The 70150-nt window shown below is 35.2% G+C and overlaps 2 protein-coding genes and 1 long non-coding RNA gene across 4 annotated transcripts; 2 read left to right on the top strand and 1 right to left on the bottom strand.

The window, feature by feature from the left end:
• Window positions 1-9470: 9470 nt before the first annotated feature.
• On the top strand, window positions 9471-42234 carry LOC115958139 (probable disease resistance protein At4g27220). Its single transcript, XM_031076504.1, has 7 exons — window positions 9471-9572; window positions 9722-9776; window positions 32723-32832; window positions 32914-35858; window positions 40092-41363; window positions 41733-41837; window positions 41917-42234. The coding sequence occupies exons 4-6, from the start codon at window positions 32919-32921 to the stop codon at window positions 41826-41828; spliced, it is 4308 nt and encodes a 1435-aa protein (XP_030932364.1). The 5' UTR covers window positions 9471-9572; window positions 9722-9776; window positions 32723-32832; window positions 32914-32918; the 3' UTR covers window positions 41829-41837; window positions 41917-42234.
• Window positions 14827-15321, top strand: LOC115956350. Its single transcript, XM_031074757.1, has one exon. It carries the CDS (start codon window positions 14827-14829, stop codon window positions 15319-15321), a length of 495 nt encoding a protein of 164 aa, XP_030930617.1.
• Window positions 42235-46833: 4599 nt separating the features above from the next.
• Window positions 46834-54228, bottom strand: LOC115958023. 2 transcript variants are annotated; one of them, XR_004084435.1, is made up of 3 exons: window positions 54151-54228; window positions 50267-50415; window positions 46834-50186 (listed from the first exon to the last, which is right to left on the bottom strand). It is a non-coding gene; the product is annotated as an uncharacterized LOC115958023 (long non-coding RNA). The 2 variants fall into 2 exon arrangements; XR_004084436.1 differs by having other exon boundaries at window positions 46834-50190; window positions 50303-50415.
• Between the last annotated feature and the right edge of the window lie 15922 nt (window positions 54229-70150).

The raw sequence follows: 70150 nt of genomic DNA, 5'->3' as shown, positions 1-70150 counted from the left end.
TGAGCTATCTTACCTACTTTACAGATTACGCCTTAGTTGAGCTGTTGAGGTAATAGGAATTTTGTGTAAGATATCCTTATGATTTCCAATATAATGAATTGTTCCTCTCGGTTACCTGAATTGTTCCTTGCTATCCTCCAGCTAAGCCTGATGAAGCCTCTCAAAATTCTGACAATATATGAGTTAATGTATCGTATGAAATTTCATGCCTCCCAAGTCACAAGGCAGCATGAGGTATTGCATCAGATCTCATGCATGGTAATGTCAGACCAATCTTGCTGCAGTACTGGGAAAATAAAGAACCCGCCATGAAAATTTTTGGTCCAATGCCACATGATATAGAAGGCAAAAAAATATACAGAGAGTACATGAAAGCAGCAAGTACTGCATCTGTGCCAGGGATTATATGAGGTTCATACACCCTGAGTAATTGAATCCAGTCTTTATGAATGTGTCCCAGTCATCATTTCCGATACTTATGTGCCTCCTTTCTTTGAGGTAATAAACTGAGAGGCATTTTCATTTTTCATTCAAGAGAAAGATATCCCAAATTTGAGAAACATTCTGCTAGCCTAGCTCAAAAGTCAATCTGTACTATTCAAAGTTCTTCTGCTGCATCTGATATTGTATAGTGAAAGAAGGGAAAAAAAAAAGCAGTGGGACACTTTTTCTTTTATTGTTGAATAAAAGTGAAATATAGTTGGAAGCATGGAACCTCAAATTTGTTATTCACAAAAGACCTCATTGACAAGGGGTTTAAATTCCTTCTTTTTTCGTCTTCAATATTGCCAATTTCAATAATAAAAATATAAGAAATTGGTAAGTTTAGATAAGAAGAAATATCAGTTTTACACTGAAATCAAATATACTCATCGAGCAACTCTCTTTTTTCAGAACTATTGATTCCTTAAGTACCCTACAAAAATTCTTCCATTTGTCTAATGTTTTAAATCTTAGGCTCGCAGTCCCAATTTTTTTAAGCATCGATGGCAATCCTCCACAACTTCTCCACATTCTTCCACAACTTCTCTTGTCACTGTGTTGAAGCTTGGTGAGTCAATAACCTCACTCGCAAATCTCCTAAACGAAGCCCATGAATCGTCCTCCAATAACACATTGACTGGTGTCTTCTTTATTTGGGGCCCATGATTCTACATAACCATTCATTATTCGATGTTGTAAATAAAATTTTGCAAGTCTTGTGATCAACCCCGAAGGGAATATGATGTCGTGAAAGCCTGAAGAAAGCATATATGATATTCTTTTTAATGAAACTAAAACTAAACTGTTAGTTTCTAATAGTAAACCTTGAATCCACTAGGGGTTCCTTGAATTTACAAGGTGATAGGTTGAATTTACAAGGTGATAGGTTTGGAATCCACCAGAGAAAACGATAGACAAAATTCTAAATTTTATTAATCTGGAAACTGAATTGCCTTTGGAGACTACAACGCGTTTAAATAGTAAAAAGAAAACCTAGGTAGCTAGAAAACCTACGCAGCTATGAAAACAAACAAAACCCTAATTTGACTAAACAACTTTAATGGCACCTAAAAATAAGGAAATAATAATCCTAAACCTAAAATAACGTAAATTACATAATTTACCAAAAATAACAAATTACATAAATTAATTTGGAGATTCTGTCCTACATCAGACCCCCTTGAAAAGAACTTGTCCTCGATTTGATAGTCGAAATCTGAAATCTTCCGCTCCAAATAAACAAATACTTTGAATACTTTAATAACTTGATCCGGTTTTGAAACTTGAATCCTTCATAAAGTGTACTATAAAAATTCATTCTCATCTACCTTCAATTTATTTGCAACATCAATCAACAAAGGGTTGATAATAAAATTGAAATTTTCTACTCCAAGAAAATAAACATATTGTGTAGTCATCTTCAACACATCAACTAAAAATTGGGGATTGTGAGTTGTGGACTCATCCTCATATTTGACCTCAATTGAATCTTCCACAATATTCTCAATAATTATCATCTCTTGATTTCTACTATTATCCACAATCAACTCAATCTTCTTTTCTTTGATCTCTTCATCAAACTTTTGAAAAGTGGTATCTTTAAGCTTCAATTCAACAACTTGTTACAAGTCTTGATCTTTTTCAACCACTTCAAAATTTTCTTTAGAAATTGGCGACTTCTTGTCAACCCTCAAATCCTTCCCTTTACTTGACACATAAACTTGGTTGTGATAATTTTGGGTTTGTGGTTGACCTTTCATGTTTTGAACATTTTGCCTTTCATATGAATATATAGATTTGTAATCAACAATTGTATAATCTAGTATATCATAATAGTCATTAAGAACTATAAATCAATTTTTACCCTTTTCATTCTTTGCTAAGAGTGAATTGGATGCTTACCCCGATGCTTTTGATCGATTTGAATGTCTTCTCACCATTTCTCAGCTTCATCGTCCAATTAATTATTAGATGCAAGTCGTACTTTTTCTTCATCACAAATTTTCCAAAAAATTAAAATACTCTTCCAAATCAAGAAGCCAGTCAATAAAATCCAACTTACACATATCTCCATCAAAGAATAGAATTTTCTTGTAGTTAGGAGTGCGTCTATGAATATATTGATCATTGTTGTTGTGAGATAATTTCCTAACAAGAAGAGTAGCAATCCCTTGTAGGATTTCACCCAAAATTTGCTGTCTCACTTCATGAAATTGGTGGAACTCAAAATTAGTGTGAACTATGTCTTCAACTTCGTTGTTGTAGTTGTGATGGTTACCATCACACCGGTTAGCCATCAAATTTGGGTAAGTCAAGGCTCTGATACTAACTGATGTCACGAAAGCTTAACGATAGCACACACGATGTTCTCTTTAATGGAATAGAAACTAAATTGTTAGTTTTTGATAGCAAACCTCGAATCCACAAGGTGATAGGTCTGGAATCCACCAAAGAAAATGATAGACAAAAACTCTGAATTTTATTAATTTGAAAACAAAATTGCCTTTGGAGGCTACAATGAGTTTAAATAGTAAAAATAAGACCTAGGGTGGCTAGAAAATCTAGGCGGCCAGGAAAACAAACAAAATCCTAATTTGACTAAACAACATTAGAGGCACCTAAAAACAAGAAAATAATAACCCTAAATCGAAAATAGCATAAATTACGAAATTTACCCAAAATAAAAAATTATATAAATTAATTTGGAGATTTTGTCCTAGATCAAAATACACATCTTTCAAGCCAAGTCTTGACCAAACATCATCCAAAATTATCAAAATTTTCTTCTCATCCTTCAACCATGAATAGAGATGATGTGCTCTTCTTAAATTGCTAATCACACAAAATCTTAGACCTAAATGTCTGCAAGTTGATTTTCAATCTGTGTCAAGTTAGGACTCACAGAGACAACACCCATAATGACCCTATCAAACAATTTTTTAAATTTTATTTTTTATTTTTATATAAGATAAAAATTATATTCTAGCTTAATCTAAGTTTATATGTGTGTGAAGCCCTCTCTTGGAAACTTGAACCTTGACCCTTACCCCCCACAGCCCACAAGCATTTATACTTGTGGAGTCACCATCGCACTAAGGGTGCCCAGTTGTCCCTATCAAACAATTTTAGTCCTTCGGCTTTCTTACCAACTTCTTTCACCATAGCTGTCTTGCCAATTCCTTTCATGTCATAGAGGGCAATAGTATTACAATCATCATCTTTCAGTGCATCGATAATTTGATCCATAGTTTATTATGTAGACTCAAAAAGCATGAAATTCCAAGGTGATGGTAAAAATTCTACATCTAAAGTGAATTATAGGCGGGATACTTGGTTGCCTTCCTCTAGAAGCCTAGTACCAGTAACTGCTTTCTTTTTTGATTTTCTATTTAGCCAAAAACGGTAGATACAATTGTTCTTTTTCAATTTTATTTCATCTTGAATCCTCCCCACTTGTTGTATGATCTTATCTACATTTGATAGCCACCTTTCAACATCCGGATAGATGTCTACTGCATTCCTTCTTGAATCCTCAACCAATTGCTTTACCTTGAGGTTTATAGTCTCTAGTTTTTCCACTTGCTTGGTAAGATCCTCAACATTGTCATTGAAGTTAGTGAGAGTACCAAACTGCTTATAGATTGGTTTCACTAGATACTCCACAATCTTATGAGAAATACGAGCCATTTTCAATCTTATTGAATTCAATACGGATCAACTAAGAATTATAAAGAAAAAGAATTCAAGCTTTTGTTTGGTAAGAACGCAACGGGGAAGTGATACTAGCTAATAGAAGCAGAAGGAAGAATTATGGGCTGAAGGATAGGTTAATTCCTTTATATATAGGGTAAATTGCAAATTACACTCCTAAAGTTTAGAGGTGATTCAATTTTATACCATGAAGTTTCAGAATTTGGATTTTACTCCCTGAAGTTTGGTGATGTTTGGATTTTACACCCTAACATTTTAAAATTTGGATTTTACCCCCTATATTTTTGAAGTATTTGGATTTTACTTTCTAAAGTTTTGGGGTGTTTGGATTTTACACCCTAAAATTTCAGAATTTGGGGTATAAAATCCAAATAACCTTAAACTTTAAGGAGGTAAAATCCAAGTTCTGAAATATCAAGGTCTAAATCCAAACACCCCAAAGTTCGGGGTGTAAAATCCAAATTTTGAAATTTCAGAATGTAAAATCTAATCACCCAAAAATTTTAAGGGTATAATTTGCAATTTACCCTTATATATACAATACGGAAGTTGGAAATTCCTTTTAGGAAAAGAAATTCTAGTCATTCTAAGAATATGAATAAATTATGAGTTTATAAAAAAATTTCTTAAAATGATTTATTAATGTATGCTCTTAGTTAGGGTGCTACTACTTTAAAGGGTAAGAAAGGATTTAACTAAATAATAAAAATCAAGTTGTTTTCTCTGGGTCCGGGGTGGGTCGGGTCAAATCCAGATGTTTATATGTTCTTTGGATTCTAACGATACTGAAAGAAAATAGTCCTGTTGGCGAGCCAACTAGTTCTCCAGTATTTAGTGTTGACATTTGGGCCCAAAATACAGATCACACACTCTCTAGCTCACAACTTTTATTAATTAGATTCGGCCCATACGTTCCAACCCAGACCTCTCATTGGATCCCACTCGGCATATCTTTAACACAACCCAACTCTTGTTTAGTTTAGTCCATTCCACATAGAGAGTTGTTATTTCACACACTTTTTAAGAACCTTGTCCTCCACATCGGTAAAAGTAAACTGTGTCATGTTCCAGAGGCCCAATGACAGGGTGGTGTATCTTCCCTGAGCTATAGATAGATAACTATAAGAGGTACTTTCTCCTTGGGCTACAGAACTGTATCTCCGTGAGATACTCAACAATTGAACGATGGCATAGAAGCATTTTTATTCCTTATATTTTGATTTTATTTCTATTTTGACCTCTATTTTTTTATTTTTTTATTTTTAATTTCTAAATTAAAAAAAAAAAAAAAACGTTCTATTTTAATCTTTACTATTACTCACTTAACAAAAATACCCTACATTTTCTCAAAAAATGAAAAAACAAAAATACCCTACATGACAAACAGAGTCCAGTACTGACTCACTAAATGCGAACGTGATCATTAACAAAAGAAAAAATAAATTTAAATCCAAAAATTTTATCGAGACAATCATTAACAAAAATACACACACGATTGAACAAACCCAGCTCAATCCCTCAACCATACCAACACAAACCCAACTCAATCATACCAAAACAAAGCAAAACATCTCCGCCTCTCTCTGAACCCAGAATTCAACAACCAACAAACCCACAACCAAACAAGAACAACAAGAACACTGCTTCAACCATACCAACCCACCCTTCGACCCACCATCGGACCCAACAAATCACTGCTTCACAATGACCGATTGGACCCAGCACCGGACCTAACAAACCAAGGCAGAAAGGGGAATCAGAGAGGAAGCGAGAAACACCAATAGCTAGCCACAAACCCACCGATCTGAGAGGGAGACCCATGAAAAGAGCATCAATCTAAGCCACAGAGAGAGAGCAAAGCACCGATTTGAGAGAGAGAGAGAGAGACCCACCGATTTAAGAGAGGAGCTTGAGGCATTTGGGTTTGGGTTTGAATAAAATCAAGAGATAAAGAGAATGGAGAATTGGTTTGATAAGGAAGTTTTGGGCGTTGAAGAGAGATATGAGAGTTTTGGAAGAGAGAGAAGAAGGTTTGAGAATGTTTTAGAAGGGTTAAGGAACCGGTTTGATAAGGAAATTTTGGGGTTGAAGTACTTCTGAATGTGTGAGAATTTTATGGGTTTGTAAATGAAAATTTGTTGCGTTTGGTTGCCAATAAAATGCTTAATAAAATGTAATTTTGTTTAACTCTTATTAATCTAAGAATATGATTCATTTTTTAGGAAGAATACAAACAACATGAACATGTTCTTCAGAAAGAAAAAAAAAAAAAAAGGAATAAAAAATTTTAATTTAATTATCTTATTTTAATTTTAAAAATTTTAGAAAAAAAAACATGAAAATGTATTTTTTTTAATTATTATTTTATGCTAATATGACATTTTTTAAATTCTAAGTAATTTTTTTATTATTATTTTAATGACTATGTCTATATTTAATGTGTTAGTATTGTACTCCATTTATTACATATGATATTTTCATTAAGTGAATAACGGTAGGAATTAAAATAAAATATTTTTTTCATTTAGAAATTAAAAGTGATAAAATAAAAAAATAATAACAAAAATAAAAATATATTCAAAATATAAGAACTAATAGTGCATTTTCACCTAAAACTATAACTTCGGCCAAAAAGATGTACCCCTACATTAGGCATTTCCACAAAAAGGTACTTCAAACCAAATGTCAACTATAACTGAACCGCAAAAGCACAATTATTATCAAGAGCTACAAAGGTGCAAATATAGGATAAAAAGAAAAATGTCCCAAAAACCAATTATCCGAATGAATATATATTCGCAAATTATTCAGCAAAAAAAAGAATATATATTCGCAAATTTATTCATGTAAAAAGAATTTGAAAAACCCATTTGACGATGCAAAAGATAACCAAATAGAAACAAATCAAAATAAATTGATAACAACAAGACGGTAATCACTTAGATCAATTACATAAGTGAAAGCATAAGTGTGTATAATAGAAAAAGTGCTCAAATTTACATATTTTTGTTCACAAACAGCCCACCTCAGTGGGTGCATAAATTGGCATCCACAACATTGTAGAAGTTAAGAAAATTCCATCATATTCACAAGGCTACCAGCCTACCATACACATAGGGGTGGCAATTTTTATCCATATCTATGAACCCACTCATTACCCACCTTATTTGGATAAGTATTAACCCAACACATTTGAATATTTGGGTTAAATGGGTAAAGACCCATTTGGTTATTTAATTAGATGTGTCTAAATGGATAATCCCACTAATACCCACTAAACCCATTTAAAATTTAAATAAACAACATAAAATCTAAATTTCTAGAAAATGACTAAAATACCCCTGAAACTTAAAAAATAACCAAAATACTACTAAAATCCAAAAAATGACCAAAATACCCCCGAAACTTAAAAAATGACCAAAATACCCCCCAAAACCTAAAAATGACCAAAATACCCCCAAAACCAAGAAAATGACCAAAATATCCCTGAAACCCAAAAAATGACCAAAATACCCCCCGAAACCTAAAATATCCAAAATTACGACCAAAATACCAAAAATATAAAAACCTCCAAAATACCCCTAAAAAAAAAAATGAATACTCCCACAACCCAAAAAATGACCAAAATACTCTTACAAAACCCAAAAAATGACCCCAAATACCTCCTAAAACCTAAAAATGACCAAAAAACCTCCAAAACCCAAAAAATGACAAAATACCCTCGCAACCCAAAAAATGACAACAAAATTCCCCCAAAACCCCACAAAATGAAACCAAAAATGACCTGAGAAAAATACCTCCAAAACCTCCAAAATACCCCCCCCCCAAAACCTCTAAAATGTCCAAAATATTCTCAAAACCCAAAAATTACCAAAATACCCTAAAAACCCAAAAAATGACCAAAATGCTTCCTAAACCTAAAAAATGACCAAAATACCCCCTAAACCTTAAAAATGACCGAAATACCTTTGAAACCTTAAAATTACCAAAAATACCATCAAAACCTAAAAAATGACCAACTTCGGGGGTATTTTGGCCATTTTTTGGGTTTTGGAAGTATTTTGGTCATTTTTGGGTTTCAGGGGTATTTTGGTAATTTTTGGGTTTCAGGGGTATTTTGGTAATTTTTAGGTTTTTGGGATATTTTGGTCATTTTTTTGGGTTTTGGGGGTACTTTGGTCATTTTTTGGGTTTCGGAGGTATTTTGGTCATTTTTAGGTTTTGATGGTATTTTGGTCATTTTTTTGGGTTTTGAGGTTATTTTGGTCATTTTTTGGGTTTTGGGGGTATTTTGGTCATTTTTAGGTTTTGGAGGTATTTTGGTCATTTTTTAGGTTTTGGGGGGTATTTTGGTAATTTTTAGGTTTCGGGGGTATTTTGGTAATTTTTTGAGTTTTTGGGGTATTTTGGTAATTTTTTGGGTTTTAGGGGGTATTTTGAATTAGCCAATGGTAATGCTCCTACGAAGTTGCATGGTAGTTTCGCTTGGCATGACAGCTCAACACTGTTGGCAAATTCCATCCTATTCACAAGGCTACCATACACATGCCAATCAGTAAAGTTGTGTTGAATAATAATGGAACCGTGTGGGGGTACCGAGGTGTGGAAATGTTGGAAAATAAAATGGGAAATAAGTCACCGTTTCGTTAGGCAATTGTTGGTAATTCATTTTTAAAAAGTTTTACTTATATGAAAGATATATAAATTCATAAAAAAATTTAATTATTATTTTTTTCATATTATTTTCTAAAAATAATTCTTAACTCAAAGTCTTTTTGTATTCGTTAATTTTTTTTCCTATTATTATTAGAAAAATTTAACGGACTTTTAAAAATAATTTATGAGAAAATAAAAATAAATAAATTTTTTTACATATTTTTTATATTTCCTATCAAAGTAATGTCAAAAAACCATAGAACATTTTTAAAAAAGAAAATTAAAAGAAATTAAAGAACTAATAATGTCTCACTTAAATAACTAAAAAATAATAATAATAATGTCTCACTAAAGATTAATCTATAATGTAAGATTTACATTATAGATTAAACATATATAGACAATATTGTATACATTTATAAAAAGTCTATAATATAAATCTTACATTGATTGGACAATGTAAATCAATAATTGACATCTACGTTTTTCCAGATAAGATAATTGAGAAGACGAGCTCCATCATTGGCTGGCAATCCACTATGAAGAGTGGGGCCAGCAATCCCAAAGATTAATATATATATATATATTGGAAAATCCTGAAAGTGGAAGATAAAGGCATTCCCTAAGCTTTTTGTTTTGGCTGAATATTTCCTAAGCGTTAGCATATCCATCTTTCAAAGTGGTTGGAGAATTTGCAGGGTTCTGAATAGACAAGGCTAAAGGTATGCTAAATATCAACTAATTTTGACACGGTTGTTCTACCATATATCTTTAATCGTGTTACTTGATTTCCTCTGGTGCCTTGGCCCTGATTTAACTCGATCGTATGTTGTACTCCACACTCATTTCATTTTTATTTTTATGTATACAGAAAGGGGGAAAGAATACTGGTAAAACAAGAAAAGGGGACGTTGAAGATCAAAAAGGTAATTATTGGAATTATATCCAATTTATTTATTTTTTGACAGTAAAAAAAGGTGGACATATTTAGCCATGTTAAAGATCAAAGAAAGTAGAATGAAAAGTGATAGATCTAAGCCATCTCGTTGCTCTTAGGAAAATGATAATAATATGCCTTCTCTTTAAGTTATTATACTTGTCAATATAATTTAATTCAAGAAGGTGCATCAAATTATTTATTTATTCTCGTGAAAAAATAAATTTTGATTATGCGTAGTTAGAGATATCCTATCCAGACTTGGACCCAACAGAATCGTTCATCTTGGTGGAATTTGAACTGAAGGTTGTTCGATCCAGTCACTTGGTCTATCGACAGTGGGTCTATCCCAAACAAACTCGACTATCTTGAATCAATTTATGGTTTCCTCGTCTCAAATCCAACTTCAAGTTTTACTACAACTCCAACCGAAATAGTGCCATTCTTCGCATATATAGAGAGATTTTTGCCACATATGGTGAGATCATAGCCAAATCTAGCAAGATCTTAGCCGGATTTAGCGAGTCTCCATCAAATATGATAGATTTGCCATGATTAGTCCATGCCACCAAGTTTGAACCAATTTGAACGGATCCAGTTGTCAGAACACCTTAGTTGTGACAATTGATGACTCATATACTTGCGATCAACACCAATTGGTTAAATTTAAACTTGCCATGAACGGGTCGATTGCTCGGTTGACCCTAAAACCAACTTCAATTGACCCATGGAGAGCCCTATGCATAATAAAGTCATACACTTAACCCTATATTGGAGTTTAGTTTGTGAAAATTTTTATCCATGGAATCACATCCTAAGTATATAAGAATATAAGATTATCACATTTGGTTTGTTACTCATATTGGCAAAGCTTGGGTCTAGTGCATTGGATCACTAGACTCAAACCATGTCGTACTCATATTATGTTGGAGTTTTTGACAAAAATATCTATAAACCACTAAATTGACCAAAATAACCTTATGACCTCAAGACTGATTAAAATAACTCGATCTCCAAAATGACAATAAATCCTTTTGAAATCTTTAAATGATAGAAATATTCCAAAACTTCCAAACTAAACAAAATATCTATAAAATTTCAAAAATGATCAAAATACTCCCCACCAACTACCTAAAAAACTCGAAAATAACAAAAATACCTCCCAAAATCTGCAAAATAACAAAAACTCTCCTGAAATAACCAAAATATTCATGAAGCCTCCAAATAGCCGAATTATCCCTTAGATACCAAAATCACAAAAATGACTAAAATATCCCCTAAGATCTCCAAAAATACGCCCACAAACCTTCAAAATTATCAAAATATCTTCAAACCTCCAAGATACCCCTAAAACCTCTAAAATGAGAAAAATAACACCAAGATACCCAAAATACCTCTCCCCAAACTTTTTAAATAACCAAATTATAATATACACACCTTATATAGAAACAGCAAATGCTTTAAACATTTATAAATTATTTTTATTCTCTAACAATATAGGATATATGTGTAAGATACATTTTAGATCCATAAACTGCCATGTGTGAAGCTCATAAAAACCAAAAAAATAAAAACTGCCATGTGAGGTCAAAGATTCCAACTTCTTAAAGCCTTTCATTTAGTTTTCTAGGATTCTTTACTTCCTAAAAATTGTATTAGGGTGAAGGTGATGGTGCATTTGGACCTAATGATAACTTCGATTCTCTCAACACAGTATATATATACTAGCCTCGTCACACATACTTTGCGTGTGCAATGACGCTTTTTTTTTTTTTTTTTTTTTTTTTCTAGTGTCATAATTTTCCCTTTAAAAAAAAAATTAGATAAATTTGTTTTGAAGACATGGATTAGTAGGAGAGTGTCCTATTTTGTAGGCATTTTAAGTGGAGTTGGAGATATACATTTACTGGGTTGTCCTCGAATTTTTTCCCTGTTAAATGTAAGGTATAAGGGTATTTTTGAACTACATAAAAGTCTAGTCCAGAGTAGAAAATTAAGGGAAATAAAATAAGTCATTATTGGCTTTATCATTTTCCCTTGGTATAGTATAGCCTAGAGTAGAAAATGAAATTACACCAATTTAAAAAAAAAAAAAAAAAAATTTGACATTAATCTCAAAATTTTAGGAAATGAGAGTCTCACCCCTAAACTTTGTGATAAGTATTATTAACATATTTGTTCAAAATGTGTGATTCGTCTTTGACTTATCCTATTTTTGTTGACTACTTTTCTTTGTTAATTAATAATGTTTTTAATTTGTCTTTGACTTATTGATGAAATAATTATTTATCCCTAGGTTACTTGATTTTTCTAAAAAATTAGAAAGATTTGATTAAAATAGGATAATCCAAGGGTGAAAAAGAGATTTTATAATATATGTTATATTTATTATACAGCCCAAGGGGAAAATTTGAGCATTGATGTTTCTTTAAACCTGAAGAGGGGGAAATTTTCCATTTAGAATTATTTTAGTAAATATTTTAGCAAACTATCATCTCGAGCCTTAGGTGCTCGAGTTTTTTGAAGGAATTCGAGTAATTGATGCTTAAGTTCTAAGTGTGGCAAAACTGAGCTAAACATAAAAATCCATGTGTACCTGCTTTCTTCTTCATTCTTTCTTCTTTCTCCAAATCTCTTCTTCTCCTTTTTCAATTTGCTTTCTACTTTCTCTAGCTTTCTTGTTCTTTCTTCTTTCTCCAGATCTTCTTCTTTTCCTTTCTCAAACATCCAAACCCATTTCACAAACACCCATACCCAAAAATTAGAAAAATACTCATTTCTCCATACCCAAATCAAAACATAATCCCACGGTATAGAGCAGCAGACCTTTTTTTTTTTTTGAGGTTTTGATCTTGGCACTAAAGCGGCGGTGAGCAGCATTGATGTATGTTGGTTGGGTTTGTTTTTGGTCTGGCTTTTTTCTCTCTCTCTTAGCTTGGGCTTGTTTTTGGTTTTACGATTTAGGATGAAATGTGGTGTTGTGCTTTAGGAAACTCGAATTCCACATGGATAATTTTCCACATCAGCTCTTACCAACACATGGAACTTGAGCCTTAAAGGCTCGAATTTGATAAGCAATCTCAAGTTCCATAGACTCAAGATGCTAGTTTACAAATATGTTTCATAATCATGCTAACTAATAAAATTATTCCAAAAATCATGTTAAATAGCAAAAAAATCCCTTTAGAGAGATTGATGAAATTTTCTTAAAAAATTAATTAATTAATTAATTTTATATATATAGGGACATGGGGTCAATGACCAGCGTTGGCCCACTCCCATGAGGATAGGCCTAACCTAGTATCCATAATATATGGACATAGGATCAGTACTCGGGGATGGCTTGTTATTATTGAACTAGGCTCGGCATGATGTCAACAAACAGGTTGGGAACAACCGAAGACTCAATAGTCAAATATTGAGTCAATAATCGAACACTGTTACTGCCTTGGTGGAATCCGCTATCGAACACTGTTTGGCTTTTGCTGCAAGTTTCAAGAGAATCTTCAAAATGGACCAATTTATGAGGGATTTTGGGCAGAAGTGGGGGCCATGTGGGAAAAGGTGGAAAAGTAATCATCTGGGTCCCCATTAAGGGGAAACTATAAAAAGGAATGGAGGGAGAGTGGAAAGGGGGTGGGCAAACTCAGAGAGGGGAGTGAGATAACGAGAGAAGTAAAGGGAGAGATGAGGAATCAGAAAGGGTGAGGATTAGGCTTGTGACAAAGAAGGTTAGAAGGTTGGGCTGTCAAGGCAGCGTTTGAAGCAGTAACTAGTAGGAGTGCAAGGAAACCCACCAACAAACAAATTAGGAGCCCAAATTCTCCATCCCTAAAGGACGTACCACTAGGTTTGGGTACCATAATTGGCGCTGTCTATGGGGATCCTACTCAACAGAAGACTTTGAGCTAGCCTGATACTGTTCAAGATGGAAGGCCCACATGTTAAAGAAGGATCAGTTGGAGGATATCATTCCAGGGCCTTATCTTGAGGCCAAAGGAGGTTGGAGAGGGAGCATAAAAGGGAGTAGTAACGCATACAAGAAGGGCATCAAACCAGACTTGATTTGGATGAAGGATCCTCATAGGGGTAATGAACAGTATCTTATGTCCTCGAGCAATCTTATCGCAACAAGTGGGATAGGAGTTGGAAAACCTATGAAAGCAAGTCAAAGAGCTGGAGATATAGCTCAAAGGCTAGCACCATAAGAGGGATTGTGAGGGGTCGTTTGACAACCATAACTATACTGGGGGTGGCACTATTGAATCGTCTCACTGTAGTGGTTCGCGTCAGTCAAGGGATAGATCCCACCAGACCATGGGACGTTGTCACGATACTCCACATTAGGATAGACGCGGGCATCAGAATTTGGCTTTGGATGCCATGAGTCGAGTGTTGTGAAGAGTTGCCCAATCACCTTTCTCCGGCAAGATAGAATTTACTGAAATGCCGAGAAATTTCAATCATCCATTGCTTACTTGCTACGATGGCAAAACTAACTCGGTGGAGCATGTCAGCCATTATATTTAGATAATGTCTCTCTATTCCCAAAATGACGGGTTGATGTGCAAAGTTTTTTCATTCAACCTCGGGCCCATGATAATGAGGTAGTTCAATGGCTTAAGGAAATACTTTAATTATAACTTCAGGGAACTAATTCAGGCATTTGGGGCACGATTTATAACTTGCAGTAGGGTTCCTTAACCAATCAACTTGTTGTTATCCATGAGGATGGGAAGTGGAGAGACTCTTTGGTCATATGCAAATAGGTACTGGGAGTTATATAATGAAATAGGAGAAGGAATGAACAAGTTGCTGAAGACGATAGGCTGCAAGGCAAAGGCAAAGCTCTAGCTTCTTCCCAGTACAATAGAGACTTTCAGCCCAAGAGATTTTAACAGAGGACCAGAAAGGAACCAAGGGTCCCGAGTGAAAATGTGGCTCCACGACCTAGGGGTGTTAATGTGGCCTTCAAAGAGCTCGTCTACAAGATCCTTGAGCTCATTAAGAATGAGCCATACTTCTGATGGCTAGGGAAGATGGGTAGGGACCCTCCTAAAAGGAATCAAAGCTTGTACTGCACTTACCATAGGGAGAAGGGTCATAATACCAAGCAATGTCGTGTACTGAAGGATCACCTGGAGCAGCTCGTAAAGGCAAGACATTTGAAAGAGTTTGTTGTCGGACAAGGAGCTAGAAACGTAGGACAGGGGTCAGGAAGCCAAGGCAATACATTTCTCCCGCCCTTGGGAATCATTGAGGTTATCCATGCAGCCTCTATTGGTGTGAATGTAAGCCACCGGAGGGGCATATTGAGTGTGGCAACCCCGTTCGATGCGGAGGTGATAAACCGACCTAAGAAGAGGCCTAAGGTGAATAGAGATCTAATTACTTTTGATGAAGAAGATCTGGAGGGAACGTCACAACCGCATGACGATGCTTTGGTTATGACTTCACGGATTGGAGGATTCTTGGTGAAGAGAGTAATGATAAACCAAGGAAGTGGGGCTGAGATCATGTATGCTGTTCTATAAAAAGGATTAGGATTAAAGCCCGAAGATCTGAGAAAGTATTACACACCGTTAGTGGGATTTGAAGGGAAAGTAGTGGTGCCCGAAGGGTAGATAAAGCTCTCAGTAGTGACCAAGGGAAAGGAAGTTATGGTAAGTTCATAGTAGTGAACACCTTTTCGCCATACATGGCGATCTTAGGACGGCCTTGGATCCATGCCATGAGAGTAGTACCATCCACACTGCAACAAAAGGTCAAATTTCCTACTGAAGATGGTGTCGCCATGGTCCGAGCCAATCAAAAGGTGGCATAGCAGTGCTTAGTGGCTGCGATAAACCATGAGATTAAGCAGAAGGAGCAAGTTTAAGTGAAGCAGTTATAACAATTATAGTGCCCTGAGGGTTTAACAGGGGCAGACAGTGCTGAGGAGTTGGTTCAAATATGAATTTTGCCTTACACCTACAGGTATTTTTGGATAGGAAAGAGTTTGTGAGTAGAAGATCGAGTGAAAGTACTTCTGTCACTATTACAAAATTTTGACGTGTTTGCGTGGAATCCATACGAAGTGCCCGGGGTGGACCCAACCTTTATTACAAATAAGCAAAATGTAGATCCCTTAGTGCCATTGAAAAAGCAGAAGCTGAGGAAATCAATGAAGCCACATGTGGAAGCCGTGAATGAGGAGGTACAAAAATTCAAGCAGGTAGGGGCTATTAGGGAGGTGTTCTTTCCTGAGTGGCTGTTAAATACAGTGGTAGTGAAAAAGAAAAATGGGAAATTGAGAGTTTGTGTCAGTTTTACCGACCTCAACCGAGCTTGCCTGAAAGATCCATTCTCTGTACCTAAGATAGATTAATTGGTGGACGCCACATATGGACATCTAAGAATGATTTTCTTGGACGCCTTTCAAGGTTATCATCAAATTGTCCTAGCACCTATGAATCAGGAGAAGACCTCTTTCATATCGCCTAAAGGTAATTATCATTACAGAGTGATGCCTTTTAGGCTAAAGAATGCGGGAGCTACGTATCAATGAATGGTCACTCAGATGTTTAAAGATTAGATTGGGGACACGGTGGAAGTTTATATTGATGATATGGTGGTTAAAAGCTAGAAGAATGAAGATCATGTACTGAATCTGGTCGAGGTTTTCAAAATACTGAGACAACACAAGGTGCACCTCAATGCAAGCAAATGTGCCTTTAGGGTGGGGTCAGGTAAGTTCTTGGGCTACATGATAACTAGTCGAGGAATAGAGGTTAACCTCGACCAGATTATAGCAATTCAGCAGTTTAACCCACCCAATAACCCTAAAGAAGTGCAGAGACTCACCGGGATGATTGCCACCCTGAATCGGTTTGTTTCAAGGTCAGCAGATAGGTGTAGACCGTTCTTTCAATTGTTGAAAAAGTGGAGGGTTTTCAATGGCCCAAGGGGTGTGACACGGTGTTTAGAGACTTGAAGTGCTATTTGGCTGGCCCTCATATTTTATCCCGACCTGAGCCTAAGGAAGATTTATATATGTATTTGGTGGTCTCCGACCATGCAGTGAGTGTTGTGTTGCTAAGACACCAAGGCAAGATCCAAAGACTGGTGTATTACATTATCAAAACGTTGAGGGATGTGGAGACTTGGTACCTGCCACTAAAGATGATGGCGCTAGCATTGGTGCATGTGACAAGGAAATTATCTCATTACTTCTAGGCCCATGCAGTTTGGGTGCTAACCGAATATCCTCTACAATCACTCTTGAGGAGATCAGATTTCATTGGGAGAATATCCAAATATGGAACGAGACTTAGGACATTTGATATGAAGCATACTTCGTGGCTCTCCATTGAGGGCTAGGTATTAGCAGACTTCGTGGCTGAATTCACACCAGCACCAGGGGTCTTCGCAGGGGTATGCCAAGTTTCAGTTCATCCGTGGCAGTTGTTTGTGGATGGTGCGTCTAATGCAAGAGGATTTGGGGTTGGGATCGTAATGATGTCCCCTGAGGGGTTAAGATTGGAAAAATCATTAAAATTGGGTTTTCGAGCTTCTAACAATGAAGCTAAATATGAAGCACTTATTATTGGTCTTAGTGAAGCCTAGAAGTTAGGTGCCAAGGAGGTAGAAGTATTCTCGAACTCAAGACTAGTGGTAAGCCAAGTAGAAGGAAGCTTTGAAGCGAAGGACTCCCGTATGTCGTAGTACTTGAAGTTGTTCAGGACACTGCAAGCATGTTTCCGAAAGGTAAGTGTGGCCAAATTACCAAAAAGTTAGAATAGTCATGTTGGCTCATTGGCCACTTTGGCCTTGTCATCGGATGAATATGTTCCACAAATGATTTTTGTAGAGTTGTTAGAGCAACCGAGCATAGAGCATCACCCAGTTATAGCCTTGGCCTCGTTGTCTGAGCATAGTTGAATAGACTCTTATGTTTCCTTCCTTGTCGACTGATGCGAAAGAGGCAGAGAAGGTATGGAGAACATTGGCACATTTTTGGTTATTCGAGGGTAAAAAGTTGTATCGGCGATCATTCGGAGGTCCATATCTGTTATATCTTCACCCGAATTATGTTGCTGAACTCCTGGTTGAGTTGCATGAAGGGATTTGTGGTGGACATTTGAGGAGAAGGTCTTTGTCCTACCGAGCTATGACCCAGGGGTTCTGGTGGCCAAACATGTAACAGGATGCAGCCAAATATGTCAAGAAGTGTGATTAATGCCAGAAACACACTCCAAACATATATCAACCAGGTGGAAACTCGAACCCGATCACCAGCCCTAGGCCCTTTGCGCAATTGGGTTCGGACATCATGTAACAGGATGCAGCCAAATATGTCCAAAAGTGTGATTAATGCCAGAAACGTGCTCCAAACATACATCAACCAAGTGGAAACTTGAACTCAATCACCAGCCCTTGGCCCTTTGCGCAATTGGCTTTGGACATCATTGGGCCATTTTCTTGGGCAACAGGAATAAAAAGTTTGTTTTGGTCGCCACTGATTATTTTACGAAATAGGTGGAAGCTGAAGCTTTGGCAAACATCAAGGATGTTGATGTGAAGAGATTTGTATGAAAGAATATTGTCACGAGGTTTGGGGTACCCTGGACAACGGACTGCAGTTTGACAGCAAGGCATTCCAGATACTCATCCTTGGCGTATCTAAGTACTATAACAATCTAGGGATCATCAATAGATACTCATCCTTGGCGTATACCTAGAGTAATGGACAGGCGGAGGCCATGAACATAACAATTGTGAATGGTTTGAAGAAGAGACTGGAGGGGGAAAAACAAATTGGGCCGAGGAGTTGCTAAGCGTTTTGTGGGCCTACTGAACCACACTAGTGGAGATAAGCATGACAAGTATAAGGTCACTGGTTTCTCTCCAGGCAACAATGATGCACAAATGTTTGAGAATTTAGACTTCTTGGAAGAGAGACGAGACATGGCATCTGTTTGGCTTGCTGATTACCAGTCGAGGTTAGCTCAAGGGTACAATAGGAATGTAAAGCCTAGAGAGTTTGTGGTAGGAGACCTAGTTTTGTGGAAAGCAGTGGGAAGTATGAAAGATCAGAATGCAGGAAAACTCGCCTCTAATTGGGAGGGGCCCTACCGAGTGACAACCGTGGCTGGAACGGAGGTTTACTATCTAGAGGATGAGGAAGAGAGACCCTTACCCTGACCATGTAATGTTAGCAATATAAAGAAATATTATCCTTAGTTGTAATATAATTATTGTAAGAATGTCAAATGTTGTGAGTAGGTTTAAACAGAAAGCGTGGAAAGGATCCAGTTACCGTGCATCATATTACTCCTGAAAATTGTGTAATTATTTTTCTAAGGACAGACATCTAGCCTCAGCTTGACCCCGGCCATTGACTAGGTGGAAACCTTAATGAATTATCACTAAGGATAGAAACCTGACCTCGGCCTAACCCTAGTTACCAACTAGGTGGAAACTGTTAGGTTCTAAAGTTTAGGATTTTATGTATTTAGAACTCTAATATGTATTGTTGGCAAACCATGATCAAAACAATGTGTTTAGAAGTGTTTAAAGTTAGCTCAAAGTTGTGTGTCAATGTAAAGTTGGAATCGAGTTAAAGCAGGAAGCAATGTGCCTTTCGGCCTGCCTCGATCGATCGAAAGACAGGCTCGATCGATCGAAGCTCGGGCAGAATGCTTTTCTGCAGATTCGTCCAACTTAGCCCTAGTTGTTTTAAAACGTTTTTAGGGTTTCTTATTTGTCCTAAGTATAAAAGGCAAACCCTAGCCACGTTTTAGTGTTGCTCATATTTACGGTTTGTGTAAATCTCTTGTGAGATCTAGATGAGCTTTCCTTTACACAAACTTAGGGTTTTCAAGGAGAAGATTTATCTACGCCTTGATGATCAATTCAGTTGCTACCATTAAAGTTTAAAGAAAACACAAGCGGGTGTGCTTGTAGCTGGTGGTAAATCCAAGAAAGAAGGAGTCCGTGGATTCGGAGCTTGCACGTGGTCGTGTCAGTAAGTTCTACTGGTTAGTAGCAATAAGAAGTCGAGCGTGGGGGCTTGTAAGTCTTATTGTATGAACTCCGATTCTTTCAAGATAGTGGATTCAAGTTTACCTTAAGGATAGCTAGGTCAAATCCTCCCCAGGTTTTTACCGGTTTGGTTTCCTGGGTGATCATATCTTGTGTTATTTATTTTCCGCTGCTTTGCATGATTTCATCTTTTATATTGTGATAACCTAGACTTGTTTAATTGGACTAAGTAACAACTTGGCTAATTACCTAGGTTTAATCAGTTGTTTAAGGGGTCTAAAAACTATCAAGTGGTATCAGAGCGGGTAGCTCTTTTGTTGTTGATCCTTTGATCACTGAGCTGATCCTTAACCTCTGTTGTCATGGAACACGGACACTTTCTACTTATTCCTCCTCACTTTGATGGGAATAATTATGCTTATTGGAAAGTAAGGATGAAAGCATTCCTGAAATCCATTGATGAGAGGGTGTGGAACTCCGTTGAATACGGATAGGAGAAGCCCACTACTCCTGTTAGTGAGTGGGAAACTTCTCAAAAAGAAGCAGCTTCGTTTAATAGTAAGGCTATGAATGCGATTTTTAATGCTATTTCTATGGAGGAATTTAAGAGAATCTCAAATGTTGAGATCGCTCATACTACTTGGAATATCCTCCAGACTGTGCATGAAGGCACAAAGGCTGTCAAAATAAATAAATTGCAGCAATTGACTTTTAAATTTGAAAGCATTTGGATGTCTGATGATGAATCTTTTGATGAATTCTATGCTAAATTAAATAATATTATTAATTCTGCTTTTAACTTGGGTGAAATCTATGATAAATCTAAAATTGTTAGGAAGATTTTTAGATCTTTGACTGAAAACTTTAGACCTAAGGTGGCTGTCATTACTGAAAGCAAGGATGTGGACTCCATCCCTGTTGATGAACTTGTAGGATCTCTTCAATTCTATGAGTTGGATCTACCCAAAACTACCAAATCCAAATCAATGGCTTTTATGTCAGTTGATGATGTTGAAGGTGGTGGATTTGATGATGAGCTCTCTGCTACAGAGATTGCCTATCTTGCCAAGAACTTTAGAAACTTTCTTAGGAATAGCAATAGAAAGGCAAGAGGCACAAACACTGCTGAACCTAGAAATTTTAGGAAGCATGATTCCACTAAGGTTAACAACAATGATAAACCTAGAGAAAGAGTAGGTCAATCTTCCAATAATTCCTTGGGCTCTCAGTGTTTTGGATGTCAAGGGTATAGACATATGAAATCTGAATGTCCAACCTATTTGAAATCTAAGGGTAAGGCTATGGCTGTAACCCTTAGTGATGGTGAAGTTTCTGATCATGAGTCTGATTGTGATGAGGATGGAAACTTTATTACTTTCACTGTTACTGCTGTAGTTGATGAGAGCATATCTGTTGAAGAGAACCCTTCTGATGGGGAACTCTCTGAAGATGCAGATCTTGAAGAGGCCTATAACAAACTTTGCAAAGTTGCTGCAAAGGATGCTATGAATGTTGAACTTGGCCTGAAGAAAATTGAATCTCTTGAGCTTGAAAAGAAAATCTTGCTTGTTAAATTGTTTGATGCTAATGATCTTTTGAACAATGTGAAAACTGAAAACATGCTTTTGCTTGATAAAGTTAAATCTTTGGAACTTGATTTATCTGTTGCTAGATCTGTTAGTTCTAAACTTGATCAAATGCTGAGTGTTCAAAAGTCGTCTTCTGACAAAACTGGATTAGGTTATGTTGATAGCATCTCTGTGTCCGCTCCCCATTCCACTAAGTTTGTTCCTTCATCTTCTTCTTCTGAACCTTCAGTGAGTGAGATAGTAAGTGAAACTGTCAAACCCTCTGTGAGTGAGGTTGCTAAACCCTTAGAAGGTTCATCATCTAGGAAGATTAGGGTTGATCTGAAAGAATCTAAGCCTAAGAAGCCTACCCTATCTAAGGACAAGACACATGATAAACCTGCATGGGTTTGTCACTTTTGTGGAAAGACTGGACACATCCGCCAAATTGCTACAAGCTGCAAGCTGCTAAGAGAGCAAACAAACCAAAAGTACTTGTGCCTCAAGCACTTGATCCTATGGTACTAATTGGTGATTTGGTAAAGGCTTTAAACCTTTATTCCAATCCTGGAGTTGGTAATCATTCTCAAGTGAATAAGAACTCCAATACTCGTGGTGCATCTAAAAGGTTTTAGATGCAAAAGACTCGACCTAACTAAGTCTTTCTGACATGGTCCTTGTGCTTCATTTGCTCTATCCTTTGTGACCATTGTTCTTTGGTTTTGTTTTGTTTTGTTTTGTTTTGTTTTTTTTTGTTTTGTTTTTTTTTTGTTTTTTTTTTTTTTTTTTTTTTTTTTTTTTTTTTTTTTGTTTCTAGGATTTGCATAACATAACATTCATGCATTTCATTCTAGGTGTGTTTTATTTATTTATTTATTTATTTATTTTTTAAAAAGGAAGAAAAAGGAAGCACATTTTGTTTTGCTCTATTCTTCTTGGTTTTTGAGAACAAGGTTGGTCAATTTATTTTCACATAACATGTCTTTTGTATCTTGTTTAGCTTTGATGAGCTTATTTATTGCACTTCACTAGTTGAAGATTTGTAGTGCATGTTGTGTGGGAAAGATGTTTATGGTTTTTGATTACTATGTCTTAATCTTGAAGTCACATGTTTTTAAATGTTGGACTTGAACATTTAAGAGAAAGGCATAAATAACCATCTCACCACTGTTCACTAACCAATCATGAACACCTTAGTGCATATCATAAAATTTTGTGCTCGTGAAAGTATAGCACATGCACAAAAAGAACATAAGGTGAAGCCTCGGTTAAACTTCTTAATTCTTAAAATCAAAATTGGTGTGTACTATTAGGCTTGATGCCAAACTCACATAACTTAAAATTGGAATGTATATTATGAGGCATAAATACAAGAAACTTACATGATTGCAAGCTTATGATCTAGGAAATGTGGGAGTTATATGATGTAACTCTTTAGGTGATAGTCTCTTTTAAATTCTTTGTGATGAATTTTGTAGACTTTGTGATTGATTGCTATTCACATATCACCTCACATGTATCTCAAGTTTTTGTTAGTTGCACACACTACACGAGTTACTCTTTGCTAAACATTGTACATGTTATTGTGTGTGTTTATGGTCTGACCAACCAAGTTATTGCAAATACTTTGAATTATGTGCAAACTTAATTTGTTGCTTGAAAATTTGTGGAGAATGCAAGAAATTTTGCTTTTGGGAATTTTGGGCTTAAAATTCTTGATTTGAAAATCATATCATCTCATACTCATGCATTTTTATTCTTAAATTTCAATGCTTTGAGTTAAATCATCTTGTTTTTCAAAAATTGTGTTTTTCCTCAAAAATATGGTGAGCCTCTGCCTAATTCGATCAGTCCATTCTGTTTTTTGACCGATCGAAATTTTTAAAATTTGAGAGAGGGAGTCTCTGTCTGTTTCGATCGATCGAGGCTGATTTTCGACCGATCGAAACTCGTGAATCAGGTTTTTTAAAAGACAGATTTGGACTTTTTCAAAGTTACTTTTCAAATAGTTCTTTTCTTTTTTGTCTCTCCGCGTTGGCTCTAGGCTCCACCATCCATTTTTTTTGTCGTTTTCCTTCAAGATTTTTGCAAGATTTTTGTCCTTAGAAGCTGGTAAGTCCCTTTTGCCCTTCTTTTTCAAGTTTATTTTTTGATTTCATGCATTTTTCATGCATTATCATGGGTATTTTTGGAACTTTCACCATATTGGGGTTTTTGATGATTCGAACCTATTCTTGTGAAATTGATCAATGGGTTTTTATGCTATGATGCTATAATGATGTTCCCTATAGTTTAATTTGATCAATTTTGTGGTTTTTGAAAAATTGAAAATTCTAGGGTTTTGAATTTGATCCGAATTGGGGATTTTGTCAAATTGGCTTAAATTGATGAAATTGGCTTATCCAATTAATGTATTTGGTCATTATTTTTGTTATTATATCATGTGTAATGATCAATTCGTCAATATTTTTCAAATTGATCAAGTGGTTTTCCAAATTTTGGGGTTTTTGTGTTAAACATCTTAATGTTCAAGCCAATTTTGTAATTTGAACCTTTTGGACTTAATTCGCTGCATTAGAACATGCATCATGACATTTAAACTTGTTCATGCATCATATAGATTTTTATTCTATATTCTGTTTTTGTGCTAACTTGCAGTCTGCCCTTGGTTTTGGTTTTGTGTTTTTTGTTCTTTCGCTCTGTGTTTTGATCCTTATCTTAGCACCATGCCTAGGAAAACTAGAGCTCATAGGACTACTTCCACTTCCTCTGAGTCTCCCACTAGGGTTGAGCTGTTTAAGAATGATAAGTGTAGAGAAGTCTATGACACTTTGAACTATAAGCGTAAGATCTGGGCTGAGCGAGCTGTTGTGTTGGATGAGCTTGATCCGGCCATTAGGGCCAATTTTGAGTCTAGAGGTTGGTTGCCTCTCTTAGAGATAGATTATCCACCCCCGACTACCCTGATTAGAGAGTTCTTCTCGAACCTCTCTTCCCACGTCTATGATTCCAACACCCTTGTTTAGAGTTGGATACGAGGTGTAGAGTTCACCATTATCCCTCGGGTAGTGGCTGAGGCTCTTGGGGTGCCGGTTGTTCGGGATGCTGACTATCCCTATGATGAGTCTCCCTCATTAGACGTTGTCATATCTTACATCACTGGGTCATCTATCCAGTGGGGTTCTGATCCTCGGATCACGTCCGCTAAGCTTACCGAGACGGCCTATCTCTTCTTTAGGATTGTGTGTCATTCCTTATGGCCTATCTCTCATTTCCACACCATCCCTCTAGAGCGATGTGTGTTTTTGTACGCCTTTGTTTCTGGAGCGTCTATCAGTTTTCCTCACTTGTTTCTTCGTTCTTTGAATGAGGTTCATAGGAGTTCTGCCGTAGGGCATGCATTGATTCATCCTATTTTCATTCATAGGATTTTGCTCTACTTAGGTCTAGATGGTTTTTCGTCTGGTGAGCTTGTTCATGTGATTGCTCCCATAGGTGCCACCTTTCTTCGTCAGAGGGCTACTCAGTTGCGAGTTACTCCTTCTCGTCCTAGAGGTGCGTCATCTAGTGGTGTTCCCCCTCCTTCCTCTTCTACAGGTACAGCTGTTGCTGAGATTTCAGGTGCTGCTACTGATGCTGATGTTCCTCCACCGATTGCTTCGGATGATTCAGACATTTGTCGCACGTTGGATCATGTCTTGACCGTTCAGGCAACTCAAGGACAGATTTTGGTGGATGTGCTTGATGAGATTCGTGCCTTGCGTGCAAAGTTGGCGCAGTTTAGACCACCTCCCTTTTGATGATGGATAGCTTGTTTGCCCTTTGGCATTTCGTCACAAAAAGGGGGAGTACTTTGTAGGGTTTTTGTTTTCAGGGGGAGTTTAGAGTTTATTTGTTCTTGGTTGGAGCTTGTGGAGTTTTAGATTGTATCTAGGTGCTTCACTTTGTACTTATGCATTTTTAGCTCTTACCTTGTTTTTGATAAGATATTCATGTTAGGGGGAGTTTTATGTTTTGTTGGTACTTTATTTGTTTCTTGTTTCAAACTGCTTATTGATTTATATTTATGAGTTATTCATTGATATATGTCTTTATTTGTGTGTTGTTTGAAATCAAGAAGTTATTTTGTTTACTTGTTTTGTTTCCACACATGCGGTTATGCATTTTGTTTAGTGTTTCAGGAAATATACAGGTTGATTCAATTGAGCTGCTGTCTACACTTGCAACTAATGGATAGTAGTTAGGATTGAATTTGTTTTATGAGCATTATTTTGTAAAGGGCTTTTTATTTTGTAAACTTTGAGCTTCTAAGTTGTGTTTTGTCACAGATTGCCAAAGGGGGAGTTTGTTAGGTTCTAAAGTTTAGGATTTTATGTATTTAGAACTCTAATATGTATTGTTGGCAAACCATGATCAAAACAATGTGTTTAGAAGTGTTTAAAGCTAGCTCAAAGTTGTGTATCAATGTAAAGTTGGAATCGAGTTAAAGCAGAAAGCAGTGTGCCTTTCGGCCTGGCTCGATCGATCAAAAGACAGGCTCGATCGATCAAAGCTCGAGCAGAATGCTTTTCTGCATATTCGTCCAACTCAACCCTAGTTGTTTTAAAACGTTTTTAGGGTTTCTTATTTGTCCTAAGTATAAAAGGCAAACCCTAGCCACGTTTTAGTGTTGCTCATATTTGCGGTTTGTGTAAATCTCTTGTGAGATCTAAAGGAGCTTTCCTTTACACAAACTTAGGGTTTTCAAGGAGAAGATTTATCTACGCCTTGATGATCAATTCAGTTGCTACCATTAAAGTTTAAAGAAAACACAAGCGGGTGTGCTTGTAGCTGGTGGTAAATCCAAGAAAGAAAGAGTCCGTGGATTCGGAGCTTGCACGTGGTCGTATCAGTAAGTTCTACTGGTTGGTAGCAATAAGAAGTCGAGCGTGGGGGCTTGTAAGTCTTATTGTATGAATTTCAATTCTTTCAAGATAGTGGATTCAAGTTTACCTTGAGGATAGCTAGGTTAAATCCTCCCCAGATTTTTACCTATTTGGTTTCCTAGGTGATCATATCTTGTGTTATTTATTTTCCGCTGCTTTGCATGATTTGATCTTTTATATTGTGATAACCTAGACTTGTTTAATTAGACTAAGTAACAACTTGGCTAATTACCTAGGTTTAATCAATTGTTTAAGGGGTCTAAAAACTGTCAAAAACCTTAATGAATTATCTTTAAGGATAGAAGCCTAGTCCTTGCTTGACCTCAGTCACCAACTAGGTGGAAACCTTACCAGATCTTCGATTCTAAAAACAAAGGATCAAGCTCGGATTGATGACCGACTAGTTGAAAGACCTTAGTTATATAAATTAAACTACAAGTCTTTTTTTTTGTGACGTTTCCTGTGAATTGACAACAGTTGTTCACAAAGTTTTGTAACACTAATCAAAGATCATAATAACCCACATCTAGGTCAAATAGGTTGGTCATGCCACGTTCGGGTCGCCAAATGTGTATACTTAGAGCAATTTGTGAAATTTATTAGCACGATATCATTCGAAGATGGTATGTTATTCAGATAAAAGGGATCGGTTACGTAATCACATACTAATCAAAATAATGTAAAAGTCTAAATTGAAAGAAAAAGATTTAGCCAAAAGAGTTCAATCTCCATATTTAGCAAAAAAAATAGTGTTCAATACATAAAACAAGTACAACTTAATGTTAAAACAAATACAACTTAATTGTGTACACATAGTATAGCAAATTTAAACATAAAGAAGATAGAAAAGGTTAAGCAGGTTGGCATCTTTAGGGGACCGGACCTTGAGTCATGACATAAGTGTCTAAGGAAACTCCACTGGCATTCAGAGGGGTTGGCCCTAAGTTCACTTAAGGGGTGCCCTGTCCTTCAAGAGCGATGGTGGCTGTCGGATTGTCCACGTCGATTACCACCATATAGGAGTCTATTTGCTTGGCTAACTCTACCATACTAGGGTTGTCCTCCCCCTTCTCATCTTCTTCGTCAGGCTGCTCTTGGGTTGGGGCTTGAACGGGTAGATCATTGGGCAAGGGGATTTGGTTGGGGTCCCTGAATGCAAAAGACTCGGGGAAACCGATGGCATTCACAGTTGCCATCCAACCCTCTGAAAACCTAAGCCTTCAAGCTTGGATGATGACCACACTCGCCGGATTCTTGGCTTCAGTGAATCTGATGTTGTAGAAGACCTGCTCTCATGTCTTCATGGTCTACTTTAGGTCAGCAAGTCCTTGTCACGTGCCGAGACAATGCTTGCGGCCTCAGTGAGTTTGGTCTCAACCTCCCCGAGTTTAACCTACAGGGCCTCCACTTTCTACTCAGCTAATTCCTAAGCCCTCTCGGCAGTAGCTGCCCTTCACTCTGTAGTGGCTAGCTCGAGAACATTTTCATTTAGAATGGCCTTGGCCACCTGCTTTAAGGCCTTTTCCTTGTCGGCCTCCTCCATTACACCCTTAAACCGACCTTCCATGAGATGGGTCAGTTGGGCGGGTTGAAACAACAACAGAAGCAGTCAAAGAATCAGTACAAACTGAGAACTCACACTTAAGCCAAAAAAAAAAAAAAAAGGATGAAAGAAGGAGGAGGTACTCACAGCTATATTGTGTCATTTCATCTTGAGGATAAGGTCCTTATCCTGGCAGCTTAAGTAATGCTTTATATCTACGAGCAATAGCAGAGCTTGGTCAAGGCTCTCTGCAACCTAACCCTCAAAGCCACTCCTCCAGGTCCAAATGAAAAAGTCATCATGAAGGTGCACTACCATTTAGTGGAAAGGGGCTTGGATGCGGAGGCCACATTAGACCCAATGATCATCGGTTGATTGGTAGGCTTCGTCTCGGGGGAGTAACCCTGGCTGGTAATGTCTCGGCAGCTCTTGAGACTGGAGCCAGGGACTATTCGGTAAGGGGGACATTGGACCTTGTTGAAGGATTGTCAACGCCCCTATGCCTCTTCCTGCTAGAGCAGGATGAAAGGGGAGTTGGTTATGGAACAAGTTGACCTCCGACGGGTTGGGAACCTGAGGGATCTTAATAGCTGGTGTATGATGGCACACACCCAAGGATTAGGTGTGACACTCTAAGCTGACCGTCATAATGAACAAAGATCTTCGAGTGCAGGACAAAGTTAAGGTCCTGAACTTGTGCGACATTCAAGTCGAGCTAGAATCACTTGGAGATTGCATAGGGAAACAGAGAACAACATTGCAAGAATAAGTTAGAAAATGCTATAAAAAAAAAAACAAAAGAAAAAAAAAAGGTTGGGGGAGTTAAAAATAAAATCTGTCCACTGGGATTATGCTAAGCCTCGGGGAGGAAGGTACCGACCTATCTGCTAAGGAGAGGTCGGGCAGGTGAGTTCTCCGTTGAGCCAATTCTCACTCACTTTCACGAACTCCCCTGCAGAATTCCTATTGGAGTCGGGGAGGCACAATATCAGTCTCACCATGGGGTTTTGGGTTTGAAGATAGTACTCATTCTTTAAACTACCCAATATGCCGTATAGGAAGTTAATGTCATGGTAAGCAAGGTTCAGGCCATATAATCGATTAAGGCACCCAACGCAACTCACCACTCCATAAAAATTGGGCAAGCATTGGTCGGGGCTAAGCCCATAAAAGAGGAGGGTCCTAAGTAGGAGGTGATCTACTGGAAACCTAACCCCACCTTTCACTATGGCCATTAAAGGAAAAAATATTACCCGGGGTAACCTTTGGTCTTCTATGTCTCCCTCATGGTAGTATGCTATATATACATCACGAGGGATGTTGAATTTTGTTTTAAAGGCTTTTACGTCCACATTAGTGTTGAAGAGATGTGAAAAGCCCATTTTTTCTGTATTGGAATTGCTAAGAAAGAATAGGAAAGAAAAAGGAAAGGGGTAGAAGAAATTACAGTGTAATTTGGTGCTAGCAAAATTGGTCTCGGGAGAGATTAAGGGCTCAGGGAAATAAAGAATAGCAAGGTTCTGAACTTGGAAGAAAATAAAGAAGATTATGGTAGAAATCACGACATTATTTATAGGGGGAGGTGCCATTATTGTAGGGACATGGGGTCAGTGACCAGTGTTGACCCACTCTAATGGGGATAGGCCCAACCCAGTATCCATAATATATAGACATAGGATCAGTACTTGGGGATAGCTTGTTATTACTGAATTGGGCTCGGCCCGATGTCAACAAACGAGTTGGGAACGACCGAAGACTTAATAGTCAAATATTGGGTCGTTAACCAAATGTTATTAGTGCCTTGGGGGAATCCGCTATTGAACGCTGTTTGGCATTTTCTGCAAGTTTCAAGAGAATTTTTCAGAATGGACCAATTTACAAGGGATTCTGGGCAGAAGTGGGGGTCACGTGGGAAAAGGTGGAAAAGTAATTATTTGGGTTCCCATTAAAGGGAGACTATAAAAAGGAATGGAGGGAAAGTGGAAAGGGGTGGGTAAACTCAGAGAGAGGAATGAGATAACGAGAGAAGAAAAAGGAGAGAGGAGGAATCAGAAAGGGTGAGGATTAGGCTTGTGACAAAGAAGGTTAGAGGGTTAGGCTGTCAAGGCAGCGTTTGAAGCAATAACTAGTAGGAGTGCAAGTAAACCCACCAACAAATAAATTAGGAGCCCAAATTCTCCATCCCTAAAGGAAGTACCAGTAGGTTTGGGTACCACAATATATATATATATATATATATATATATATTTATATATTTATTTATTTATAAAAGTTAAAGAGTAGCATTTATTATTGCTATGTTTCTTTTGAGTCACATCAGCAGCCACATCATCCACTTATTTTTTACCTCTTCTTTTCTTTTTTAGACTTTTCTTCAAAAAAAAAAAAAAAAAAAAAAAAAAAAAAAAAAAAGAACTATTATTTCCCTGTTAGTCCACACTGAAAGTTCAAATAGTGTAAAAACACCTTTGAACGTTTAGACCCCCAATTTACAAATTAATCAATTCAAGTTTTATGTCAAACAACAAATGTGCGGAAAATGAACAAAAGCTATAAAATAGAATTGGTAAACAATCTAAGCCAATTAAAAACACATCCACAGCAGAAAATAAGAGGCAAAGATAAAGGGAAGAGAAATGCAAACACAAGGACAACACACAATGTGTTATTGAAGAGGAAACCGAAGCCCTCGACGTAAAACCTCTCTGCCGCCCTCCAAGCGGTCAATAATCCACTAGAAAATGTAGTTGGGATACATGAACAACAATAGACCCTCTAAGCCTAATCTACCCGATGTACCTAAGCCCTGCAAGCTTCTTGCTCCAACGAGGTTGAGTCGAATCTTTTTTTTTTCTAGCTTACCGGATTCCGCTATAATCCATATCATCCGCCATCCTTGGCATCTTCCAATGCTTCCCAAATCTCAAAAAACACTCAACACTCTAAATGGGTGTGGGTAGTGTTTGGATAGAAATCTCCTCTCAATAAGTATGACAATGAGAGAGGGAATGAGAAGAGACTACAAAGATTTCTCTCTAAGAATGAGTAGCTCTCTCTAATTGGGTGGGTGTTTTGAAGAAACCTCTCTTAGGGTTTTTCTTTCTGAATAGCCACACATATTTTGTGGGAATGAGGGGTATTTATACTGGTGTGAGAATGGAATGCGAAGAGTCAGTTTTTCCAAAACAGGGCTGGCTGGCGACTTGACCTCGCGACTTGACTGAGTCGTGAGTTTAAGCCGCGAGCTAACTGAGTGGCCAGTCTGGATTTTTGTCCTGTAGTGCTCTAGCTGGCATGACTATTCAGCTCCCCTGCATGCTCTATGCGTGTGCAACTTTTGGCGGCATGCAAGCTGCAAGCCTCCCGCAAGATCCAGCTGCAAGTCCCTGCTTCACTGCACAGTCTTGAACATTTCTTCACACTTTCTCACACACTACCCTTACATGATTCCCACCTAAATACAGGGTTTTTAAGTGCTGTACTACAAGCAAATTTGTCATGGAATAAAGCCAACACATGGTTGATTAAATTCAACCTTACACACACCTACTATTACACTTCCTTCAATCTTTCCTCTCCATCTATTTCTCTTTATCTCCCAACAACTTTCTACGTTACCATTACACTTCATCATATTTTTTATTTTTGGTAGAACACTTCATCATATTCTCTTTCTTATATTTTGACTCTTCTTCTCCCTATTTTATTTTGTATAAATTTGATATTATTTCTCTCATTTAATCCATATTTTTCTCACACAAAAAATTTTAGTACTCTCTCTCTCTCTCTCTACTTTCTTTTGGTGGATTTTTGTTCTTTCTTATAACTCTAATTACGTTTGATAATTTTTATTTTATTTTATAAATATGTGTTTTGGCATTTTTTTTTTTTTTTTTTTTTCCATATCAAAGTCTTTTTTCTTCCTTTTATAACTTTGGTTAAATTTTGGTTTGGATTAATACTTAGTTTTTTTTTTTAGGAAATAAGAATTTGAGCTTATATCAAAACACAATCTACATGACTGTAAATTTTTTTTATACAAGATAGAATTTCTATTTTAGCCTAATCTAAGTGTATATATGTGTGAAGTTCCCTCCTGAAGACTTGAACCCCAGCCCTTACCCCCCACACCCCACAAGCATTTATACTTGTGAAGTGACCACCGCATCAAGGGTGCGCAGTGGTTACATGACTATAAATTTGAATATGTCTACCAATTGTACATTTGAGTAATAAATTATTATGAAATCTATATTTATTTCTTTGGTTTTATTTTAATTTTTGTTAAAATAAAACTGTAATTTTGTGATGAGTTTTGACTATTATGTTAATCTCCTTATTCCTTAAAAAATGATAAATTTGAAAACCGTAAAAATTTAGTTGTATATTAAGCAAATATAAAAAATACACTACAACAAAAGTGAAAAGAATACGGTTCACCTAAAATAAAAATAAAAAAATCAAATAAACCAAAAATAATAGAATGATATATTTGTAAAGGTAGAAAATACTTGTAAAAATATTTATTTATTTATTTTAAATAGATAATAATTGAAGTAACTGTTACTTTAATAAGGAAACTTTTTTTTTTTTTTTTTGAGAGAGAAAATAAGGAAACTAATTGAGCTTGTGTTGTATCATTTATGGCTAACCACTGGTAGACTCCGCTTATTGAGGAAAGTAGTGTCCATGTAAAGAGAAGCATTAATGCATTATAAACTTATAGTAATAATCTTTTGGTTCTTACGGTACATTAAGTAATCTTGATACCAATTGCTAAAGTTGATGATTCAATTCCTTCTATATGCATAAAAATAAATAATAAAAAAAGAAAAAGAAAAGAAGAATCTCTTACCATCTTTTTTCATCTTGACAGGTGAATAGCAAGGAGAATTGGAAGCAAGCGCAATTAATACCTCAATTTACTTTATTGCGCAGTTGGTGGCAATTGTTTCCTTGTCACTTACCCACCAGTGTGTCAAGGAGGTATACCTTGAATTTTGAAATTTTCACTTTATCTTTAATCTTGTTCCCTGTTTAAGAAGTATAACAGTCTTTTATTTTCAGATAGGATGGACATATTGACGGGATGCACGGGCAACGTTGCAGCTGAAGCTGTAAAATGCACAGCAAAGCCCGTCATACGTCATGTTGGTTATTTGTTCCGTTTCAAGAAAATTGTTGATGATCTTATCAAAGCAAAAACAGACCTGCAATTAGAGCAGCAAAAGGTGCAAGAGGCTATCGATCGAGCTGCAATGAACAATGAGATTGCTGAGAAGGATGTAGAAAGGTGGTTGATAAATGTGAATCAACTCATGGAAGAAGTACAGGATTTGGAAAATAAAGTACAAGTAAACTTGAGGTTCTGTAACGGCTGGTGTCCTGAATGGATTCGGCAATACAAGTTATGTAAGGAAGCCATACAGAAGACAAATGTTGTCAAAGAGCTCCTCCAAGATAAGGCCAAATTTTCTGAATTGACCCATCGTGCTCCGATTCCTGGCATTGAGATCTTTTCATCTAGTGATTTCGAAGTGTTTGAATCTAGAAAATTGGCTTTCCAACAAATTATGGAGGCATTGCATGATGATAACAATAAAAGGATTGGACTGCATGGAATTGGAGGGATTGGGAAAACAACCCTGGTGAATGAAGTATACAAGAAAGTCAAAGGATTGAATATTTTCAATGACATTGTGATGACTGTTGTGTCCCAGACTCCTGACGTTAGAAGAATTCAAGGTGAAATTGCAGGCTGTTTAAATTTGAAATTTGAGGATGAGAGCGATATGGCAAGAGCAAGTCAAATATGCTTAAGAATAAAGAATGTAGAGAAGATCCTCATAATCCTTGATGATGTTTGGAAAGATGTCAACTTAGAAGCTATTGGAATTCCATCTTGTGATGATCACAGGGGTTGCAAGATGCTTTTGACTACCCGGAGTGAGCATATATGCAATTTAATGCATTGTCAAAGGAAGATTCCATTAAATTTCTTATTGGAGAAAGAATCATGGGTTTTAATGAAAAAAACTACAGGCATAGTTGATGATTACCCAGCCTTGAATGATGTGGTGATAGAAGTTGTTAAAGAATGCAAAGGTTTGCCTATAGCAATAATTACTATAGGAAAGGCTCTTATAGGAAAATCTCTCAATGACTGGAAAGCAGCACTGCATGAATTAAGAAAGTCTAGACTTGTGGATATAGAAGGTGTTGATGAAGAAAAAAATGCTTATGTTTGTATAAAGTGGAGTTATGATCAATTAAAATCTAAAACCAAGTTATGTTTTTTGTTGTGCTCTTTATTTCCAGAAGATTATGATATTCCTATTGATGAATTAACTAGATATGCCATGGTGTTGGAGAAATACGAAGATTTTCACTCAGTTATAGACAGAATGAATCAAGTACGTGCAGCAATCAATAGCCTTAAAGATTCTTCTTTGCTACTAGAAAATTTTCAAAGTGGATATGTGAAGATGCATGACATCGTTCGTGATGTTGGCTTGTGGATAGCATCAAAAGGGAGAAATGAATTCAAGCTAAAAGCCTGCAATCGTTTAGAGAGAAACATAAGCTTTGAAACAATCACAGCAATCTCATTGATGGATTCCAAAGCCGAAAAACTTCCGAATAAATTGGTATGTCCAAGACTCAACATTTTGTTATTTGGTGGATTTCAAAGTTCCGAAAATATCTCTATCTCATTTTTTGAAGGGATGAATTATCTCAAGGTGTTAAGACTACATGACATAATCTTATCATCACAGTCACTCCAATTATTGACAAACCTTCGAAGCCTATATTTGAAATTTTGCGATTTCAGTGATGACCTCTCTTCATTGGGAAAGCTAAAGAGACTAGAGACTCTAAGCTTTTACGGATGTGGGATGGTTGCATTGCCAAATGAATTAGGGGAACTGGAGAGTTTAAAAATTTTAGATTTGACGGCTTGTCATACACTGAAACGGATTCCGCCAAATGTAATACGAAGATTATCCCAATTAGAAGCACTTACCATTGATTGGTTCTTCAAGAATTGGGAAGTTGAAGGGACAACCAACAATCTTAATTTGTCAGAGTTGAACTCATTACCCCACTTGGGTATGCTCTTTATACAATTGAACTTGGAGAGTTTACCCCAGGGCTATGTTTTCCCGGACTGGCAAAACTTTTTCATATCAATTAACATGTCGACCTCAGTTTATTTCCAACCTTTTGACACTGAGGACAATTTATTCTGTTCTGAGTCAAAAGAATTACAAATAAAAAATTTGGATGCCTCTTCAATGAAAGCATTTAAGAATTTGTTCCGTACCGTGGAACGTATTTGGATTGAGTCTTGTGAGACGGAATACATTGTTGAAACAATTCGTGGAAATCACACCGTTATATTTGCTAATGTAGTCGAACTATATTTAGAGAACATGAGCTATTTGAGAAGAATATGCGAGGGTCCCAACCAGTATGAAATCTTCAGCAATCTCACAATTTTATTCGCAAATGAATGCACGAGATTGACCAGTCTCTTCTCGCCGTCCCTTGCTCGAAGTCTAAAAAAGCTGAAAGAATTCTATCTTTTCCGATGCCATGAAATGAAGCAAATAATTGCAGAGGAGGGAATGATATTGGAGAGTCATAGTCAACCAATATGTTTCCCAAAATTAAAGACTCTTCAGGTAAAGGATTGCAGAAAATTGGAACATATCTTTCCTATATCAGTTGCTCGAGGCCTTCCACAACTAGAAAGTCTAGAATTAGAATATCTTCCACAATTAAAGCAAGTATTTGGCCATGAAAATGAAGGAGATCATGGGGATGGAAACAACAACCTGCTATCTAAGCTGAGCTACTTAAGATTAATAGACTTAGGAAAGCTTGACAGTTTGGGTGGAGGAAATAGTTCTTCAGTTTGGCCATCATTGGAGCAGCTAATCGTGGTGAACTGTCCTTTGATGTCGTCATTTACCGCAGATGTGGAAGCGAATTTGCGAGACCTCAGAAAGGTTTTTTTTTCCCAAATTCTTGTTATTTTACCTTTTTTGGGTTTTTCACCTTTTTTTTTTTACCCAAAAAAAAACAGTGCGTCGATGTTTGAATTCCATTTTTTATTTGATGATCATGATGATGATAATATTAAAGTAAACAAACCAAAAATGTAAATAACTAAATCGGAATATTAAAAATTCAAGTAGTGTATTATAGCGTAGGAATAGCACTTATTCAATGAAAAAAAAAAAAAAAAAAACACTCGTTATACTTTTAATTGAAGCCATGTCACATTTAATCTATCTATATATTTAAAAACTTAAGCGTAACATTTATTATCACTACGTTTTAGTTAAGCCATATCATCGTCATTTCATAATTTTATTTATTTATTTATTTATTTTTTTGGTTTTCACTTCACACATTTTCTATAATCAATCATTTTTTCTTAAAGAAACTTATAGTGGTGTATATCTAAAAGAGTCTAACTTTTGAATATACAACATAGACTTTAAACCTCTTCTCCCCTCTCCCCGTGTATGTTAAAAATATTTAGTATTCTAAAAAAAAAAAATTTCTCTCTCTCAACTCATCATATTTCCATCATTAATTTCCCAACTTAACTTTACACATTCTCCAACATTTCCCTTTCATATCCCTACGACTATCTACCTTAATATCACTCTTCCTCTATCTCTTTATCTTCCTTTTTATTTTTGGTTATTCTTATTCCTGTCCTCTTACAATAAATTTGCAATTCACTCGCTTATTCTATGCATAGTTTTCCTACACACAAAATGTTATCTCTCTCTCCCTCTATCTTCTTTTTTTTTTTTTTTTTTTTTTTTTTTGTGGTGAATTTTATTATTTTCCTTGCATATCTACTTTAGGTAGATGTGATTTAGCTTTATTATTTGAAGTTGTTATCTTTTTTCTCCTTTTCTTTGATTTCATAAATATTATCTTATTAAATTATAATGATAGCATATAAAAAATATAATTTGATTCTATTATAAAAGTATGACTTGGATAATTTGGTGTTTATTACTCTATCTTTTATTTTTATTCTTTTTATTGTCATCTTATTTTCTATAAATTTGTTATTCTCTCATATTCTCTCTTGAAAAGGTGATTATTCTCTCTCTTTATTTTAAATTTTTCCCTTACAACTCTATTTTAGGTAAATGAATCATTGTGTTTTTTAAAACTCTATTTTGGGTAATACATATTGGTGTTGTATTTTTGAGTTCTCCATCACAAGTAGTCTCTCTCCCTCCTATAGCTATGGTTTGATTTTTGTTTGAGTTAATACTTAGTTATTTTGAAAGTGATAATTGAAATTATATTAAAACACAATATTTATTATGCATTTGAATGTGCCTATATTTGTGTAATATAATGTTAAGTGCAATTTTGTTACAATTTTTTATTATCATGATAATCTCCTTTAAGAGGATGAGGAATTTGAATAATTTATTTGTAACTTAAAAAATATAGCACAATTTTAAAGAATATGTACCACTTCATAAAGGAATAATACCAATCAAACACTCCCAAAAATAATAGCATGGTTTATTGGCAGAGATAGAAAGATGAAATAGTTTTAGAAAATATTTAACGTATTAAAGGTAACATTTTTTTCTCCAAAAAATATGAATTTGTTGTATTTTAGGTCCTGTAAGTAGTTGTTTCATTTTTTTTCTTTGGCTTAAACATTTTTTATTTATGTTTTCTATGCTTTTGATATTAGGGAGGGAAAGTTTGGATATTGAGAAATTTTTTCAAATTTCTAACATAGCTTATGTACAAAATTTTTTCAATAAATATTATACGGGAAATGAAATTTTTATGCTTCACCTTCAAAGTTCTTGATTAATATTTTTTCTTTTTCATTATTTCTTGCAACCCTATTTAGGCTGACGAATCATTGTGTTTTTAATAACTCTATTTTGAGTTAATACTTTTGGGTGTTGTGTTTTTTGAGTTCCCTATCAATACAACTCTTCTTTCTACCTATTATAGTTTTGGTTTAATTTTTGTTTGAGTTAATATTTAGTAATTTTGGAAGTGAACATTTTAATATATATCAAAATGCAGTCTTGGCTATGTATTTGAATGTGTCTTTCAATTATTTGAGTAATATCAAGTGTAATCTTGCGATGAGTTTCGATTATCATAATAATATTCTTTAAGAGAATGATATTTTTGAATAATACATTTGAAAGTCAAAAACTTTAGTTGTAAAGGAAAAAAAAAAAAAAATTATGAAACATATCAGATTGGTTCTATTCGGTCCACTTTGGTCCATCCGGTCTACTTCGGTCTTATTTAGTCAAATTAAGTCCAATTTGATCCATTCGATCTACTTCATTCACTTTGGTCTAATTTGGTCCACTTCAGTCCATTTCATTCTAATTCAGTCCACTATGGTCTATTTCTGTCAATTTGGTCCACATATGTCCAATTAGGTCTATTCAGTCCAATTTGGTCTACTCTGTCCACTTCAATCCATTTGGTCAATTTCAGTTCACTTTAGTCCAATTCGGTGTACTTACTTAAGAATGTAAAACAAATTTTGTTTAAGAGTCCTATAAATTATTGAGCAATATCTATAATTATAATATAAGTTTGGTTATCATAATGATCTCCTAAAAAGAATGAGAATTTGAATAATAACTTTAAAACTTAAAAAGTTTAATTATACCAAAAGAAATTAGGAAAATATAATGCATAATAACAATAGTAAGAATAATATGGATCATTTCAAAAAAGAATAACAATATTAATAAAAAAACATAAATTTATATATTTGTAAAAATTGTGTGATGGAAATTACTTTTTGAAATTTTTAATTTTTAGAAAGAATAAATTATCTAAAATAAAATTCAGAGAATAAACTATATATATATATATATATATATAATTCAGTATAAATTTCTTATGAGTTTGATTATCAAGATAATCTCTTTTAAGAGAATGAAAAATATGAAAAATTTATTTGAAACTTAAAAAGTTTAGTTGTACAAAAAAAGAAAAGAAAAAAAAAAGAAAAAGAAAAACATAGCATACTATAACATAATTTCAAAGAATATAGATCACCTTATAGAGGAATAATATCAATTAAACACACTCAAAATAATAGAATGATATATTGGTAAAGATAGAAAGATGAAAATAATTTTAGAAATTGTTTAATTTTTAGGGAAAAAATTATTTTAAAAAATTTTAAAGAAAAAATTATACAGTATATTACAATTACAAAATTATTATCTATTCTCGCACATCGCATGGGTATGCGACTAATAAAAATAAATATAAACATGTGTGTAGGGGCTCTATTTTTAGTTTGAATCCCAATTTTTGGATCTCTAAAGTGTTTCAATTTAAATTTGTTTATTGTCATTGAGGTTACATGATAAGGAATTTTTAAGAAATTAAAATTTAAGATTTTGAAAAAAAAGTAAATTACTAAATTTAGTGTGTGATAATTTTTAGGGAAAAAAAAATGTATTAAAGGTGTGTGAGATATATCTAAGGATAAATTACAGTAAACTCACTTGTGATTAGATCCGTTTTCATACACATTGTCTACTTGTGGTTCAAAACTTGACATTGTACCTATCGAAGATTACAAACATTTATCTCCCCTAACCCATCTCCATTAAAAATTAGAGTAAATACGTATTTTTACACATTTTTTTGTATCTCTCTCCTCTAAGAAAAACGTAAAACAATAAGAGAAATTAAGATCTAAAAGCTTATTTGTAAAAATTGTAAAGTTTAAATCAAGAATGTAATTTAAAAATATATTTTTTGATAGATAATTTAAAAATATTAAAATAGCTAGAAAAATAAAAGAACAAAAATTACTTTAAGTTTCATGATTAATACACACCATGTAAGTCCTTTTATTTTTTTATAAAACCAAAGAATTATAAAAATAAATTAAATAAAATATTTTTAAATATGTTGAAACTTTTGATTCTTGAGTTTTAATCAAAGTAATATTTATTTAAAGCAAACTAATTATGTCAATATTTTTAATGTACTTATAATGAGTCACATGGTGAATTATGTTGTACAACTTATAAAATTACATTTAGGCACATAATTTAATATGTAAGGATTTTTCTTCTTCTTCTTCTTCTTATTATTATTATTATTATTATGCGTATAAATAGGTTTCATCACAACTTATGTGAGTTCCTGTGGTTTTCTAATTAATAAAATCTTAATTGTTATATGTGTAGTTTCAAAATTTACGGATCTTGTATGCGGACCGCTGCAATGCAATTTCAGTCGTTTTGATCCATGGTTTGTTAAATTTGGAAGAATTAGTAATTAGAAACTGTGGAGAATTGCAAGAGGTGTTTCAGCTTGAAGGCTATCTTACTAGAGAAGGAGAACAACAAGATGTGTGGCCATCAATGTTGAAGAAAATGTATCTGTACCATTTACTTGAACTGAGGTGCATATGGAATGGTCCAACCATACTTATAGATATGAACGATCTTGAACATTTAATAGTGATTGAATGCAAGAACCTGAGATATGTCTTCACACCCATCCTTGCTTCAAGCCTGCGTGCATTGAATTTTCTTCAAATAGAAAGGTGTGGAGAATTGGAGCATCTAATTGTTGAAGATGAAGACAATGGGCTCTTATCATATGGTGATCTCCAGCCTCTATGCTTCCCTCAACTATGTAGGGTCGTGGTCGCTGAGTGCAATAAATTGAAATGCCTCTTTGATGTGGTCGATTGGAGTGCAGTTTCATTTGTTAGGATGCAAAGTTTGTTAAATTTGGAAAAACTGGAAATTAGGAATTGTGAAAGATTGCAAGAGGTGTTTAAGCTTGAAGGACTTCTTACTGGAGAAGGAGAACAACAAAATTTGTTGCTCTCTAGGTTGAAGGAAATGTTGTTGTACAATTTACTTGAATTGAGGTGCATATGGAAGGGTCTAACCACACTTACAAATCTCAACTGTCTTACTAATTTAAAAGTGATCAATTGCGGGAAACTGAGATATCTCTTCACACCCACCCTTGCTTCAAGCCTGCAGAATTTGAATTGTCTTGAAATACATAGTTGTGACGAATTGGAGTATCTAATTGCTAAAGATGAAGAAAACCGGATCTTATCAGATGGTGATCTCCAGGCTCTACACTTCCCTCAACTATGTAAGGTCATAGTCAATGAGTGCAATAAACTGAAATTTCTCTTCCCCGTTACCATTGTCGATAGTCTTTTAGGACTATCATATCTTGAAGTACAAGGAGCCTCTCAATTAGTGGAAGTATTCGCACATGAAGATGAAGGAGACGCCGCAATTCAGAAAGATGTAACGCTACCTAAACTAAACTACATAGCACTCGATCTTCTACCAAGCCTTGTCAACTTCTGCCCAATGAACTATCATTCTATACTGCCAAATTTGCGAGGCTTAATTGTGAAAAGTTGTCCGAACATGACGACGAGTTTTACTTGTACTCCAGACAAAACTGTGCATATAAATGGAGAGGTAACCCAATCTTCCTTCCTGCTGCTTTTTCTTTGACTCAATTATATATTTGTTTTAGAAGACCCACTCAATTATATACAGTCAACTATAGTAGTATATTACGAATAATAAAATTGATTAGTAGCACGGTTTTACCAAATATATCCTATGTTGTGCTGATAATTAACCCTCACTGATAAGTACCGTGTGTCTAGATGGGGCAAATTTTATTTCTTACTTGCCTTGCTAGAATAAGCTATTGTTGTCGTCAAAAGTCTTGTAACTCAATTGCCATAATCCCCTTCAACTATCATATTATAAAAAATTAAATATATATATATTATATATAAAAAAGGAATAAACTATTGTTTTCCGCAATTGATTGTGCAGGTAAGCGAGTTAGATGAGAAAGAGGAGTCCACAGGGATCTCAGCAATTTCTCCAGCTAATAAGGATATAGCCTGGCATGCCTCCTATGCTGACTAATGGGATCGAGTATGATTGACTTGGAATGTTTGTGATCTTTTCTGTTTACACTGACACTAGCTGGTCAATCACATGGCTTAAATTTCAGGTGGGTTCATGGATGGAGGTGCTTCTTCTTTCTGGTGGTCGCTAAAGGTCTCCGTCTTCAACATTCTCATCTTTGTAGTATACAACTCATTTGCTTTGCAATCGTCGAACTCTAATGTCTACAAAAGTGCGTGATTATGCAACTTTCCTACTTCCTTTGCACTTTACGCTTTCAGCAAAACAAGCCAACAAACAAATAATTTTTCGACATGTGTGCATTTTATTTTTTTAATTAGACATTGTGTGTTCTTATTCAATGAACAATGCTAGAGACAAAATATTTTACAACTTGTTTAGGTGGTTATAATTTTTTTTTGAAAGGATGGTTAGTTATAATTGGAACATTACTTTTACATTATTTTTGTTATATGCCAATCATAAGCAGCAACTAAAAGGCCTTATATATTTCCAAATTTTTGGGGCCGGCCATGAATCTTTGACAAATTAGTTAGGGCTGGTCCACCTTATAATGAATTGTGAAAATTTGTGACACTAGATTTACTGTCATTAAAAAGTCAATGATTCGCTTGTATCTACTAGAACCTAAGTCTACACTAGATTTTAATATTTGTTAGTCATGGGATCATGCTACACAATCCAATTATATCTATATATCAAATAAAATGAACTGAGTTGTAAGGGTCATTTCTGACCTCTAATTCTAATTTTTAATAAATTTTTGTGAAATATTATATTAAGTAATACATTAATCCTTTTTTAAAAGTTATAATAAACTGAAAAACTTACTCTATACAGACATCCAACAAATCTCGGAAAGGGATCACAAAAATCCTATTTACATTTCAATAGGCTTTCCAATTTGTCACATAATAGGGCTATGATTCAACAGATTGATATGCTTTGAATTAAAGATTAAATGAGAAAACAACAGCTTTCCAAGAACTTGAAATGTATACAATCTAAAACAAATTGTAAACCTGGAGAGAGGACTGGAGGAGATTTGAAGACTTGGCCATAACATAACCGATAATAAAAATTACAACAAATCCAATTATCCAAGTCTCAAATAACACTGGCATTTGAGTGCAACTTTGTTGCCATGACATCCTCGAATGCTGGCCGCATTGAGATTTCTGTAATTCTCCTAGATGGCTGTAACATAATGTTTCAAACCCACTTTCATTAACTTACAAACGTCATCGTCCTAGTCATATGTATTTTAATGTTCAACTATAAGCAGTTTCTTTAAAAATCATGGGGTTCAAGTACACACTGCACACTACAGGTCCGTTTGGGCAGTGCGGCTGCATCCGCGTTTTGCAATTTTTTTTTTTTTATTTTAAGTCCAGCGCGTTATGCACTATTCATTGGCCATGAACAGTGCTGAACAATAATAAACAAAAAAAAAAAAAAAAAAATTATTTTTTTATTGTTTTCAGTTTTCAGCAAAATAAGCTGTATCCAAACTCACACTACCTTTCTGGACGTGAAGTTATTCTGAAATCTCTAATTTTAGGAATAAATCTTGGGAGTTTATAATATAATCACACTTCAAATCGTTATAATGCTTTTTTCCCATTCATAAATACACAACAGATCTGTCCACATTTAAGGTGATAATATCTGCAAATTTAAAGGTTTTCATGGAAGTCCATTTGCAAAAATGACTGAGAGTTTGGCAAGCGTGGAGTTGATCCATCTTCTGCGAATCAGTGAGCTCCAACAAAAGGTCCTTCCATGGCCTGTAGAGGACCTGTACAAAGAACATGCTAGGTCAGACTAGTTTGATAATGGAATAGAGAATATATATTACAGACCCAGCCTTTATAATTAAGAAAATATAACAGCATAGTTGTAAAAGCAGCAAACAAGCAAGAGATTAGGGAGCATGAGAAATTATTAGGTCCACCAGAAGGACTGCTGATGTGGTCCTCCCAACTAATGAGATAATATCATTTATGCAAATGTGTGAGTGAAATTCCTAATCAGTAGCAAGAAATAAAAAATAAAAATTACCAGGTGATGTCACATTTGCATAAATAAGAGTATTTTATTGGTTGAGAGGTCATGGAGGGCCACGTCAGCAGGCCTCCTGGTGGACCTAATAATTTCTCAAAGAGCAGGATTACAAAATCAATACTAATAATCATTTCATAAACTATTTAGCAGAAATCTTTAGTTATTAATTACAAGCCTTCAACTTGGGTTATACAATTAACAATTAACAGTTAAATACCATGTTAATTCCTTTTAGTAGTACATACCATGTTTAGTTCCAAAATAATCATCAAATACCCTTCATTCCACATCTTGTTCACAGAACAATCAATTGAGAAGGCAAAAAGAAAGAAGCTAGAAGACAAGATGTAACACTCTTAACAGATTAACAAGTAATGCTGGATTTTATTATTTGTTAGTGTAGTAGGCATTTTATGATAACTCATCTTATTCTCATTCCAGCTATGAGGGTTTTGGATAGACTTAAAAATTTTAAAAACATTGGCTGTTTCTACTTTCTAGAAGGGTATTCTCTGTTACAATTTACAACTGTATCATCTATTCTTCTGTCACAGCACAGATTCAAATTCTATTTATTGTCCTTATCCTCGAAGTGCAAAGCACAGAGACATAATTCAAAACAAAATTATCCATCACTCTTTCCTCTCTGTCCTCAAATAGGTATATAGTGCTAGAACTTTCTTGTTTTGTCAAGAATCCCTTGTAACGTTCTCAAAATGCACATACTATTTACACATTGTTTCTCAACAGCCAAGCAATGTGCACCATATATATTTCTCAACCTCAAGGACACCATCAGTCGCTGAAACCCTCCAAAACTATTTCTTCACTTCATATATACCACATTAATTAGCAACATTCTGTGCAATTTTCCCTCTCTATGGCAGATTGATTCACAAGATCAAGAAGTTCAAGTAAATCTCCACAGCATCAATCTTCAACACTTCACTTTTTTCTTTCTTTCAAAAGAAATGGTCAGTATTACATGTACCCCGTGAGTCTTGAACCCATCACCCTTCACCTTGCTCAAAAGAAATGGCAACATTCTTAACCTTTTTTTTTTAAACCAATATCAAACAAAATTTATACATTATCTATAGTCAAAAAAGGCCTAAATATCTTGATGCCAAAGTTGCCAACAATTGTGTACGGTCACCACCAAAAACAAAGTCAATATGGAAAATAGACCATGCAACTTTAACCACAATCCCATTCAATAGCACATTAGCCCAATGGGCCTATAAGGGACCAAAATGAAAACTTAGACCACACTACGAAATTCCTATAAATAAGTATGAGAGCTAAATGCCAATCTTTGATGTTAACCTACTGTAATCTTTCCTTCAATTGTTACAAGTCAATCACCATCCTAATCCCGAAAACAAGTGGCTGCCTCTCAAAATTGATTGCCACAATTTATTATGTCAATCAGAAGTCTACAAGTGTTACCTCCCTATCCAGATCAACCACTCCACATGCCTACATTGATTTCCACTGAAACTATGTTCTAGGATCAGTTTAACATTCCCCACCAATTACTATGACTCCTTGCTTGGCAAATTATAATGTATATGGGATAAGATTTCTCCCATTGAATCCAATTTCCTCCAATTTGTATTTAGATGTAAGATGTGGCATTTAAAAATCAAATAAATGCCACGTGTCTCACATCCAACTAAAAATGGGAGGGGACCATTTCCCATAGAGTTTATTCGAAGTCCAGATTACAAGTGGAACACTGAAACTGAATCTTTATAGACTGTATCCAAGAGTAAATTGAATCTTTACAGACTGAACCTTTATTCGAAGTCCCATAGAGTAAATTACAGTATCCAAGTCCAAAATCCCCAACTCTAACATTCAACCCAATATGCCGAAAAAGTTAACAAAATAGCATACCTGCAAAGCTGGAGGCAGAGAAAAGAAGACACAGTGCAGATATAACTCAGAGAAGCACTCAAAAAGTAATGCGATGAAGCTGGTGAAGGTAGAAAATGACAGCAGCTAATAATCTTCACAGCCAAATCTATTCTTGATGCTTTCATCACATTCATTTTCAATAAGATCCAATAATGATTGCAGAGTTCCTAATTTAAATCGGTTTTAAATCTTGGGATCAAAATCATTAGTTTTCCAAAAAATCTTCTGAAGAATAATAGCAGCAGTTAGCCATCATAAAAATCTAAATATCAAAGAATCCTCATGGATCTCTCCCTCCAAAAAAATGGCAAAATGGGAATGAGATTCTTGAAGCTGAAGCATTTGTGCAGAGTCTGATTTCAAAGCAGTGAAATTGCCCACATAAGAAAACCAGAAAACTTTTCTTGCAAAAAACAAAAGATTTTCAATATATACAGTCAAACCATAAATGCCAAAATATATAACTCAAGTCAGCAAAGTGTTTGCAAGGATACACTAGAGAACCCCAAGTGAAGAAGGCTACATTTATGAACAAGCTCAAGTTTTTTTTTTTTGGGATAATTCAACAGTTGGGGGGTGGGGGGAATTTGAACCCTAGATGTGTCCATTGAAAACACTAGGAGGTGCCAACCAGTTAAGCTACAAGGCTTTTGGCTATGCACAAGCTCAAGTATGCATCATGAATGGGAACAGATGGACCCCTAGGATGGTTGAACAAAAATTAACAGTAACCAAAGCCAGCAAAATATGCACAGTAAATATAGGTAGAGCAAAGCCATTGATTCCCTAAGGTTAGCCAGCCAATGAAACTGCAAGCAAGCCTAAGCCAGCAAACTTCCACCGGTTCAATATAGACACAATGACAGACTTTGAACTGAAAAACATTAGATGAAGACATGATCATGGCGTTCTATATGTTCAACAATAGGAGAACATGCTTACACAAAATTCAATGATGCTATATGTTGAGAATTATGACAATCACATTAGAACTGAAAAAAAAAAAATAACAGTAAACTAAAAGTCAAGCCCCGAATCACCCAAAAGCTGCTCACCAAAATGGGATTATGGCAGCATAATGGTTGAAACATGTTCCAGGATAATGGTTCATCACATGAGGTAGCATCATAAGGAAAATAAAGCACTGTTGATGCACACATTTTTCAGTCAATTGAATAGTTTTCTCTAAATTGACTTTTCCAATGTTCAGCTGCTTCAGCGTCTGTCATAATACCCAAAGATAGCTCCACAGCTCATTCTTTTTTAGCTTTTAAAGCAGCACTTCCCCATAAGTAATCCATTTCAGCAATAGTCACAGAGTCTGATCCATTTATAGACTCAATTTCATGCATAAAATTGTATAACCATAAAGAAGACAAAAGCAGTAAATGCAATTCTCTTAAATTTATGCCCAAATCTTGTCTAGAATCAAAACCACATTGAAGAGCCTTGACTGGAAAGGGTATGCTGAATAGTTTAATAACTTCAATCTGCTTTGTGTACAGTTCAGTTGTTTCCAAATTGTGCTAGCCACTGAATGCATCTTCTTTAGTGGAAGGGATAACAATTGATCTTTAATACACCAATAGGAGAACAACCAGATGCTTTGGAGACTGAAAGAATGCAGACTGAGAGTGGGCAAGCAGCAGCTGAAGGTATGGGGCACATGAAAACATTCCATCAGACAGCAACATTAGGATGCCACAGACTCTTGTCAGAGTTGTGGGATCCTCAGACCTATATAAAAGAGCTGATCTGGTCAATTGCTAGTCCATCATGCATCACTGTGATTATTTTAAAAATACTGTTCAGTATGAAGACTTCCATTTATAAAGGGTTAGAACCATCTATGGTCTCTCTCCTTGCAGAACTATTAGTGACTAAAGGGAATTTGTTAACCGCCAATTGCCAACCACTGACCAGATTGTTTGTAAACCACATTCTTGATAAGTCTAAATTTGATCCCATTTCGAAAGGAACTTCCTTCACGTCACCATCTGCTTCCTTTGGCAGAGTATGAATCTGATTATTTTCCAGAAATAATAAAATCTTACCAAAAGACATCTTTGCAACAACTCTATTTATATGGTTTAATGACTAATTAAGTGAATGAGAATCCATCCGACCAATATCACAATCTAACAGATCATTGTGTGAAGTAGATTGTGAGAATATTTATCAAATGGCTTCAATTGCTTCTTCAATTTCATTGGAACTCCACTGAAGGAAAAGTGATACTGCAACATATGAATAGATTTTCCTAGGAGACAACCATCAACAAGACAGAAAGGTTCTTGGTAGATGATGGCAGATTCTTCCTCTAATATATCCTTAGAGACAAAGCTCCCCCAGTGAAGGAAACCATTCAAAAGAATCCTTGAATTTAAAGGTGGTGTGATTCCAAAAAGACTATGGTGCTGATCCAGAATTGAGTTCAGAGAAGACAACACAGCAGGCAGAAGCATCATAAAGTCCTCATCAGAAAGAATAAGGCCACAGTTTTCTTCCATCAAGTTGCCCTTGTGAGGCAAATCCTTGTTCAGAATACCCAAAAATAAAAGTGCCCAAAGGTTGAAAATGTAGGGAGCTTGTCTCAGTAAGAAGAAAAAATAATATAGATTTAGTCTTGCTTGTCTTGTAAATGCAGTGAGAAAGAACTTCCAAAGGAGTAAACATTATAAACCTCGACATTAGTAAACTTATTGGATGAATACTATGTTGTTGCATGTATTTCTGTTTGTAACCAACATTATCAGCTTCCAGAAAGCATATATTTGGAAAATCTGAATCAAAATGCAATGCAAACATAACTACTTTAAAATAGATCGCCTCAATTATGTTGATGTTGATATTCACTTCTTCTATTTCCCACAACAAATTGTAAGGTACTCTCTTCGTATCCAACTGGTCCAAATAACCAGCCAGAGTTTTGAAAGCACTAGCAGCAAACACAAAACCCAACAAAGGGAGTAGATATCTTTGATGTTTTGCAAACTGTCAAATCATCAATCTCAACCCTATTAAACATCCATTGTGCTAATTCAAGAAGTTCAAAAGGGGATGTAAACCAATAGGAGAGCATGTAAAGCACTAGTGAGGGCTTTTCCCTGGCTTAGAACAAATGCACAGATCAAACTTTTACCTAGCTTTCAGAGATAGCCTCGGTCCAGGGCATTAAAAGCCCTCACAAGTTGCATATTAGCACTTTTATTATCTTTGGGACAAAATATTGGACATTGCATAATGTCAACAAGTATTCAGAAGTTGTTAATATCTTGAAAAATGATGATCCAATTTATGAACTCTCTGCCTGGATAAACTAATCAGCATATCCAAAGTACCCAGTACATCTCCATTTGCTAACTCTTCTTTACAATCATTCATAAAATAAAAAATAAAAAACACTTCTTTACAATCCGAAGAACAGGATAATAATGCTACCAGTACAGGGTGACAGAAGATAGATTGAACCAATTTTTGAGTATCTAGTCTTGAGAAAGGAACCCCAGAATTTCTGGAACAAGCACAATCAGTTTTCAAAACCAATAGTTGAACTAAAAAGTTCTTTACGAGATTGAAGCAAATCTCTCCAAGTCATTGGAGTTCAAATAATGGTTTAATTCTATAAGATGATTGTAGTCAATGGATCCAAAATAGCAGTAAGATAGCAATCAGTTTTTGAGTAAGATAGTTTAGCCAGAAGCATGTCTTGTGTCTTCAAGGGCTCCAACAATCAAGGACCAACGATGTTCATAATCATAATTGTAGGAAATGGCACATGGAAAGGTGGCTGCTTCAAAAATAAACTAAATGCAGCACCAGCAGATTCACTTGCATCAAGATATCCACTGTAAATAGATTCCTGAGAATCCAAAGAATAACCAGAAACTGCACTGGCATCATCTCTTCTGACTTCACAATGAACAACAGAAGAGTCGTTTCCATACCAGGGATGATCATGTCAGGCCATAACTGAGAAATGCTGGCAAGAAGGCTTTGTTCAAGAAAGAATACTGATGATAAGACTGAGATAGAAACTCCAAGAAGGTTGTGGGAAATAGTCATAACTGACGGAAAAAATTTCAGTATCTCATCAGGCAACATGCAAATAATTGAGGAAGAAAATGCCCAGGTTATGCCAGCATTATTGCCACTATCCCCAGTCCTTAAAAGTCGTTTAACATCATCAAGAATACTTGCAAAAGAACTATCAATAGGCCTAGCTTTTCTAGCAGTAGAAATAATGCAAGTTTGTTGAGTTTGTTGGTGTGAAATGCTCCATGAAATTCCCAGAACCATTTACTACGCAACAACAATCACCAAGTCTCTCAGAGAAGACTGATTCAACCAAAGCAGATAGCAATCCTGCATCTACCTATCAGATTCAGTCAATGGATTAGATTGTCTAGAAAATGCAGCAGAATCAAAGTTCGAAAACACAAGATGTTTACCCAAGTTTGCATGATATAGTTTAGTGTATTGCATACATATAGTGATATGATGACTTCTCAGGCAATGTAAAGCTTCCAGATTCAAAAGTTAGCAAACTTAGACGCTTCTGCAACACATATGACAAGAGGGCTGAAAGTAGGTGATACAACTGCCAGAAAAAGAGAGAGAGAGGAAAATATCAATAAGGGCAGAATAGCCACCACTTGTAAAAGGATCAAAAGCACTTGAATTGATGACCAAATATACACTTTTCTTATCTTTTCCCAAGCATAAAGAAAGTATAGAACAACCCAGCAATTCAATGATTAGTAAAGAAGCCAACAAAAGCAAAAAGATTAATAAGTTCACACAACAATTTTTCTCATAAGCAGAACATTTCCAACTTTAACTGTTGAGAAATCTTATGTCACATTAGTATTAAACTTAACCAATGAAGAAGCATATTTGCTCTTAGAACCACTTACCAGTTACAACCAAAGGTTTCTGTAGAAAATTATCACACCATATAAAACTATAGGCTCTTACAAATATCAAGGTCAATCCTTTACTATGTAGTAAAAATTGTACATGATGATCGTCATGCCATATAAAAGTTGCAGTTCTTGAAATGAGCAAATAATTGTGATATCATGCTCAAACTTATACTAAGAAGAAATTATCTTATCAAGAACAGGGTAGAAAGATGATGCAAGAGATGGGGTTAGTACGACACATAAAAGTTTTATTTAGTTTCACAAAATAAGTCATGCAGGAAAAACAATGAAATGTGATCAAACATATAGGAAGCATACAATCATCAATTACCTTTAGCACCTTCCAAATGGAGTGAATTAACAATATTTGAATAAATTCTTCCCAATAGTAGAAATGGCATCATATTAAAATATAACAACTGGAGACTAGCTCTGACATTGTTCCAACAGTAGGACCTCAACAGATTATTTTCCTCTGTCATACCCTGGTAAAAATAGTAACCATTCTCCAACTTCATCTAGGCTTCTGATGAATACCAGCACTAAACATAGCTGCCCGTGCCAGACCATACAATAGATACTTAGTGCCCGTTTGGATTCAAATTATTGTAGCGTCTGTGTTTTTGTTCTGCGGTTTTCTCTTTTTTTTTTTTTTTGGTTCAGCCCGCATTTGTTGACTTTTGCATAGTGAACAGTGCATCTGTGCACTGTTTACAGACCCACAAATTCCACTTTTTAGCAACTTTTTAATTAAAAATGGGTCCTACAGCACTATTCATACATTTAAAAATTATTTTGCTACAGTGTTTTCAGTTTCAGCTTTTAGTTTCAGCAAAAATAAGCTCAATCCAAACGGACCCTTAATGTCAATAATAGGTGAAAAAAAAAAAAAAAACAACAAGTAAATAAATGGTTGTAGATGCATGTACATCAATGAAGGGGTTCGACGGGAATACCACTGCTTGGAGGGAATCCAATTTATTCTATTAGCAATGAAAAGAGACAAAACTGTAGATTGGTTAGTACAGCTAACGGATTGATGAGGAGATTTTTGAAAAACTCAAATGATCCCACCAACATAGTAGGCAATGCCCATTGCAAAAAATAAATAAATAAATAAACTATTGTCAGCAATTATTAGAGAATAGAGTTTTATAATTAACTGGAGAATTCAAACAAAGTAATTTCAGACCTTGATGAATTCCCCCCAACACCCATTTATTTTCTGCCAGGCTGCTCATGAATGATATACATAACTAATGAAGGATATTAACCTGGTGATGCAGGGTAAGGCTTAATTTCTGCTATAGACATAAAGGCCAAGATGACACTGAATTGAAAACAAAAAAAAAAAGCAAAAAACAAATCCTAACAAAAAAATGCTAGCAAATCATTCCAAAGTCTAAACCATGAAAAGATAACATGATGCCAACCATCCAAAGGTGATGACTACACTAAATCAAAAACACTCACCAGAAAGTTTTCTTTTTTGTTTGACCACTGAGCAACAAGATACAGAGAAATTGAACTTAAAATATAAATTTTGAGTGCATCAAGTAGTGAAGTAGCTTAGATTGAAAACATCTCTACATCTTTTGGTGTTATAAAAGGCTCAGAGAATTGGTCAAAGAATTAAACCCTAAATTTCTGTAGTAACATTCATAAGATCCTTGCCATTGTCAATCTCATCTGTAGCAAGTGAACCAACATCTCTTTCCCAATTTTCAAGTGGAACAAAGTTTGTATAAAAAATTATCCCACTTACAATGATATCTATGCACTGTTCTTTTTATTCAATTTCAAATTTTTTATATTATTGCTGCTACATTCAGGAAATGCTTCCAAATCCACTATTCTCTTCAAACATGACTCACGAGTTTTGGGGTGGCGAGTCAAAGAAGAAACGAGGATCAGTAAAACTTGGGGAGCAGGGATCAAAGTTTGGATTTCATGCTGAATTTCTTGCTTGAGAGCTGTCCAACCCTGCATCATTTGATCTCTAGAATAAAAACCATGGTTCAAAGCAACAATGAAGGTGTCCAGCAACTTCAATGCCTCCAAAAGAAGCCTTAGAGTACCATGCTTCACAAGAAAATCAGAGGGAAGAAACCACTTATTAATTACTGACCAGCTGAAAGGACAAGGACACAAGTATTTCATGATACTCTGCACATCCTCACTATCAAACAAAGCGGGATCATGAGACTGAGAATCAAGGAAACCAAAAGTTGAAAGACCTAGGGGCACCAAGGACACTTCCACAAGATCCCTATCCTGTAATGTGGACAAAACATAAATAAAAATTTCCTCATCATCATCATTCCCAAGTCCATGAAGGGCACCTAATACATTTCCTTCTACTGCAGCACTCACCTCAACAATCATGGCCACCCCACCTCAAAAATGACATTGCAAAGCCCACAAATGCCTTCCTCGACAAATGTGTCATCCTCTTATGTTTTTGATTATATTTATATTCTGTTAACTTGGAAAATGCCTTTAATTTGAAATCAAATTTCTTTGCAACCTTAGAGGCCAATGCTGACTGACTCTGAACAATCGAAGCCTTTAGCAAAGGTGCAGCTTTTTGGCACTTTGCTTCTTTACTATTTAGTTTCTTTTGAAAATCTACCATGCATTCTTCAATGAGCAATCTTCAAAACTTATTGAGAACCTTACTAATAGCTTCTCTCCCCATCCTTGGGATTATATACCCAACCCCAAAATAGTAGATATCAATGACAATATATAAGACAATCCAGGTTTGCATCATTGAAACTTCCAAGAATCTAGAAGATCCAAGCACTTAAAAGAAGTGCGTACATATAAATGAAGCAATTCACTTTCAGAATTACCTTTTAGCAACTTAATGAACTCCTTTACACCATCTGAGCATAACTTAATTTCAAGAGAATTAATCTTATGCAGTAATTTTTTTAAGTTTAGCTTCATGGATCACTTTTATTTCAAACCTTGGAATTTCTCCTCCTTTAACCTCACCACCACCATCATCTACCATAACTGAAATTGGAATATAAGCCAAATTATTACCATTTCATGACACCCCAATAACAAAAATCATTTTCTTTCATATCTTTTTACTTCATTATTCAATCATACATAGATAAATTAAGCCTTCTTTCTATTTAGAAACAGAGACATTTAAAAGCTACAACATGGAATTACTTAACGGTCCTTCCACTCAGCTGAGCCTAATAAGCATATCTTGGTTTGATAGTAGGTGATTCTTTCATTTTTTATTCAATTTTATAAATAGAAAGAGTTAATTAACTAAACAAATAAACTGACTTGACCCAGGTTCTTTTATTTTGCTATGTTTATTTTCTGAGCAAACAAACAGGGAAAAACCAAATATAATATTCAAGAAGGGGTATGATTTGAATGTGCACCTTGATCTTCTGAGGCTGAACTTGGTTCCTCCATTGAAGATTTAGAGGAGAGGGCTTGCTTTTGTGTGTGTATTAAGTTTGAAGAAGTAGGGTTTAAGGACAGAGAGATTGGAGGGAGGGACACTGGGTTTTGGGTTTGAAACTTCTGCAAAAGACTTGGATGTGACCTGTTTGGATGCAAGTGGATTCATAACCTTCTCGAGAATAGAGTTTTCCTTTTCTCTCTGTAGAACTGTTTGGGGTTCATTCCAGTCATTTTAAGTTTTAACCCTCATATACGTGGTATTTTATTTGAACTAATCGCAGACCCGCACAATGCGTGGGATAATTTTGATGTCATATTATTTTTTGTTAAATAAAAAATGAGAATAATAGTTGAGATTTATAAGTAATAGTCCCAAATCCATCTCACAATAATGTGATTACATTGTAATATATATAATAAATTTTGTCATAAATAAAGAAGTCTTTATTTTGATTTTTTGTATGTATGTGTGTGTGTGTGTGTGTATTGGCAAGGAAACATGTTGCATTTTACTTTCAATTATTATATATGACAAAATATTTTGTAATACGTTATAATAGTGTGAGATATGTATCAAAACACAACACAATTAAAAACTGGAAAATGTATAATTTTTATTAGAACATGAAAATGAATCTTGTTGGTTTCATATGAAAGCTAACATTATTTTGCATTTTTGGAGAAGTTACCGAGCAATTTATCCAAACTTTGTTTCTATTTTATCACATAAGAACTATTAAACAAAATTATAATAGTTTCTATTTTGATAATCACTAAACTCATGTATGAGAATAAACTATTACAAAAAAATTTCTCTCCAAAACATATATTGATTTCTATTATTCCTTTCCATACAACTTAAAAAATGTGAAAAACTAAGGAAGCTAAATGTGTAGTTGATCGTTTCTCCAAAAAATAAAAATGTGTAGTTGATCTTAGTCAATCAATAAATAGCATAAAAGGGGTAGGGGAAAGCAAACGTAATCACGGTATAATTGTTTATATATGTCCATATTTATTTTTGTATAATAATACTCTTGCTTTCTAAAATATTCATAGTGCAACTGTATCTTGTTTGATCTCTCCCAGTTCTGCAACTTTAACCCAACTCACAAGATATAAACTAATGATCATGAAAAAGAACCTAGCAAAATGAAGCCAAACACAATTTCTAAATTTTAGTGATAATTAACAGAGAGATTAAAAGATATCACAAATATGTAGTGATAATTAAAAAAATTTCCATCACAAATACTATACTTATTGGTTTTAAGAGAGATTCAAAGAGAACATATATAAATATAATATATATATATATATATATATGTGTGTGTGTGTGTGTGTGTGTGTGTGTGTGTGTGTGTGTGTGTGTGTGTAGGGGAAGGGAAAAATGTATATACAATACATAAGTGTTGAGGGAGGGGAAAGGTTGGGGAAAAGGAAGAGACTTTGTATGTTTTGGTAATTGAAAAATGTACTTATAACTGGTAAGTTGCATAGTTAATGTTATATATATATATATATATATAGAAAGGTTGGGGAAAAGGAAGAGACTTTGTATGTTTTGATAATTGAAAAATGTACTTATAACTGGTAAGTTGCATAGTTAATGTTATATATATAAAAATATATATATATATATATATATTTTTTTTTTTCTTTTTAAAAAAACTCATCAAATCCAATGTAGTAACATAATAGTAAGTCTGAATAGAGGACTTTTGGGCTACCATATAGGTTTATTAAAATTTTAAAATTTTCCATATTCATTATTTTTTTTTCCCAAAAATTTTTATTTGAGAAAATTATTTCCTTCATAAATGAGAATTTTATGGATTTTTTTTAAAATTAGATAGAAGAAATATAAAGGAAGGCAAAAAAAAATTGAATGTATTTCTAAAAGAGTTAGTAGTGAATATTTAAGTACATATTATTTAAGAATTATAATAGTGAAATTTGTAGTACAAAAGATATGCCTAGTTGATTTCCTATTGTATTTATCTATTATATTTCTTATATTATTTCTATTATATTTTTGAGTATTTAAGGAGTATGATGGATTGAAGTGCAGCATATCATAGCCAAATTGAACAATAAGATATAAGATATAAGTTTTAAGGTTTTTTTTTTTTTTTTTTTTCTTGAGAATTAGATAAGCTTAACTAAGCTAATTACTAAGGTAATATGATTTAATTCATGTTGGACTATACAAAATCATTCTATTTATATATATATATATATATATATATATATAGGTTAGCATGATTTGAATTAAGTTGCAGGATTTCCTAAGAATGAGATTATGTTGAGTTATATGCTTCAATTGAGAGAATTTTTTAATTTCAAAGTAATGGACATTAGTATTACTATGGAAACATAAAGCAATATTGCATGCATGTCCATATTCATAAAATAGATGCAATAGTTATAAATTGCAAGTTTTTTTTTTTTTTTTTTTTTGAGAAGATAAATGGTACCCAAATACAAAGAAAAAGAGGAACACCATACGGTCAATACCTATCAATCATAATATTTTGTTTCCTCTTCCAAGGTGTCCTAAGAAGTTATAAATTAGCATCAATTTAGATGAGATTAAAAGAAAATTAGCAAGGATTTATGTAGTATTTAATTTAAAAAATTACAAAACTCTTCAGAAAATAGAATAAACAAATGAGAGGCAAATGATCATGTACAAAATCAATAAAACGCATTCCAATTCTTTAAACACAAACAATTTTAATGGGTAAAACAAAATTATGTAAAAAAAATTGTAAATATGAATACAAAGAAATAGAATATCAATTGAAAAAGAAAAAAAGAAAAAAAAAAGAAATATGGTATTTACAACCTTGGAAAAGAAAATCAAATACAAACCTGTACATCGTAATTTGTCAAAAAATTAATGAAAATAACCATATTAAACTAAGTTATAATCCCAAATGCAAAGAAAAAGAGGAACAACATATGGTCCATACCTATCAATCATAATATTTTGTTTCCTATTCCAAGTTATCCTAAGAAGTTAAAAATTAGCATAGTTTGGAAGAGATTAAAAGAAAAGTAGCAAGAATTTATGCAGTATTTAATTTAAAAATTACAAAGCTATTCAGAAAATAAATAAACAAGTGGGAGGCAAATGATCATGTACTAAATCAAGAAAACGCATTCCAATTCTTTAGACATTAACAATTTTAATGGGTAAAACATAATAATATAAGGAAAAATTGTAAATATGAATACAAAGAGATAGACTATCAATTGAAAATTGGAAAAAAGAAAAAAGAAACATGGTATTTACAATCCTAGAAAAGAAAATCCAGTACAAATCATAAAAAGTTGCCACAAAAAAGAAAGAAATTCAAGGGAAGAAAAAGAAAAACTGACCTCAAATGGACCTTCCAATTCTAGTTGTAATTTGGTGACTGATAGGGTGGAAAGTAAGTAATTCAAAACCTATATATAAAAAAATTAAATCAGTGGGTTTTAAATTCAAAGGGAGGCAATTGAATGTTTTGATGGGGGAAAGAAGTCGTTTTTTTGATAAGGAGATGATAAGTCAGAGAGAGAGAGAATGATTGATTGCTGAATTTAAGGGAATTTGGATTCAATAAGAAAGTCATTAATAGTATAAACATTAGCCGTTTGTTTGATGGGAAGATGATGAGTTGAGAGAGAGAATGGGATTGATTAAAGAGAATATATGAAGTGGAAACCCAAAAAAAAAAAAAAAAAGGAAAATAAAAACTTTGTGACATGGCGATAATGTGGCTCAACTGAAGCGTAGCAACAATAAATGCTACCCTTCAACTTTTAGATATATATAGATTCATGATATTTTGTATTTATTTTATGAATTATTATTCTTTCTTTGCTTTTAGAAAGAGGTAAGTAATTTTATTGAACTAAATCCGATTGGAATATATCATCCAAATCACTAGGTAGAGATTCTACCCATACATCCGTGTTTGCAGATAAAACTGCTCTTTTAACTAAAGCATGAGCTAATCTATTTCCTTCCTGCGAACATGCTAGAACTTGCAAAACTAAAGAGTAGTGCCTAAACTCCAACTCTCATCAGTCACATGACTAATCAAAGTGCTGCATCTCCTCGAATCAGTCAAGGCTTTGATCACCCGTGAGTAGTCCCCTTCTATTTCCACATTGAACAAACTCAACTCCTTGGCAAAAAGCACCACATGTGTTGCCGCCAAAGCTTCTACCAACTCCACTGACTGAACCAAAGGGATCTTCTGACTCAAAGCAGTGATAATATTTCCAGTATGGTCTTGAAACACCACTCGAATACCTGCACAACTCGAAGCATCAAGAAAAGTAGCATCAAAGTTACCCTTAAAATTTTGCTCAGGTGGAGGAGTCCAGCAAACCCAAGCAGGCTAAGTTACATCCCGAGAAATCTATTTGTTTGCATCAAGATACTCCAAGACTAGCTCCTTTGCTCGATTCCCTAGTTCATGAAGCTACCAAGTCGGTTGGTTCTCTCGAAGCCTGTTCCAGTGCTACCACAAGCACTAGGCCACGGTGGAAAAGAATGCAACCCGATAAGCAAAACCCCTAAGCATCATCTCTACCACTAAGTCCTCAAACTTCGTATATTGTTTTTGATACAAGAGAGCAAAATCCGAGTCTAACTTCCAAACAAACTGGGCATGATCGCACAACCAGAGGCTATGTAGCAGAGTCTCTTGATGATCATCACACAGACCACATGTTTCATCTATTGAAATATGTTGAGCTCTTAGATTGGAAGTGAATCTTTCACTTCACACCAAAGAAAATGTCGGATTTTATTGGGAATCTAAATCTTCCAAATATGCTTCCATAAACTTTGCTGCTCTATTGGTGTGGAAGAGCTTAGCACAGTGCTCGCCTCTATCTTCTTTCTAATGTAAATTCTAAATCGGTTAGCAAATACCTTCTTTATATATATATATAAGTAAGATGATATCAATATTATTATGGGGGCCCAAGAGAGGGCAAAGGCAACAAAAAGGGAACCCCCCCATCAAACTCCTTACAAAAAGCCCATGAGAGAATGGAGGAGATGGGTTAGGGTCCCCAAGTTGAACAAAAAGATCCCCAGTGAGCAAGGGAATGAGCAAGACCATTAGAAGTCCGAGAAGCATAAGTAAAAGATACAGAAGAAAAACTAGGAAGTAAAAGCTTAATATCAAAAATAATGGCTCTAATATCCCAAAGAGGGATAGAGCTACAGCGATTTATGGGATCAATTACAATCTTGGAATTGCCTTCAAAAATGTCCTCCCGAAGGCCGCAAGAGGAAGTTGTTGAGACAGCAATGAGAGTAGCTGTTGCTTCGGCCCAAGATGGGGAAGAGAAGTTTTCCTTTGCAGTGGTGACCAAAAGGATGTGGCCGTTGGAGTTACGACAAACAGTTGCTAAAAAGGAGGCATTGGAGGTTATGGCCATGTCAAAAGTGAACTTGACACATCCAGGGGGAAGGGGGCCCAAGGGAGAGGGTTTGGGGGAGAATTGGAAGACCAGGCATTAGAGTGGGAGATGAAGGAATGATTGATCTCAGCTGCAAGATCAATGGGGGTAGGAGCAATGCCCTCAAAGGCTAATTTATTCTGGCTCCACCAAATATGGTCACAGGCTATGGCAGCTAAGAGGGTGAAGGCTTGGGCTTCTGTGGGGTTTAGGCTGAGGTGAAAGGAAGGGTTGACAATGAATTCCACCCAGTTTGAAGAAGGCTTTGGTGGAATGGCAGTGAGGTTTAGGGGTTTGGATAGGCTTCTCCAGACAATGATAGCAAAAGGGCATTCAAAAAGGATGTGGACAATGGTCTCAATGTTGGTTTGGTAGTGGGGACAAGCAGGATCGAGGGTATGGATCCTTTTGTAGAGGAATTCTTTTGTGGGAAGAACACCCCAACAATTTTCCAGAGGAATATTTAAGTCTCTCATTAACTTTTAAAGACTATAATTTTTTCCAGACTTAGGAATTAAGGGGGCCAGATGAAGAAAATCTGGTATTTTGGTTAGTAAGATAAGCCGATTTAATTGTGAATTTACCATTTGGGTTTAGAGCCCAAATAGCAGTGTCTGATAAGGGAATTGAGGGGAGGTCAATTTGTTGGATGAGGTTAGTAGTGTTTTGGTCAGAGAGAAAGAAGAAGGTCAGTATTCTAGATTCTAGTATCGAGAATAAGAAGCTTAGAGACCAGATTTTGGGAAAGGGGGAAGGGAAGGGAGGAGGGGATGAAACCTTGGAGAGAGGGAATCCAAAGATCATGCCAGATGTTGACAGAATTGTTAGGGTTTATGCCCTAAAATCCAATTTATTGGCATGTTATAAATACTTAAATTGTTTAATTATATGAGACTACTTGTATATGAACAAATTGGACATTATCATAGTCCTTGAGATGCATTATATGTGATTTATATAATTTAGTTACAAAAGATATAAATCATAAGTTCCTTATAAACTCAAAATGTAGTTCGTAGTCGGTGATGAAATTGGGCGTTTCAATTGCGAAGACTATAACACATCAACTAAGATGATTTGTTTTGATCATGGAAATGAAGACTTCTAGTTGATGTGTTGATGTGTCTTAAGTGTACAAGACATATTGAACTAAACCGTTGTGAGATTAATTATTCAATTAACAATTGTTACCTGAATAATTAATCTCACGACTTCTAATTTCAAAGACTCTCAATCCTGAGAGAATAGTGAACCCGATCATGAAATATAGGTTAATTTGATATATCAAGAGTGAGATCTAATTTAATGGTCAAAACCTCAGTATATTGGGTAACTACACATAGTGTTGAGAGAACACATATTTTCAAGATAGAATCCATAATCTCTTTCTATAGAGACACGAAATATCCCCTTGAGATAAGTTTAATAGAAACTAGTTATTCAAAGCCGGCCACTTTAGTAATGACTTACTAAAGTTTATATTTTTTGAAAATAGATTTCATAAATATGTGTAAGATTGAATTTTATCAACCATCTTATTGGCTTTATTCCGCACCAAAATTGCTTGTATTTTAGCAATTAGTAACCCTGTATTTAGGTGGAATCATGTAAGGGTAGTGAGTGAGGGAGTGTGAAAAAATGCTTAAGATTGTGCAAGGATGCAGAAACTCGAGGCTGGACTCGCGAATGACTCGCGATTGGCAAGTCGCCAAAGTTGGCACACGTGTGGAGCATGCGGGGGAGCTGAAGAGTCATGCCAGCTGTTGCATTACAGGACAAAAGTCCTAGGCTAGCCAGGCCGTTAGCTCGTGACTTGAACTCGCGACTCAGCCCAGTCGCAAGGCCAAGTCGCCAAACCATCCTGTTTCGGAAAAACTAACTTTTCACGTTCCTTCTCACCTTACTATATATAGACCCTTATACCCACGAAATGTAGAGAGCTTCTAGAGAAAATTTTGAGAGAGAAACGCTAGAGAAAAACAAGATTGATTCATCCACAATCTTCACATAGAGACTCTTCAAATTCCTTTACTCTCTTCCTCTCCATTGTTAAATCCTTGAGAGGTACATTACCAAAACCTTTTCTCACCATACCCATATCTATGAGAAGGTTGTTTGGTACTTTAGAAAGCAATTAGAAGGGACCAATTTCATATTAGTAGATGCTATGGTCAAGTAGCGAAATCCGGTAAACTAAAGAAGAAATAGGTTCTGCAGAACCTCGTTGGAGTAGGAGTTTGGAGGGCTTAGATACATTGGGTAGATTAGGCTTGGAGGGTCTTTTACTGTTCATGTATCCCAATTACATTCTTTAGTGGATTATTTACCGCTTGGGGGGCGACGAAGAGGCTTACGCCGAGGGCTTCGGTTTCCTCTTCAATAACACATCGTTGTATTGTCCTTGTGTTTGCATCTCTCTTCTCTTAATCTTTGCCATTTAATTTCTGCTGTGGATGTGATTTTATTTGGTTTGGATTGATTATCAATTCTGTATTAAGTTTATGTTCATATTCCGCACATTAATTGTTTGATATTAAGCTTGAATTGGTAATTTATTAATTGGGGCTCTAAACGTTCATAGTGTTTTATACATTTATTGAACTTTCAATATGAATAACTAAAAGATTAAATCAAGGACTCAAGGAATAAAATAGTTGTTTACAAATTGACAGTTCATTATGACTTTGTTCACTATGGATATTTCATGGAGGGGTCCAATGATATCATATTAGAGTCTTGGGATATAATTTATTAATAAGGCCTAGAGTACAATTATATTTTCATAGTGGTACTTGTTATATAATTAATGGTAATTTTGGGCTTGTCAAGAGTTAATAGATAAGTCTAAAGCCCATTGGAGCTAGAGCCTTATTAGTCCCTTTGGTCCCATCCCAAGCCATACACTTAAGCCCAAAAGGCTAACCCAATTAGATAATTAGTTATTTATTTCATAAGAGTTTTTAAATAAAGTAACTACCAAGGTAGTTAAAATGTACGTATGATTAAAAGAAGAGAAAAACAATTTTTCTCTACAGTATCTTTGAATACACTTTTACAAAAGGAAAATCAAGATACTTAAGAACTGATTAAGAGACCACTCATCTTGAGCACTGTGTAGAATTAGAATGAAGATTGAAGGTATTCTCAAGTCTTGTTTTTGAATTTCACTGCATCAAGGTACGTTTTCTATTCTTTGTTCTAGAATATCTCTCATGAATGAAGTATATCCTTGTGTTGCTTCGGCTGTGTGTTTTGTATGAAATGCAAAACTGGTTCTTCCAACAATTGGTATCAGAGCGAACTTCAATATCATGTTTGTATAACATATTGATTGAGTTTTAGAATTAAAGAAAATTGTTTTCTTGGTGTTTCAAAATTCTGCAATAGTTTTTTCTGCATAATGTTTTTGTTCTATAATCTTTAAACCCATTTGCCATGATTAATATATGAGATATATTAATTGCTAATTATGGCCATGGTCGTAACTCTTGTCTTGTGCCGTGTGTTTCTTTGGTGTTTGTTTTAGTGTGGGACACTATCTACATATCTTGCAAGTGGGTTTATGATAGACCAAAAATTTATTGACCCCTTTGGTAAATCAATCAATTAATTATCCAAGTGAATTAATTAGATTCAATTACATGCAATAAGCGAGGTAGCACAAACAAATCACCAACTAAGTTAAATGCAGCGAAAAATAAATTTGACATAGATGATTTGTTTATGAATGGAGAAAACCACTGAGGCAAAACCCCATTGGATGAATTTAAGGTCACCACTCCCAAGAATCCACTATTATCAAAATAAACGGTTACAAATAAAAGGAATCTCAATTCCTAATACCAACCTACAGTTGAACTTACCCCAATACCGAATTGGACTTATGATGCAGTGGCAATCTCTCCATTCAATGCACGACTCCCAGTTCGTGACTAACCAATGATGCATGGATCCTAGTACGTGACTAACACACCAACTTCAGGAAGATGTTGGCTACAAAATTCTTTAGTTCATCCAACAATGAAGATCGGGAAGCTCCTTGGTCACAAAACCCTTGGCGCAAAGACGCAGTAACTTCTAGAGAGAATATGATGAACTAGGGCAAATTGTCTCTAGTCACGATATGCATGTATTATCACTTTGCATCACGTTGCATCACTTGCATCAATTGTGACAGCCCTTAAAATAATCCTTATATATGTCTAGGGTTGTGAAAAAAGAAACCCTACACAATACTCATGGATATGCGTGAAATCAGATTTGGAAATTCTAATTTTGTAATTCTCGACAAATTAAGCTTCTATCGAGCTTCAACATTAAACCTCAATAGAAAGACTTCTGTCAAGATATCTATCGAGCTTTAATAAACAGCACTTCTTCACTTGTTTCTTGGTCAGACTTGCATAGCTTCAAAACTAAACTTGAATGCTTGTTTCTTAAAGTATTAAACCCATCCTAGATCTACCCAATTACAAGTAAAGTGTGTTTTGTCAAAAGATTAGCCAATTTACATAACATATATCTCTAACAATCTCACATAGGTCCTAACAATTTATTGAGATAGTTTATAAACTAAATCTGAAAGGTATCTTTTTTTTAAGATTACATCTAGTGTAACCATGTAATACAACCCTTTAGATTCTCAAAACAAAAAAAAAACAAAAAAATGTAATACTCCCCTTTGGCATTAGTTTTAAATAAAATTGGAATATAAGTCAATATTGTGAGTAGAAGGTAATGTATAGCGTCGTTAAGTTTCAAAGAGAAGAACTTAACAAGTTGGCACTGGAATCAAAATAGTGCCAAGTAAATGCATTTGTTTGACTTCAATGTTGGCATTAGGGATGGCAACGGGCCGGGTTCGGGCCGGGTTTTTGCATACCCGGGCCCGACCCGCGGGCCAAGACCCGCAACCCGGACCCGGCCCGATTATTAATCGAGTTTTTTTTCCGGGGCCCAGACCCGCCCCGCCGGGCCCCGTTTAACCGGTTGGGCCCAAATCTGGCCCAATCGATTTTTTTTTTTTAAGCCCATTGAGTTTTTTTTTGCCAAATTCAAGCCCATTCATTGGGCAGCCAATTTAAGCCCATTCAAGGCATTATTGGGCAGCCAATTCAAGCCCATTAAGATTTTTGGCATATGCAGCCAAATCAATCCAAATTATAAGTTAATCATAAATCAATAAATGATAAATCACCTGTTAATTTAATTATACATCTATAAATCAATAAATCATAACTAAAATCACCAACTAAACATAAAAATAAAATAAATCCAATAAGTCCAAGAACTAAGTATCACAAGTCCAACAAGTCCAAGATATTAAAAAATAAAAAGTTACAAAACAAATCCCACAAGTGTAAGAAATTACAAAATGTCTTATCCTCCACAAACCAACAAATTAATCTAACAAGTTTAAGAAATTAAAAAGGCTACTAAATTAATACAAAATGTCTAATCAGCCATAATTGTGACACAACTCCCATCCTCTTCATTAGGCTCCCCATCATCAAGAATTGATTGAAGTGTACAATCTCTGGACATAGTTGAAGAACCTACAACAACAATGAATTAAAGAATGAAATATCAAATTGTAACTGGTAAATATAAAAATACAATTTTAATTTTATAAATAGAAATTAGACAATTACTAACCGTTGATTTCACTCCATAACCAATTCTGAGCACACATCATTGCCTCTATAGTCTTGGGATGTAGCCTACTACGGTGTGGACTTAAAAGTTTTCCACTAGTGCTAAAGGCCGATTCTGAAGCAACAGTTGTGACAAGAATGGCTAAAATATCTCTCGCAATCCTTTGTAAAGTAGGATACTTTAAACCATTACTTTTCCACCATCCCAAAATATCAAAATCTTCACTCCTCTTCGACACTCCCTCATCAATGAAATGATCAAATTCCATTCTAGTACTCCCATGTTTCTTTGAACTACTTGAACTATTATTCACAAACTCATCAAAAGATGACATTACCCCAATTAACCTAAATTTCATTTGTGCCATAGGGCTTGAAGTACTAGCAGGAATATGAGAACTTCCTTCATTATCTACAGAGGACTCATTTATATCTCCATACTCATCAAGCAAATCATAACAAAGATTCTTAATTTTTTCAATCTCCAAATTAGAATTATTACCATAAATGTTAGGATAATAAAATTCTAATAACTTCATCTTATATCTTGGATCTAAGATAGCAGCAATAGCCATAACAACACTAACATTAGCCCAATAAGAATTAAACTTAGCAAGCGTGCTTTCTGCCATTGTACTTATCATCTCATTTGAAGACACACTCCATTCATTCAATGCAATTTTCAACTCACACACCAAATTAAAATACATATTAGTTGTGGGGTACTTACGACCAGAGAAAAACTCAGTCGTACTATGAAACAACTCCAACCTCTCACAAATATCTTTGGCTAACTCTCAATCATAATCATATGGTAAACAAGTATAAGATATTTCATGTTTAGCCAAACGAGAGAAAACATCTTTATAAATCAATGCAGTAGAAAGCATTAAGTAAGTTGAATTCCAACGAGTTTTACAACCTAAGACTAACTCTTTGGTGCATTGAACACGCAATTGACGTGCATTTTCTTCAAATTTTTGCCTTCTTTTTGGTGATCCAGTCGAATAAATCACACTATCACAAATCCTTTCAATACTATCACCAATAAGAGACAACCCATCTTGAACAATCAAATTCAAAATATGTGCAACACACCTCATATGTAACATAGACCCACCCAACATAAGAGAACTAGTATCAAACTTATTCAAAAGAAGTCTAATCATGGCATCATTAGTACTACAATTACCAACAGTTATTGTAGACAACTTCCTATCAATGTTCCACTCTAAAAATCAATCAACAAGGACTTTAGCAAGGACTTTAGCAAGGACTTCTTTTGTGTGTAGAGAAGGAACATAAACAAACCTAGAAAAATAATATGAATAATTATAACATAACTCAATAAACATTCTAAATGTAAAGTCTTTAACATTCAATTTATAGATAAAAAAAAATTACCTTAGAACCCGGCTTTGCAACGTCCAAGTATGATCAATGAAATGAGCGGTAATGACCATAAACCCTCTCTTTTTGTTACTTGAAGTCCACATATCGGTTGTAATTGCCATCCTACTTCCATTCTTGTCCGTCATCTTCAAAGCTTTCTCCCTCTCATTATCATAGATTTTAAGAATGTCACTCTTCAAAGTATTTCTTGTGACAAGTTTAAACATAGGTTGAAGATCGGCCACAAATTCTTTAAACCCAGTATGGTCAACCATTGAAAGAGGATATTCATGTAGGATGACCATACGAGCAAGCTTATTCCTCACTCTAACTTGATCAAATTGATAAGTATTCAAACTCATGGTTCCATCCACCTTATTTTGTTGTTTGATCAAGACTTGTTGTCTCATATCCCTTATATCTTTAAATTTCATCCATGGACATCTTGCTAAATGATTATGCAAATGAGTTGTACCTTGGCTAGACTCACCCAAGTAAAGTTTGTTACAATGATGGCATTGGGCTTTAACTTTTCCTTCAACTTTTTTCCTTGTAAAATGAGACCAAACATCTGAGGTAGTCTTTCTTTTTCTACTTGTATCCAAGTCCTCATTTGTAGACTCTTGCTCTCCCTCTGTCCCTTCTTGTTCCTCTACCTCTAAGTCTTCTCCCACTAAGTCCACCGTCGGGGATTTTGGATTCCTAATTGGTTCAAAATTTTGGGAGTTAGAATCAAAAAAAATTATCACAAATTTATTATTACACATACTCATTGATTAATAAGCACAAATTCATAATTACACAGATTCACAAATTCTATCAACGCAATCATAATTAAACATGATTAACTACAAATTCAAACACTTACTCGTTGTTTAATGGTGATCCTAAGGGTGAACTGTCAGGTGACAATGGTGAGGGTGATCGTGAAAATGGCGAAGGAGACCGCATAGTCGGCAAGGGACAACGTCCGATTCTCAAGGGAGAACCACTTGGCGAGAAAGAACCAGATTTGTTTGTGTCTGTGTTTGTGTCTTCCATCTCCGTTTTAGGATCTGCAATCCCAACAAACACAAAAAACAAAAAATTTCTTCCATTAAACAAACTATGTAGAAATGAAGAAGACACCAAAGTTATCACATGAAACAAAGTCACAAAACCCTATGGCATTGACCCTTTGAAACACTTTCTTGCTCCTCAAAGCAACAACAATTCATGTAAATTACTAAATTTTAGCTCCAAAAGTAAATAACACCAAAAAGCAACCAAATCAAGTTCCAAAATTTACAAAAATTATCCCATCAATTCATCTTGTAAAATCAGATATACAAAATATCTCAAATGCCACTAATTTAGGGAGCATGTATTCCCATCCTGTTAAATATTACCTTATGCAAATTCTTTAGCAACATAGCTTACTATTGGCATTGCTAGACACTCTCATTTGACAACATTGGGTACATTTCCTTTCCCTATTTCACTTCTTATCTCTTTTCCATTGAAAAATTTTCCTTCACCCAACAAAAGGGTCCCACTAAAACAACATAAAACAACCCCCTAAAATATATATAGTCATAGGTCAAAATAGCAGGGCAGTAATTTAACCAAGAAAATAAATGAATGAAAGAAAACCATTGTTTCCTCAAAGTCTCAGACCCACATGGTCCACTACATACAACATGCTCAGTGGTATGTATCAAACCAAAGAGTAAGCACAGAAGCACAATAATAAACTATAAGCTCTTGCCTTTTCGTTTACATTTGGCTATTCATTCAGAACTTCAATCAAACAATGTGGTTGCAACTCCTAAAACTCGAAAAAGAAACAAAACATGCAAATCTAACACATTTCAGGACATGGGTTCTTCATAACCTGACCCATAATACAGCAAAAACCTTTCTTTTCTAACCTTAACCCTCTATTTGGTCCCCGAGAAAACAAAGGAAAAAATGAAAATGAAACCGGATGCATATTCAGAGCATTGACATTTCAAGTTCTTTAATTCCTAAAACCCCATAAACCCTTTAACAATGGAAACTACTCTAAAGTATTCAGATTACTGTGATTCTCAGGAACCAAATCAATAAAGAACATAACAGTAAAGGTAACATTTTTATTGAGAAACTTTGAAAATAATAGAGAGGAATAGAAAATGCAGAGAGGGAGTACCTGTTGGGTTCTTTTTTTCTGCACTTGTTCAGGCTCTAGAGAGTGCACAAACAAAACTACAACCAATGAGCAAAATTCCAATGCAAAAATCACAAACATGCATTGCAAACACAAAAAGAAAGAGATAAGAAGAAATAGTACAACCACTCAAAACTCCATTTCACAACAGGATCTCCTCATAGCTTTTTTACAAGCGCTAATTTTAAACTAAAAAAAGCAAGTTTCAAACTAGGGGAAGCTTTAAAATTTTTGAAAAACAAACTAAATTGAAAGTGAAATTAGAGAAAGAAGAAATAGTACCGAGAAAGAACGGTGAGAAAAGCTAAAGCGAAGGCGGAGGAGAGACAGAAGATGCGGGTGTATTTGGGAGGCTGTAAGCTTTTGGCAGTGAGGGTAGCGGAGAGCCAGAGGGGGCAACAACAACAACCAAAAAAAAAAAAGGGAAAATGAAAGCACAAACCTGATGGAGATCAGAACAGAGCAACTGAGCAAAATGAGCTGTCGGTCAACAACAACATTACAACAACAAAAAAAAGAACCGGTGACTGAGAGCACAAACTTGGAGATGAGCTGCGGAGTGAGGGAGAGCCGGTGACTGGAGATGAGCTGCAGAGTGAGGGAGAGCCAGACCTATCGGTCAACAACAACAACATTACAACAAAAAAAAAAAAAAAAAAAAAAAAAAAAAAAAAAAAAGAACCGGTGGCTGGTGAGAGCACAAACCTGGAGATGAGCTGCGGAGTGAGGGAGAGCCGATGATTGGAGATGAGCTGCGGAATGAGGAAGAGCCGGACCTGTCGATCGACGGTTAACAACATTACAACAACAAAAAAAAAGAAAAAAAAAAAAGAACCGGTGACTGGTGAGAGCACAAACCTGGAGATGAGCTGCGGAGTGAGGGAGAGCCGGTGACTGGAGATGAGCTGCGGAGTAAGAGAGAGCTGGTCAGAGTGAGGGAGAGCTGAGTGAGGGAGGCTGAGTAATTTGGGGATTACCGGGTTAGGGATTTAGGGTTAGAATTATTGGTTTATATATATAGAAGGTATTTTAGTAATTTAGGGTACCGGGTTTTAAACGGGCCGGGTTTCGGGTCGGGTTTCGAGTTTTTTTGATAAAACCCGGACCCAACCCGGACCCGCTTCAGGTTTTTTTTTTTAAGACCCATACCCGACCCTATTTCTAATCGGATCGGGTAAAACCCGGCCCATTAGGGTCGGGCCGGGCCGGGTACCCGCGGGTCGGGCTGAAATTGCCATCCCTAGTTGGCGTTAGAATTCATATGCCACAATT

Source organism: Quercus lobata, chromosome 8 (genome assembly GCF_001633185.2).
Source record: "Quercus lobata isolate SW786 chromosome 8, ValleyOak3.0 Primary Assembly, whole genome shotgun sequence".
In the NCBI taxonomy this organism is placed as follows: Eukaryota; Viridiplantae; Streptophyta; class Magnoliopsida; order Fagales; family Fagaceae; genus Quercus; species Quercus lobata.
This window is presented reverse-complemented; position numbering and strand designations above follow the sequence as displayed.

Excerpts from the sequence above, each read along its gene's own strand:
- LOC115958139 (XM_031076504.1), top strand. The coding sequence starts at position 32,919 with ATGGACATATTGACGGGATGCACGGGCAACGTTGCAGCTGAAGCTGTA. Across the intron at positions 35,859-40,091 it reads ATTTGCGAGACCTCAGAAAG|TTTCAAAATTTACGGATCTT; the intron begins GTTTTTTTTTCC and ends TTATATGTGTAG. Across the intron at positions 41,364-41,732 it reads CTGTGCATATAAATGGAGAG|GTAAGCGAGTTAGATGAGAA; the intron begins GTAACCCAATCT and ends TTGATTGTGCAG.
- LOC115956350 (XM_031074757.1), top strand. The coding sequence starts at position 14,827 with ATGGGTAGGGACCCTCCTAAAAGGAATCAAAGCTTGTACTGCACTTAC.